General features: G+C 45.9%; 1 protein-coding gene and 2 long non-coding RNA genes across 5 annotated transcripts; 1 reads left to right on the plus strand and 2 right to left on the minus strand.

Moving 5' to 3' along the window:
• The first annotated feature begins 14,386 nt into the window (after positions 1 to 14,386).
• Positions 14,387 to 18,074, plus strand: LOC123097474 (uncharacterized). Of its 2 annotated transcripts, XR_006447256.1 has the most exons (4): positions 14,387 to 14,602; positions 14,695 to 16,494; positions 16,576 to 16,729; positions 17,590 to 18,074. It is a non-coding gene; the product is annotated as an uncharacterized lncRNA (long non-coding RNA). The 2 variants fall into 2 exon arrangements; XR_006447255.1 differs by having other exon boundaries at positions 14,695 to 16,729.
• A 942-nt stretch (positions 18,075 to 19,016) lies between these two features.
• Positions 19,017 to 28,942, minus strand: LOC123097475 (uncharacterized). 2 transcript variants are annotated; one of them, XM_044519233.1, is made up of 7 exons: positions 24,171 to 28,942; positions 23,841 to 24,088; positions 23,607 to 23,757; positions 21,820 to 22,003; positions 21,404 to 21,730; positions 20,640 to 21,316; positions 19,017 to 19,696 (listed from the first exon to the last, which is right to left on the minus strand). In XM_044519233.1, the coding sequence occupies exons 1-7, from the start codon at positions 28,701 to 28,703 to the stop codon at positions 19,109 to 19,111; spliced, it is 6,708 nt and encodes a 2,235-aa protein (XP_044375168.1). In that variant the 5' UTR covers positions 28,704 to 28,942; the 3' UTR covers positions 19,017 to 19,108. The 2 variants fall into 2 exon arrangements, with proteins under 2 accessions (XP_044375168.1, XP_044375167.1); XM_044519232.1 differs by having other exon boundaries at positions 21,404 to 21,736; positions 24,171 to 28,941.
• Positions 28,943 to 33,065: 4,123 nt separating this feature from the next.
• On the minus strand, positions 33,066 to 46,691 carry LOC123099911 (uncharacterized). The gene is made up of 3 exons (XR_006448299.1): positions 46,680 to 46,691; positions 44,644 to 44,647; positions 33,066 to 33,202 (listed from the first exon to the last, which is right to left on the minus strand). It is a non-coding gene; the product is annotated as an uncharacterized lncRNA (long non-coding RNA).
• Between the last annotated feature and the right edge of the window lie 25,398 nt (positions 46,692 to 72,089).

Genomic DNA, 72,089 nt, shown 5'->3' on the forward strand with positions numbered 1-72,089 from the left:
CAGGGGGATCCCTCCGCCGCTCCCTTCACCATCACCTTCGTCCGCGCCCTCCTGATCTTGTCAGGCTCCTTGTCACGGGGCCTGGCGGGGTCAGGCTAGGCTTCTGCCCAGACGCTCCTTTTGCCCTCTTCACCCCCCATCGTAGTTCCTAGGAGGAGAGGTACAAGAAAGGGATCATGGGGCACTTATCTTTTTTCAGTCTAAAACATGTAGGCACTTGCCAAACTTTTAGTCTAAATATGTAATCTACTTTATCCATGTTTGTGCTCTGTAAGATTTGAACTTGCTTATCAGTATATTAATGAAAAAGACAAGTCTTGTCAGGTACTTGTGCATGTCTCCTGTCCATGCAAAGGATGAACACCTTTATACCTTTAAGTAAACAAGATTCCTCGGCAAGCTATCTTGCCGGTGCCTTCTATTGTTGTTGCGGAGGCCAGGCCTGCCGGGCTTCAGAAACATGGAGAGGGACTGGCCCCTTGTCAACCTTTTTCTTGTCAAATGCCACTACAACCTTCCTGACCGAAGCAACGTTTGGGTGAAAGGATGGGAGCACAAATGCTTCGAAGGTGACAAGGTTTTCCTATGCACAAGTTCCCTTCTTACAAAGACATGTATGGATAAAAAAGAGAACTTATCTGTTTCGCTTGCTGGAGATTAATATGTAGCTTGTTCCCTCTTCTTCCCTTCGGGGTCGAGTCCGCGACAAGAATCCTGTAGGTAGTGCAGAGGGAAGCAGTAGCAACATATGATCTCTTCTACATGCTCATGGCAAGTTCATGTTTATGCCATGCATGCATGCAGGTTTTAGGGGGGCCCCGACGCTTCATTTGTATATTTGCTGCTCAGGGTCTGCGCCTGGCTTTGTACAAAGGGTTACATGCAGCATCGGCAAGGCTTGTACAAAAGGGTGGCTGCCGGGGCAGGGCCCAGCCACGCCTTACGGGTAGAACTTACGAAGATGATCAATGTTCCATGAGTTTTGCACCTTGATGCCATCTTCGATCTCCAGACGGACTGCGCCAGGTCTGGTGACTCGTACCACCCGGTAAAGGCCTTCCCACTTTGGCGTCAACTTGTTGGAACCCTTGGCGGACTGAACACGCCTAAGGACAAGGTCGCCTTCCTCAAGACTCCGGGCATGGACCTTGCAGCTATGATAGCGACGCAGGGCCTGCTGGTATCGTGCAGCACGTACAGCAGCCCGGACACGGTTCTCCTCAAGTAGCATAGCGTCGTGACGCCAGTGCTGTTCTTGCACTACTTCATCGTAGGCAAGTACTCCAGGTGACCCGTATATGAGTTCTGTGGGGAGCACTACTTCTGGCCCATAGACTAGGGAGAAGGGAGTCTGGCCGGTAGCTCGATTTGGTGTCGTACGGAGGCACCAAAGAACTACTGGCAGCTCGTCGATCCATCGCGTGCCACACTTCTGTAGCCTATCAAATGTTCTTGTCTTGAGTCCTCGCATCACTTCAGCATTCGCCCTCTCAGCTTGTCCATTGCTTCTGGGATGGGCAACAGAGGCGAATGAGACCTTGCTTCCAAGGGCATGAACGTATTGCATGAAGGGGCAGCTTGTGAATTGGGTTGCCATTGTCAATGATGACTCTGGCGGATACTGCAAAACGGCATAGCAGTCCCTTCAAGAACTTGATAGCTGACTGTGTGGTCACCTTCCTCACGAGCTCCACCTCCGGCCACTTTGTAAACTTGTCGATAGCAACGTACAAGAATTCAAATCCCCCGGTAGCACGGGGGAAGGGGCCCAAGTGTCGAGCCCCCAGACCGAAAATGGCCATGACAAAGGGATCGTTTGGAGAGTTTGAGCAGGCTGATGGATATTCTTGGAGTGGAACTGGCAGGCTTCACATCTGGTGACTAGCTCAGTTGCATCTTGGAGGGCCAAGGGCCAATAGAAACCTTGCCGGAAAGCTTTTCCAACCAAAGCTCTTGATCCAATATGAGAGCCGCACATGCCTTTGTGTATCTCTGCTAATAGTTCCTTCCCTTCTTCCCGGCAAATGCACTTCAGTTTCACACAGTTGGGCCTCCTTCTATATAGTGTGTTGTCGACAAACTGATACATACTGGCCCTCCGAGCTACTCTTTTGGCTTCTTCTTGCTCTTCCTGAAGTTCTCTAGTTTGGAGGTAGCGGACAATGTGTTGTGCCCAAGTTGGAGCCTGTGGCTCGACAACTAGGGCCAATGGCACCTCCTCACTCGTGGGAGAGCTTGCCTCAACCATAAAGACCTGAGGTCCCGTGGAAGAGTGTGGCTCGCCAGGCGAGGTGGAGTCGTTCCCGGAAGCCCCTTACTGGGGACCTCTAAAGGTACTGCCAGTGAAGGCTTGCCGGAGTCCAGCTTCCTCCACTTCCTAGCCATTTTCAATGGGGATACAGATGGCTGAGTCAAATGGAGGACAAAGGTTCCTGGTTCCACAGGGAGCGTTTGTGCAGCACACTTTGACAGATAATCACCAGTGCTGTTTTCTGCACATGGTACGTGCTCTGTTTGTAATCTGTCAAAGTGTTCCTCCAATTTCATCACTTCTTCAATGTATGCTTCCATTAACGGGCTCTGGTGATCCTTGTTGACTTGTCTCACTACAAGTTGCGAATCTCCTCGGATGACCAGCTTCTTGATCCCCAACTCTATCGCAATTCTGAGCCTGGCAAGGAGCCCTTCATACTCCACAATGTTGTTGGTATCCCTTTCTCAAGGAAAGTGCATTTGGACCACATACTTCAGGTGTTCTCCGGTGGGTGCGACGAAGAGCACACCAGCCAATGCACCTTGTAGTGAGAAAGCACCATCAAAGTACATGATCCATTCCTGGGGCGCTTCCTTGCCGGGGATGACTGTTTCCGGCGTCTCTTCATCTGGAGTTGGTGTCCATTCTACAATAAACTCTACCAGTGCTCTGCTTTGAATGGTTGAGGTGCTTTCATACTTTACTCTAAAGCTTGACAATTCCAGTGCCCATTCAACTATCCTGCCAGTGGCTTCAGGGTTCCTCAATATGTGTTGCAGAGGAAATTGGGTGAAAACCATAATCTCGCGGGCTTGGAAGTAGTGGCGCGGCTTCCTCGAGGCCATGATGAGGACAAAGATTAATTTCTGTACCCCAGAATACCTTGATCTAGCCCCCTGTAACAGGGAGCTGACAAAGTAAACTGGTCACTGCACTACCTTCTTCCTTGCCACGGTCTTGGAGTTGCCTTCACCATCCTACTCTTCTTTCTCTTGATCCGCTCTCAATCCTGCAGCGACTAGTTCACTTCCTTCTCCGGGAAGGGCAGAAGCTACCGCTGCTCCTTCCATTTCCCAATGCGCCACCAGGGCTGCACTAACCACTTGATTGGTCGCTGCTAGATATAGCAGCAACGGCTCTTGTGGTTTAGGAGCAACCAAGGTGGGAACAGAGGAAATGTAGGTTTTTAAGTCTTGCAGTGCTGCTTCTACCTCCGGGGTCCATTTCATAGGCCCTGCCTTCTTCAAAATTTTGAAGAACGGTAGGGCGCGCTCGGCGGACTTGGAGATGAACCTGCTCAGCGCGGCAACACATCCAGTTAAACGCCTCACATCTATGACTGTCCTGGGTGCTTGAATATGTTCAATTGCTCTGATCTTGTCGGGATTGGCCTCTATCCCCCAGTGAGACACAAAGAAGCCAAGTAGCTTGCCGGAGGGAACGCCAAACACACATTTCTCCGGATTAAGCTTCAGGTTGATCTTGCGCAGATTTGCAAAGGTCTCTTCCAAATCTTGAATGAGAGTTGATCTGTCCTTGGTCTTGACCATGATGTCATCCATGTAAGCTTCAGTATTCCTGTGCAATTGAGGCTCAAAACCAATCTGCACGGCTCTTGCCAAGGTGGACCCGACGCTCTTTAACTCGAAGGGCATTTCTACAAAGCAGTACGTGCCACATGGGGTTATGAACGCGGTCTTATCGTCGTCTTCCTTGGACATGAATATCTGGTGGTGCCCGGAGTAGGCATCCAAGAAGGAAAGCATGTCACATCCGGAGGTGGAATCCACAATCTGATCGATGCGCGGCAAGGGGAACGGGTCCTTCGGGCATGCTTTATTTAGATATGTGAAATCTATGCAAAGCCTCCATTTCCCATTCACCTTGCGCACCACCACTGGATTTGCCAACCATGTCGGATGCAACACTCCTCTGACCAAACCAGCAGCCTCAAGTTTCTTGATCTCTTCGGCAATGAACTGATGCTGCTCCAAAGCTTGCTTTCGGACCTTCTGCTTGACGGGCCAGGCATAAGGGCAGACAACAAGGTGGTGCTCGATTACCTCCCTGGGAACACCGGGGATGTCAGATGCTTGCCAAGCAAACACATCGACATTCGCCCACAGGAAGGCAATGAGCATGCTTTCCTATTTGTCGTCAAGGGTGGAGCTGATAGTGAACGTACCATCAGCGTCAACCAGCCCTGCTAGGGCCTTCTTCACACCATGCGCAGCAACCTTTGATCTATTGCTATTAGAACTTTCCGGCAACTCATCGACCGGCGCAGCGCACTCCGGAGAGGCGCGCTTCCTGGATTCCTTGCTAGTATCTTTGGTAGCTTTTATCCTTTGCTTGTTTTGGCGGGGACTGCGGCTTCCGCGGCCTCGGTAGCGATCGCCTTCTGGTGGATCTTATCCACGCATATAAGTGTGTCCTTGTCTGACGGGATGGAAATGACGGCCATCGGTCCTAGCATCTTCAAAGTGTTGTAGGCATAGTGGGATGCCGCCAAGAATTTCGCCAAGGCAGGTCTTCCAAGTATCCCATTCTACTGCAATGGAAGCTCGACCAAGCCAAACACAATTTTCTCAGTCTGGAAGTTCAATCCCCCCCCCCCCCAAATGTCACTGGCAGCGTGATCTTCCCCTTTGGATGAATCCTGCCGGGGTTGATCCCTTGAAAGGTTCCAGTAACCTTGAGCTCTTCTTATGTTATCTACAGCTTGCTGATGACCTTGGAGAAATCATATTCAACCCGGCCCCGCCGTGAACCAACATCTTTGTGACCTTGAGGTTGCGAATCATTGGTGAAACCAACAATGGCAAGCACCCTACCGCGATGGTGCGGTCTGGGTTATTGTAGCGCCCAAGATGCGATTCTATCCCAATCACGTGATAAACTCGTGATTGGGGCACAACCGCATTTCGAGCGCATATCAAGGTGGATATCATTACACCATGTACTGAATAGATGAGAATACAAGATAAAGGCTTACACTCGCCACAAGCTACAACATGAATACAACAGTTCATCAATACATAGCAATCATCATACAGAAGAGCAAGATCCGACTACGGATGAAACCAAATGAAAAAGAAGAACGACATCCACCTTGCTAATCCTAGGCTCCCGACCCAGAACCTATCCCTTGATCGAAGAAGAAGAAGTAGAAGAACTCCAAAACAATCAAGCATCGCTCTCGCGTCAGATCATCGCATTACCTGTACCTGCACCTGTTGTAGTAGTAATCTGTGAGCCACAAGGACTCGGCAATCCCATTACCATGGGTATCAAGACTAGCAAAACTTAATGGGTATGGAATGGATAAGTGGTGAGATTGCAGCAACACTAAGCATTGTATGGTGGCTAACTTACGAGTACAAGACTAAGAAGAGAAACTACGCATAACGGTCGCAAACTAGTAATGATCAAGAAGAGATCCTGAACTACTTATGAGTCAAACATAACCCCATCGTGTACTCTTCTCGAACTCACTCGAAAAGAGACAGTCACGATTACACACGCGGTTGGTGTATTTTAATTCGGATCTAGTGTCAAGTTCTCTACAACCAAATATCAAAAATTCCCATCTGCCACATAACCGCGGGCATGGCTTTCAAAAGATCAAACCCTGCACGGGTGTCCCAACTTAGTCCATCATAAACTCTCATGGTCAATGGAGGAAAATCCTCCTCTCAGAACAACCCGATCAAGCTCGGAATCCCAGTTCACAAGACATTTCGACAATGGTAAAATAAGTCCAGCAAGACCGCCTGATGTACCGACAATCCTGATAGGAGTCGCACCTATCTCTTTCTCAGGGCACATCGGATGGGCAAGACATCGGGTTGGCTGAGACCCTAGTTGCCCAGGGGGCGCCGGACATCACCCGGTTTGGACCAACACTCATGAGGAGCACTGGCCCGAGGTTGTTGATTAATTATCCTCGGGGGCCAGGAAGTCCCTATGCAAGTTTTAGTTGTTATTAGGCAAATGGTAAAACCAATGTTGGGCCTTGCTGGAAGAGTTTTATTCAAAGCGAACTGTCAAGGGGGGGCCATAAACCCCGACCGTGTTAGGAACGCAAACTCAAGGAACATAACACCGGTATGACGGAAACTAGGGCGGCAAGAGTGGAACAAAACATCAGGCAAAAGGCCGAGCCTTCCACCCTTTACCAAGTATATAGATGCATTAATTAAATAAGAGATATTGTGATATCCCATGATATCCATGTCCCAACATGGAACAACCTGCAACTAGCAACGCTATAAGAGGAGCTGAGCAAAGCGGTAACCTAGCCAAACAACGGTTTGCTAGGATGGTGGAAAAGGTTAGAGGCCATCATGGAAATTTGGGAGGCTTGATAAACAAGTGGTAGGTAGCGCAACATAGCGATAGCATCGAGACAACTAGCAAATCAAAGATAGTAGTGGTATCCAGGGTAACGGTCATCTTGCCTGAAATCCCGCTAGGAAGAAGGTGGAATCCATGAAGTAGACGAACCAATGTAGTCGAGTGAATCCTCACAATCGCAACGTAACCGGAACTATCAAGAAGAAGCAGAACCGGAAAGAAGCAAACAACAAGGTAAACAACCATCACATAAACATGGCATGATGCACAACCAAGTATGATGCATGTCTGATTTAATGAGGCATGGCATGGAAAAGTGCAACAAACGATACTACAAATTAACTGGAGCTCAATATGCAACGAGTTGCATATTGACGGAACTTCACAACAATTATTTAGTTCTCTCTCGTTTAAGAACAAGACAACATTAAATGTTGGTTAATATGGCAAGAGGTGATGCATAATAAAACTACCTATCTAGGCAAGTTTAAATGAGGCTGGAACAACAAACAACAATTCCGGAAAATCCTCGTATGCATATTTTGAATTTGGTACTGTTCTGCCCTAAACCATATTTTATTTTTGTTAAATAGTAAAATAAAGTGCATCAAGTTAATCTATACATTTTCTACCCCATTTACATATAAAGTTTATTTAATTCGGAGTACGGTTATTTAGTTAAGAAATAAGTCATTTAGCATGTCATTTATGCAAATTAAATGCAAACAGCAATTTAAACATTTTTAGCATGGATGAATGTGGCATATTATAAAACTAGATGAAATCCTAAGCATGTTTCATATATAACTTATTTTAATCCGATGCACAAATCATGAGTTATTATATGCATGAAATGCAAGGGTTTTTCTGCAATTATGAAATTCTCTGGTTAATAGGAAATTGCATAACAGGAAAAAACGCATGCGGGTTGAATCTGCTGGAATAGAGTGAGCGCTGGAGCTCTCACCATGGGCCAACGCCCAGTCAGTGCAGCAGGCCGGCTTGGGCTCGGTGGTGCTGGACTGACGGGGGAAGCAGCGCGGTTCCCCCGCATCTGGCTGATGCGGTCAACGCGGAGACTGGGCGCGCCCATAAAGCAAAGGCATCTCCTCGATGCAGAGCAAGCGGGCGCATGAATAGGCAAAGCAGGGGGGTCGCGGGCACGGCGGCGGCTACCAGTGAGCAGGCAATGGGCGAAGCCGGCCATGGGGCACTAGACCTGGCCGAAGAAGGGGCGAAGGCACCTTGGGTCGGGGCGGCAGCGGCTCGGAGATCCTGGCGGGGCTCCTTTGCTAGGAAACAGAGAGAGAGCTTGAGACGTGAGAAGGAAGGAGATTGAAGAAGCAGGGGAAGGGAAGGCGTGGGAGGAAGGGGACCTAGACGGCGCGCTCGCCGGCGGTCACTGGTTGCCGGAGGCGCGGGATCCAGGAGGAGCTCGAGGACGCGGCCTCCTCTGCTCGGGTGCGGGGGAAGGCGACGGCTTGGCGACCAACGGGGTGCTCGAGCGGGACGAGCAGGCAAGCTCCTGCTTGTTGCAGAGGAAGTAGAGACCGGCGGGAGCGGACTTGGCAACGGCAGCGACGCCAGGAGTTGCTGTGGCACGGGGCTCCGGCGGTGGCGCTCGAACGAGGAGGCAGAAGCGGGGCGGAGCTCCAGTGGCTCGGGGACAGGAGCAGCGGCGGTATCCAGATGGGCTCAGTGGCTGGACGTGGGGGAGGAGGCGATGGAGAGGACAGGGAGGCCCTGGTCGCCGAAGGGCGCGGTCGGCGGCACGAGGTTGACAGGGTCGGGCGCGGAGGCGGCTCGGCAGGGGAGTTCGGCTCCATGGGAGGAGCTCCTCTCATTGGTCGGCCTCCTGTGGTTGAGGGAATGGATGGATTGGGTGCGTGGTGGAGGCTGCGGCGGTGATGGGCAGTTGGCTCGGGCACTGGTTGGAGGGAGGTGGATCTGGCAGGATCCCGATGGAGATGCAAGAGAGTGGCATCGGCGGCTGTGGGAATGGAATGGAATGGATGGATGGGACGGCTAGGGTCTAGGGTTGCCCGGATATTTATATAGCAGGTGGATTAGCTTAGGGTTATTCCGTCCCTTCGATCGTAATCGGACGACCCAGAATCAATAGGTTGGGAAATCCAACCATTGAACCGAAGATGTTTTAAGGATGTTTGGGGATGATCCGGACCCATCGGCCACGACTGCCCGGGTCGGGTTCGGGATAGTTTCGGACGCGCACGAGGGGGTCTGCAAAAGGGCAAGGGGAACCAAAAACCCGGTTGGTCTCGGAACAGTCAACGATGAGAACAAAGAGGACCGGCAACTATGAACGGATGCAACTTTTGAAAACATGACGGAAATGGAGTGCCGATGCAATGTGAATGATGCGATGATGAAGGCAAACGAACAAATAAAACACAAGGCGACAACGAAAATAACTGGAAGGCATCTGGGGTGTCCGTATCGGGTTGTCAGAACACTCCCCCACTTACAAGAGATCTCGTCCCGAGATCTAAGGATGGCATCAGAGAGAAGCAGAAGAGGAAGAGGCAAAACAAAGTTGCTTCTTTGACAAACGAGTGAAACCACGAACCTTGAGAGGCTGAACAAATTGAAAGAAAGAATAGAATGGAGATGAACGAGATTGCAAACAATCTGTTATCAAAGAGGAACAAGAAACATTACAAGAACCTTGTAGGTTGAAACACATAAGAAAAGGGTTACAATGGACAAGAAGTACATGCAAGCACTCCGGTTAAAAGGAGATGTACAAGGAACGATAAGAACAATTACGACAACACTCCGGTTGGAAATGGAAGGAACAGAATATGAACTTGGCAAAATGAAAGCACTTGGATGAGACTCCGGTTAAAAGAGGAATGATAGCCACAACACTCCAGTTAAATGGATAAGCAATAAAAGAACATGATCTTGACAAAACAAGATGATGCACTGGTACGTGTCGGTCCTAAACAAATGGTTTGTAACCCCTTTCCGTGACGGCATTCGGAACCGTCGCCAAGTGAGTGTGGGCGATAGGGGGTCCTTCCCACACGACCTAGAAACCGTTGGGGATATGCCCTCCTAGCACACATGCTCAGCAAAATGAGGCCGTGTGCGGCCTGCGAGCACTCAAATACAGAAATACGTACAGTAGTGCTCAAAAAAATACAATTATACAGGCGAAATCATTTCCGATCGTAAGTACATCCCACACAGTCAGTCACCACTAAACGTTTCCATTCGTATATACATCCCACACAGTCACTCCAAGGAAAACGTTTGCGCAAGGTGGCGTAACGCAAACAGTTTTCAAGAGAATGTCGTGTGATTGTTCATTGATCCAACACAGTTTATTCCTAGAAACTGTGTGCGTTTCCTGAGGTCATCGCCCACGGTGTTTTCTCATTAACCGTTTGCAATAGGAAAACCCAATTAGCAAGCTACTTGGCCAATTAACGGGCTAATTGCCCTATTATTAATAATCCATTTACTAATCTAATTGACATTCATATTAAGCACATAATATATTCCATTTCCATATTAAGGAAGCAGGATTTCATAATTGAAATACATCATAGTACAACATGATATAGCTTCAGCACTCAGCCACCCCATTACACAACTGCACCAGCAGCAAGTTTCACATGCAACATCTAGAACCTTTTGAAATTAGCATCATAGACGGTACATAGAGAGATGCATCTCATCTAGAAAACTGTTGAAGCGGAAGGCAAATATTGAGCCTTCATTCATGTTGAAGGTCTTTGCAACTTTAGGCCAGTGCCTGTGGATGATTGACCGTCCATCCTTCGACCTCTTCAGGAACACTTCAATATTGAGCCGTGGGTGTTGTATGAAAACTTTCCTCGCCTCCTGACCACAGAGGTGGTTTGAGAGGTAATCATCAGTGAACCCTGAAAACAAGGATGTGCATAAATATCTTCTCTATATTGGAAACGGGACAAAGGAATAAAAAAGGCAAGGTATAATAGTTAGTACCATCTTGTAAACCTTAGTGCTTACCATTGTTTCCCTGCAACACATATAAGGTAGTTAGTCATCAGGTTAAGTAAGGGTTCGCATGCTATCAATAAAATATGTTGATGAAAAATAAGCACATTGCAGATTCATCAGATTAATTCAAGCCACATGGAAAACCCATTTATCCAAACCAAGCATGATTAAGAACTAGGAAATGTAGCACTTGTATATGCTTCTCATGTATTAAGTGCAGCCAAATTCAATTTATTCCTCACATGGTATACAATAACAGAATGCAACCACAGCAATTGAACATCGCATTGCGGAATTGAACCAAGCAGTTAACTAAACGCCACAGCAAATGAACCAAACATTAACTGAGCACCACATTGCACAATATAACATACTCCTAATAGAAGACCAGACAGTTAACCAAACCAAGCATGCTTAACAACTTGGAAATATAGCAATTGTATTTGTTTCTCATATATTTAGTACATCCAAATTTGATTTATTCCTCACATGGTATACAATAACATAATGCGGTCACAGCAATTGAACATCGCATTGTAGAATTGAACTAAGCAGGTAACTAAACACCACAACAAGTGAACCAAGCCACAACAAATGAACCAAGCAGTTAACTAAACACCAATTGAACAATATAACATACTCCTAATAGAAGATCAGACAGTTAACCAAACCAAGCATGCTTAAGAACTTGGAAATATTGCACCCTAGAGAATTGAACATCACATTTGCAGAATTGAACACCACATTGCACGACATACAGAACATATACACTATAGCAGAAGGTTGCATGGTAAAAGTAGATAGCACAATTCACTAGAATTTGTTAAGGAAAGACAGTAGCTAGCAAACTGAACGTGGGTCCTTATAATGAGCTAATAAGACAAGCTACTCCCCATTGTCGGAGATATCGATGACGATTGGATCCTTGGACATGGAAGAGGGCGAGGCCTCCGCATCGTGGGTGCCCTCGTTGTAGTGGTGAGTTGCCTGAGCCACTCCGGGCACCAACCTGCTGGCTCTCGAGATGAGGTACATATGGAGAAGAACGCGTGGGGAAGAGACGAGGACGAGGGCGGCCGGCTGAGAAGATAAGGTTGGATGGAGGGACACACAACAGTGCGTCGAGCCAGATGACACCCATCGCCCGCGCGAGAGGCATAGACGGGCTGGTGGAAAAAATAGAAAAAGAGAAAGATCTTTCGACAAGGGGAATATATTAATATCGCGATGATATTAGATACACCCAGCCTCTGCACCAACAAGATGTCTGAAGACATCCAGGATGCACACAGCCAAAAACAAAATAAAAAGAGAGAAAAGAAAAAACATCGCGTTGTACAACCACTCGCAAAAGAAGCACTCTAACCACCACCAAATACAACACCTACTAGGCTCTCCAAAAGCAACGCCTCCAAGAAGGAAACAATGCATAAGCGTTGTCGTCGCCCGATCGAAGATCTTGGGTTTTCACCCTGGAAAAAGACCGAGTTTCCAAAACAATGCCTTGAAAAAGGCCATTGCCAGGTACAACCAATGAAGGCCAGACCTTGGATTTTCACCCCGGAAATCATGGCTCGATACTCGAGGAGCACCACCAAAAATGCAGTCCACCTGTGTTGCCACCCCCGCTTGCCAAGGCTGCTGCTGCAAGTAGTCGAACGCCCGACACATAGAAAGAACCTGTGTCGCATCGTCTTCAACACAACAAACACTCTCTCTACCAAAAACAAACCTTCGATCGCATCCGCCAAGTCTTTCTCCATCTCTGTCAGTTCCATGAAAATCTATACGAAGACATGTCCCATGGTGACGACTGGAAGAGGAAGCTTCGCGCCTCGCCCAAAAAGGGTGTGCACGACCGCATCAATTCCACTCTAGATTTCCAATAGCATCTTGTGACAAACTGCGAATATCTCTGAGAGGAAGAACGGAACTCGACCGCAGTCCAATCGATGAGGCAGATTTGGTCAATGGGCAAGTTGCCGTTTGAAGAATAGCAGGGCCAAAACCACCATTACTTTGGTTGATCCAACAGTCCCCACACCGCCGGCCAACTCCTGGCGATCGGATGTAGCGGGTCAACCTCTGGCCCAGACGACCCAAGGTTCAGGCACGAGCGCCACAGCCGGTTTCAGCGCCACCGCCGCATGCCTTGGCCGCACCTCCGCCTCTGGCCTATAGCACCATGTCCGCCGCTTCATCCACCTCGCCTCACAGCCGCGCGCTCGGCGAATAGCCGATCCCGCTCGACGAACTCCTCAAGGAGCCACCGTCGCCGCCGTCCCGACGAAAGGATCTGGCGTCCAAGGCACAGCGGAGCCTCCCACCAACCGAGAAGGGCACAAGAGAAGGCCTCGCCGCTGCCTACCGCCGCACGGACTTTGCCCATGCTGGCCACCGGCAGCGGCGAGGGAGAGAACGACGGAGAGAGCGCATGCGTTGACTACGATTCCGCCGCCCGTGTTGCCCGAGCGGACGACGCGGGGGCAGTTTCTGTTTCTCCCAAAAAAAAGAGAGAGAAAGAAAGAGGTAGAGAGAGGGGATTAACAAATGGGCTCACATGGTCTTCTGCAAACGGTAAATGAATTGATTAATCCATGGACAGGAAGTTGGGATGAAGTGTTGATTCGAGACAATTTTATCTCAGTGGATGCTGAACGAATCTTGAAGATCCCGTTGAGCACACATTTAACTGAGGACTTTATTGCCTGGCACAAGACTCGGCCGTTCTCATTTTCAGTCTGGTCTGCATACTATACGGAGTGGGAACACCAGTTTGGAGCGCGTATAAGAAGATGTGATGATGGACCATCTACTTTAAACCCAGTTTGGGAGATTCTTTGGAAGCTACAAGTGCCAAGCAAAATTAAAATCTTTGGCTCGAAGGCGTTGCATGGAATTATTCCGGGTATGTCAGTTCTGGCAAACCGGCACATTCCAGTCTCTGGGCTCTGTCCGATCTGTAAAGGGGGTGCAGAAGACCTGAAGCACCTCATGTTTACTTGTGATCGTGCAAAAGAAGTTTGGCTATCCTTGGGCCTTCAGGAGACGATTGCACATGCTGATGCATTAGACCGGTTTGGATGTGTCATCATTGAGAGTTTACTCCGAGATAAAAGGCGAAAGTCTGCTATATTTGAACATATTGGCTTCCAAGAGATCATATTGGTTGGTGCCTGGTACATATGGTGGCAACGAAGGGAATCCGTGAAGGGGGAAGTGGTGGCGAGTCCTCCTAAATCGGCACTGGCTATACATGCAATAACAACGAAGTATGCGTGGGCTTCGAGTGCTAGCCAAATTACTGAAGGGAAGTGGTCTAAACCTTGTAACAACATGTATAAGATGAACGTGGACGCATGCTTTATGGAGGATGGATGTGGGGCTACTGCGGCCGTTCTTTGAAACCACCATGGACAGGCTTTGGCTGGTTCATCGTCCCTGGTTAGTCACGTTCTCGAGGCCCCTTCCGCCGAGGCGATGTCATTGAAAAATGGTATGATGCTTGCAGACCAACTTGGATGTTTCAATATCACTTTTGAATCAGACTGCGGATGTTCCAACTTGGATGTTCCCATATGGGACGTGGAGTTATTGAGCGCGAGCTCAAATGAGCTCGGAATCCTAGACGTTGAGTGATGCATGCAGATGTGGTCCATAGGGCGCTGGTGGGCTGACAGAAAATGGACACTGTTCAGAAATACGTACCCGACCGTGGGTGGTTTGTGGGCCCTGTGTTAACGGCAGGGTAGCGTCCGTTCGACATTGACGAGGTGGGCTGTGGGTCAGAATCGACGTACCCATCTGATCCGTGGAACAGATCCTGTCTAAAAAAAGAAATTCACTTTCCGTTCGGTGGGTTCACACAGAAAATTGGTTGCCATTAGGGCGGAGCTCATTTGGGAGTTGGGGACTGGGTCGTAGAGAGAAGGAGCGCCAGCGGCGAGGCACCATGGAGTTCCTGCTGCAGCCGATGCGCGGGTACGTACATACTTGCTTGTCCAACGATCTCGTAGATATTCTTAGTCCCCTGGATTTAGTGATTGACAGGATTTGGTTTCGGCCTGAATCAGATCCACTTTCCCTGGAGGAGGTCGCAGAGAGCTTGGTGCCGCCCCCTCTGCCGGCAGCGGCGACGGGAGGCGATATGGTGGCGGAGCAGGAGGTGGTGGAGCAGGAACGGGCGGTGGACAGCGCTGAAGCTCAGATCTTGGTGGCCAGGGTAGCGACGGCCGCGGACAGGAGAGAGCTCACCCCCAACGTCGAAGTTGTCAACTGGGAAGATGAATCCCCGGGCGCCTGGATGGAATAAGAGGTTTGTGGTGGATTTGAGCTTGCAGTCATTAATTTAGGGCTGCAAAAGAAAGAACTTTTGAGGAGTGGAAAATTCCCGCCATTAGTAGGTGTTTGCAGTAACTTAGTGTTGGATTTATACTCGCAGTCAGTAAAACTAGGTATGTAGATGAAAGTTACGATGAGTGGAGTAGAACAACTAGTGAGTTGGCTCCGCTTGCAGGCCGAGGATAGTGCTGCTGCACCAAGCAGAACACCGTGCCCAAACCATGGGCAAAGCCGCGTGCTGCGAAACATGTGCAAATGCGGTTACGAGCATCAAATATCTTGTCAGCAAACTAAAACATCTCAAGCTGGATGTGCTCGCGTGCAGTTGCAAGGTGCGAGAAGCAACGAGCATTTATTTCCTTGAGTAGGACTATCATCTCATCGCTCGACTGGAACATGAAATGGGAGTTTGCAGTGATACAGAGCGTACGAGTGAGTCCACAACCAAAATTAATGCTTTAGAAAATGTGTACAAAAAGTTGAGGCACAAGATAATTTGCCAGGTGGGGATACTGCCTCCATAAATAATTGGTGAAATTCATCGGCCCTAGAAGACTTATGGTCATCGGAATCAGTTCATCAATCAAATGGTGTGCAGATGTAGGGCTGGGAACATCCCTCTGAGATGTCCTGGCTGTGCTACCACCACATGACGAAGCTGGCTAGAACGGAGGTTTTGCCGTGTTCCTTGACGCTAACTGCTCCACTGCGGAGTGCTTGGAATGGGCGTAACACATGGTGGAGATGTGGCGTAACTACACGATGTGGGTAGTTCTAGGAGAATCAGAAATAACATTTAAAAAGAAGCAGCACATCCGTGAGGGATGGCTAGCACTTACCGGTGCGCCGGCATAAGATGGGGTCGTCTTGCCAACATCTGTAGCCATGGTTATCATTCTCTGGATTGAGTCTTGGTCAAACACATTTACCCTCGGCAACACAGAATATTGCTTGTTGAACATCCCAAGGTCGAGATTGTCCAGCAGGAATATCCGTGAGTGCTATAAATCGTTAGCCACAAGAAATAGCAGGTAACTAATGTCATGAATTTGGGGATTTGGTGTCTGATTTTTGCTGCACATTTTTTTTTGTTTTCCTGCTCTGCTAGTTCTTAGTTCAATTCCATAAACATAAAGAGGATGTCTCGTCAGTCATCACAGTGTGGATTCCTTTTGTACTTGTTGATTGTATTCTTTGGAGTCCAAATCAGTTTCTGTGGTTGTTACTAGCGCTTGTTTGTTTGATATAATAACATAGGCCTTATTTGTGCTAGAAAGTATCCTTTGCAACAATGGGTTTGAAATTATTTAGGATGAAGTATCAGATAATGAGAAAAATCTAAGCTACATTGTTCATGAGCGGTCAAATAAAAAAACACATGGTATTCTTTGGCATGACTTAGTGCTGCTCAACAAAAAAAAATCTCAGCAGAAAAACTGGAACCACATTCTCAGTCAGCATTATCCGCGCTTAAGAAGAATTCTTGGAGATGGCAGTTGTTTCTACAGAGCATTCTTTTCTCCTAGTACTTGGTAACTATCTCAGTTACTTGTTTTTGATGATGCCACTTTTCTATTTTGCACAGAAGTTTAATACCTCGAGGCTTTAAACAGGAAAACCTTGGATTAATGCAAGATGGTCACGCTGAAGTTACTCGTCAGTCGTCTAATGGAACATGTGGCTATGTCCAGAGAGAATTTCTATCGTCTGAAATGGGATAAAGCATACTTCTTAACTCCTGAAGAATACTTTTCAAGTGTTGTTTCTGTACGTATTCTCTCAGCTTACAGAAGCTTTTAATTCTTTTTATGATCTGTAACCCCTATTTTGTTGTTATAATACTTTAGCCATTTACAAACAAACGAACTATGCATGAAAAATAGTACTAGCTCTGTAAACTAACATAAGACGTTTCAGATTACTACTTTAGTGATCTCAAATGTCTTAATTAGTTTACAGAGGAAGTACTTGCCTATGACTTGATGCCCCTTAAAATAACTTGATGTCCCTTATGTGTCCTGAATTGTCCAATGCCCTCACTGAGGCTGAATTATTTGACCTCATGCTGCATCATCAGAAAATATCTTTGATAAAGAACAACACCCCACAATGCTTTTCATTTAAACTTCTTATGAGTTTGACCCCGTTGGCCTTCCCACCAAAGTTTGGAGAAGTACAAAATATATGGACTGAGAAGAGAGGGGAAAACCTATTTGAGCACTCAGGGAGTTAACATGTAAATTTAGGTGAGGGCTTTGTATTTTTTGTATTGCTTATTATCTAGCATCTAAATAAGGTTGAACTTAAGGATACGTATGAACTTTAGGTGAGGGCTTTGTATTTTTTGTATGAAAAAGTTCTTATAAGTTTGATGGTTTTTGGCACATGTAGCATAACGATGAGTTTGGTCATAGCTGTGATCACATAATTTGTTCAATATCATGGGTTTCATGTTTGTAAAGAATCTGAGAGTACAGTGAACTGTTCTGATGTCACACATTGATCCTATTTTTGGTTGCCACCCTTACATGAGAAATTCAGTCTAGGACATTGAATTTTGTTGGCAAACAATTGCACATGCCCAAGATAGAGATGAGGCTCAATCTTTATGTTGTTATCAACTTCAGGGGGGTGGTTCCTGTCGGCAACAGGGACACAACAGGACAACCTGCCTGGATCATGGAGATGTTCCAAAACAGCCTCGAATACCTGCTCGGTGCAAGAACTGTAGTGTCATGGGTCACTGACGAAGCAACTGTACGAAGGCCGCATAACTAAGACTCCAAAACGACTGCTGAAAGAGCATTCTAGGCGATGATGAGTGCACTGATTAGAGGGTTGCATCAATTTAGTGACGAAACATTAAGAAGCAATTCATATCTGTTTGTCTGTGTGTTGTAGTTTTCACATTATTGTTTTCTGCCGGTGCTAGAATAAGGACCATTGTATTTCTATGTGTTGTTTCTTGTTAATAGTAGATTCATGGTGTTGTGTGTTTGATGAAGTTGTTGATCTCTTCGAACATATACCTTCAGCGCTTGCTAATGAGCTGAATTTGATGGACTAATTGGAAATGAACCGAATTTCTGGAAACAGGCAAACACTTGAGTCAGGTTACTTGTTGTATGCTTCGAATTTTAATGTGATTAGCATTAGTTGCTAGCATATGTACATGTGTCGTAAGTTGTCTGCTTCTGTGTAGAAGAGAATTTGAAAAGGTTAAAATTTGAACTCCAAGGGCGGGAGCATGAAGCAAGTTCTATACATAAGTAGAGAGTTGAGGGAAGAACCGAAGATGCATAAAAAAATAAAGAAAAGGCATCTCGGTACAGAATCTTGAAAACGATGGCTCATCACGTTGCACATCTGAGCCGGGATGACTAGGCCAAACGGCGTCACATTAATTACTTGGACCTATACGCCAGGAGTTGTGAATCTTGGAGCGACTGGACGTGGGGGATAACGAGGGCATCTATGCCCGAGCTCAGAATAGGACTTCCGCCCCATATGCCTAATTAAGTGGTGACCAGTTATAAAGATGGGTGGAAGACTGCATTGATGAGACCGAAGAAACTCACTGACATATAAAGGAGGTAACTGAGAAATTTAGTGACACTAATTGCAATGAGGAATATCATATATCTATAAACATGAGATGTTTTTTTCCAGTAGAACATGATCATGATGAACCAGTGAGATTTTTAAAATGTTTTTCCAGTAGAACATGATCATGATGAACCAGTGAGATTTTTAAAATGCACATGGCAACGCACGGGCATTTTACTAGTGTACCTAGGTTTGATGCCATTTTGTGGATATTCAAACATTTGTGGATATTCAAACATCCGAACCAATCCATGGACATTTGATGCACAGCGTTAGATGGCAAAGTGTTGAGACCTAGGGCGTTTTGATGCACCGCGCTGGAGTTGCCCTAAAAGTTCAGATAGAACATCGTCGACATGCACAACTCAGCTTTGGTGAGCTGCAAAATTTATCCAGGTATGACGCTATATTGCTTCAAAGAGGGGGCAAACTGCTCCATGCACGAAAATGAAGCAACAATAAATAACGGGCACATGCTATAATTACCAAATAAAACATGAATCTCATCGACAGAAAATTGGGCCGAAAGAATATCTGCTCTTAGCTTGATGGGGCCTGGCTACTTGTTGATGACGATTTGGCAACATAGATCTGCTTCATCCTACCAGTGCCATATTTCTTGTCGGAACCAGAGCTCCTCCCTGGATGTCCTGACCGACGTTGCCATTCATTCACAGTTCCAGCCCTTTGGGTAACCCTGGCCGGACGATCCTGATTATTATTAACTGGATGTTTGAACTGTTGATCCGATGGTAATGAAGACTGGTGTGGCTTCGGGGGCATCTTGGCAACTTGACCAGACTTGGGGTTGCTATTTGGGATTTCACTGCCGATCACACCTTTCTGGACAAATGAAGGCTCAGCAGTTCGAGCATCTGAACTGCTTGAGGCTGGCTGTTTAACATCCGACGACTGGGAGGCAGCTATACTTGGGAAACTCTTGTTGCTATCTGATGTTGAGGGCTCCTGGAACCGCCCATTTGTACTTGACTTGTCAATTACCACATTATCAACATACTGTGATGCTGCTATACCATCTATTGGATGCTGTTGCAGTTGCACTGACAACGGGACAGAGTGCATAGGCACACGTGGCCAACAAGGTTGCACCTGTATTTTCGCAGATGACTGGAATAATAGTCATGAAGTTAGTTAAAATGCAAACAGAGAAAATCTTGTGGCACAAAACATAACAGAAAATTGTTTGTAACCAGGTTATTTAGTTCAATATACAATGATCATAGAAAATATACCTTGGGGGCTCTCCTAAAAAATACAATGATTTTATTTGAAACTGGCAATGGCAAGCAATTGTATGAACATAAATTAAAGCTGCCCTAGAGAAAAGCACAAACAGATGCAATGCTTCCGAAGCAGAACAGCTACGATGTCCACGTCATGAGCGAGGCCAACCTTCGGATCACCGCCGGGGCGAAGAAACTAGGGTCATTTGTTTTGTGGGGGGTCACTTGTAACAAACTCTATCCTCTATAGATGAGGCAAATCTTATGCCTCCATTTCGAAGAGAGAAAAAACAGTGCACATCGTCAATAATAATGTGTCAACCCTACACCCCGGGCACATACTGGAAAAGGCTAACAAATCCGAGCTACTACCTAGATTCAAGAATATAAGGTGCATCAGTTTTCGTGCCAGTCAAACATATGTATGTTTGACTAAGATTATAGAAGAAAATATCAACATCTACAGTACAAAATAAGTAAAATATGAAATACTTCTCTTGATGGATCTAATGACACAAACATGGTTTTGCAGATATTGATACTTTTTTCTAAAAATTTGGTGAAATATGCAAATGTTTGACTTCTGAAAAAACTAATACACCTTATATTTTGGAAGGGAGGGAGTATAGTAAATGCTGCCACAAAGTGCCTCCAACTGTTTCATGCATATGAGGTTATGCACATCAGAGAGAGAGAGAGAGAGATTGCTCTTTCTGATCCTATAACACAAACTAATCACCCTTCTGATAATGAAATGGATATCCAAACACATAAGCATGAACCAATTTGATTCTCTAAACATGTTATCTGAACCAACTATTGCATACCTGGAATGAAGCCATGTCAAACATTGTCAGCGGGGATGGGATTGGCATGATAGAAGTTGCACGTAGATGTGGCACTTGAGTAGGAAAACTGGGTGAGGTTACTTGACCAGGTAGCACATTTTGGTTGTTTGGATCACTCTGGCTGACGCCAACAGAAGGTCCTTGGTTTTGCTTCCAATCAGGCTGCTTGTCACCAGGAATGTAAGTGGCTCCCATAAAACCAAGCCCCATTTGACCAAATTGCCCAAGTGGGGCAAAGTGGTTGTAGACCACCATATGTGGAGGACCTTGCACGCCTGGGATTCCTCCAGGGCTAATGAAAGGACCAGCGAATCCAGTAGGGGGACGATAAAATGAATCCACCATAGATGGCCAAGCACCCAACTGTGCTGAAGGCAAAGCGTTGCTTCTTTGAGGCTGTTGACCCAAAGTGCCGGCAGATTCATCACTTCGCCCAAATGCAAAAGGATGTGCTCCTAACATTGTGTTCATCTCGAAACAAGAGACGTGAGACGGCTGTGCAATGGGGAACTGAGAAAGCGTTGGCCCTGGCACCTGTGGGCTTGGTAAAGAAGGCCACAGGGACATTGACGGAGTGTCAACTGACAGGTCTGCTGGAAGAGCAACCGTCAGTGGCTCCTCTCCAGATGATTGACCAGGTTGACCTGTTATTGCCCCTGCTTAAGTTTTATTAAGCTCTATAAATACAGGTGCATCTAAAAGGTAATTTTTAAATAAAATAATCAACAACCAGAAGATCATACCTCCGGCTGTTAACCGAGTGAGATCCTTACTGCTAAAGCTATTTTTGTCTGAAGCAGAAGCTGCAGTTCCAACTGCCTCATCAGTACAAATAGCTGCAACAGCCACAGCAGAAGCAGCTGCTTCAGCCTCAGCTTGAGCTTCAACCTCCTCTGAGTTTGGACATTGATCTTTAGTAGTAGCCTTCTCCTTATCGAACAAAACAGCAGCACTACTGTTATCACCAGGCAAATTTCGGTCAATCTTCATTTCAGCCCAAGATGAACCTGGAGCACCAAGCCCATTTGAAATTGTTCGGGTGATGGGAGCCAGTACGGTTGGCGAGGTAACTGCCCCTGAGCATTGTAATTATTTCATCATCAATGAAGCTGCTGGAAGCATTGTACGATACTAATAATACAGACCATGATGTGCTTACCAAACTGAATCTTCTCCCCAGCCAAAAGAGAATTGATAGGGCTAGCAGATGATGTGTATGCCATGTCCATGGTTACTGTAGGAGATAGAGCATTATTGGACTCCAAAGGAAAGCCAGAACCTCCTTGTTCAAACTTTGCTGGTTTCATTGCTTCCTCAAGTTGAATTTGAGTTAATGGCATAACCTAGCATGGGCACAAGTTGTCAGAAGCTATACAAGCACAGAATTGTAAGACATCCAGAGTTAGAAACAACTCGTCTTTAAAAGATAAATGTGCCAATTGTTGCCTGAAAACTCAGAAGTACATGTAGAACCACAATATTTGTTAAGAAAATCAATACTCCCTCCATTATTAAATAGATGCCGCACTAGAATGCATGGCCAAACTTCCAATCACTTGAACACTAAAATATATACAATTATTCAGGTTTGTCGCAATGAAATCATATTAATGCAATATATTTCCGTACCATTAATTCATTATATCTCTTATTCTAAAATTGACTACTGACACAGTAATCTCATTAAGCCAAGTCACTGCTAAATTCCATTCATAAACTAGTTAAGCTTTCCTTTTTTCTAAACTTGTTTAAGATTTCCTATTTACTGCACTTGTGCTTTGTGAGTGCGGTGCAAACAGTGAACTTAAAAGACATTGCAAAACAATTGGTTGGTTCGTGCACTGAAAGACTGCGTTGATCAGAACATACAAACCACCGCCGCGTGCTCCAGGAAATAACAAGCATGGACATTCATTTATATGTATGAGTTCGCCACATCAGAGTGGATAATTGCTTAGTAGTACATGTGCTATCTAAAGCATTGATCATATTTTCCATTCTTTGGGTGCATCCAAAAACATAATTTTCTGGTTTCTTAGCGAAACAGTGAATATTGTGATTATGATGTGAGTGATCATGATTTGATGTGAGCAGAAATAGTAGATTATAACCATTCTGTTTGTGCTACCGACATAAATTCACACGCTACTATTTCTACAAAGATGCATTCACCATTTCTATGATTCAATAATCTGCTAGCTATTAAGGCACTGAAAGTTCTGATCATTTAGTAGTATTAAAAAAAGTCATCCCATAACTATACTAAAAATTATACATTATATATGTTTCAGTAATTGTCATACACACACTGTTCATTATAAGTTACTTTTGCTTTCAGAGTGTTAGAAGAGAGGTTCACCTTGAGAAAAGACATTCAAACCATTTCGGAAACAAAATATCTTTGAACAATTAAAGGCATGATTGTACATATACATACAGGGTTACTTGATTTTAAAATATATCAAAAGTATCAACTTACTATTCAAGCTGCAACACGTGGACATGACCGTAGTTTCTATTTTAATAGTGTATAATAACGAAAAGTAGAAGTTAGATTTCTATCTTGGAGATAACATCAATGTCCAAATATTAAGTACATGTATAGCATGGGCCACCCAGCACAAAGTTAGGATGAGTGCCCGATCCAAAATAACATGACTTCACTGACATGCAGAAATTTCGCAATGTAGGTTATTTTATTGTATAGTGCTAGCTCACTTCCCATCATTTATGAAGGGAAACTGAAACTATCTGCTTTGGATATAAAGTGCTGTTGCCTGCAGAATATATAAGCAGCACAGGACTGTCCACATTAACTTGGCACAGAGAAGATGAAGTCAGCAGAAACACAAAATGAAGGTCCCCCAAGGCACCCAAGGCACTTCGTACTGTTTTGAATAATGATCTGCACATAGGGACAAAAAAAACCTTGCCAAAGCAATCTACCTGCTGGTTCGTTTGTGAACTATCCCAGTTGCCCATGTTAAATGGAGTGCCAATGGACGATGTTTTATTATTGCTTTCTGATAAGCATGCCACAAGCTTTGTTGCGGCACTAGAAGTTATCAAGTCGGAGGTTGCCTGGCTTCGGATAGGCCTGCAAGAGAGTTTTTGAACAAGGTTCTAAATAAGAATCCTAGTTAAATAGCATAAACATAACTAAGATACAATGCTACATACTTCTTTGCATGGTAGTTTGCACGAGGTCCTGTGTTAGCTGAAGGTGGCCGCCCTATGGGTGCCATTGAAGCTGTATCACCCATGAATGAAGATGATGGTTCGGCATGATCAAGGACCCTTCCTTCAACTGCAAGGACAGAACCCGAAGAAACTTTCTTCGCAGGTTCCCCACCCAAAGAAACTGTCCCCTTATAAATACTTGAACTGCTAGAACTGTGTAGAGACATTTGATGCTGCTTGCGGGGAGCCTGGTTCAACAAACACGAAAGCATTAATTTCAGGAAGATAAATACATACAAGGCACCAATGTAAAGGATGATAACTTGGCACCTTTGCCATCCTTATTTTGGATCTATTTTCTTTCTCCCTCTGCTCTCTCCTGACACTCATGATCTGCTTCTTGGACCTGACTTCAATGAAACCATCTGCATCAACAGGCATTTCAACGCCTTGCTGCCTAACAATGAGTACAACTCCAGCATGTAACGAGGTATTAGCGTCTCCCTCGGGGATACCACCTGCTCTAGATTTCTTGTACCCACAATGAGACCTGTCATAAGATGGAGCCTTCTGTGCAATTCTCTCTGTTTTACTATAATGATGAGCAGATATAGATGAAGAATCTGCTCCATTAATATCACTTGCATCATTTGTACCTTCCTTTCTGTTCACATTTCTCACCAGGATCTCCCTTGCCAATCCATTGGGAACCGGATTCTCATTCTGCTCATTGTGGCACTCAGAAGCTAGGGTTTCATTCTTCTCAACATTTGTCCGCACTCTAAATTCAGTTCTTCTTATGTTCCTACGAGACCTTCTCTGGAATCCTCTGGAATCTTTATGAAAAGGTTCAACAGCTGAGCCTGTTGATCCCATATTAGATTCTTTAACAGCATAACCGTATCTTCTCCCACTTCCACCAGATACAGCGCCTGCCTTTAGGCCACTCAAGGCTTTCCCATATGAACCAACTTGAGAAGATTCTGTGTTATTGAAAGAAGATTTGTGATTCCGCTTTGAGGAGAGATCATTATTCCTCTGAGAATCACCTTTTGAAAGTCCGAAAGATGCATTTTGTTCAATTGAAGTTCTGTCTAATTGGCTGTGAAATTCATTTAAATCAGCCATCCGGTTGATTTCAGATTCATTGCGCTGATGCAAATTTGATTCTCTAGGGGTATTCTGGTTTGCATTTGGATCCATCTCATTAGGTATACCACTCGAAGCATTCTGTTTCGATATATGTGGAGTTGGTGCGGGGGCCTGAATGGAGGGCACTGCCTGAGAATGTGGTCGAACATTCTGGGCAATAGGGCGGACATGCCTCAACTGACCAAACTTGAATAAAGGAGCCGATGAAGGGAGCAGTTGAGCCAGGGATGGGTTAATCTGATTGTGGAGATGGATTGGCATCTGTATGGAGCCAATCTGAATGGCTCGAACCGGAGTTGGTATTAAAGATGACCTGGAAAACAAACCGACCTGCAGACTAACAGGAACTTCATTCTGGTCAATTACTGCTGATGTTGATGAATCAATAGGGGGGGCAAAAGATGCCTGAGGTAACTTGGAACTTGACACAGCTGTGCTACCGGATGGATCAACATTGGATGCATCGGTCAAGGCATTTGTTTGATCAAGAGCTAAGTCTTGAAGCGTAACAAGGTCACAAGGATCAACTGAACCACATCTCAACTCTTGCTCCAAGACGCCCGAGTGAACACCAACTTCCAGTTCTGTGCTCTTCACAGAAGTTAATTCAAGCTCACTGTTCAGGGGAATTTCAACCTGTACACCCTGATCAAATCCAAGTATAACTGGTTCCGTTTCTGCAGTTGTATTATGTTCATCTGCAAACTCATCATCCAAGTCAAGATGCACGTCTGTGAACTCATTAGCCAAGTCAAGAGTATCACCATCGCCATCATTGATTTCATCTTCTTGGTGGCTATTGCCTTCCTCATCATACACATCCTGTTTTTGCTTGGATTCATTGTGTTCACTTGGCCATTCATCATCCTCCATGTGAGAAGCCATGCTTGAGGTAGCGATTCTGCTAATGTTTGCTGCATCTAAAGTTGAAGCTGCTTGGTCATTATCAGATACCACAGTACGATCACCATCAGCAGAAGTTGGCAGTGCAGGCGAATCACCAGACACATCCATCTCGTCATGGGAAACATGTGGAGGTGACCTAGGAGGGCTTGAAACAGAAAGAGAAGATTGTGAGCCCAAGACAGGGCTCGCCCTATCCCCATTTTGCTGCTCATTGACAACAATGTCTTCAGCAGGTGTCCCATGCTGGCGGGATACCTCTTGGTTTGCACTACCATATTGGCAGTGCATAGTTTGTTCATCATCTCTACTGGAACTCTCTCTCATTACATCATGAATGAAAGATGAATTGGCACGTTGAATAGAAGCACTAATTGCACTTCCATGCATTGAGGTCACAACAGGTGGGGGGGGTACACGTGGTTGCCGCATAGGGTAGCAGGATTTTGTAAAAGAGGAGAAATCATTAGCCTCGGAGTTCTGGAACATTCTCTCTCCTTGTTGAGCATTGGGGCTTCCGTAGGAACCACTAGGCAGCCATGTAGCATCTCCAAACCTATCACTGTTAAAAAAATGAGTGTCAAATTCAGACTGCTTGTCAAAACAGTTATTCTCCCTCGGTGCATCCCACCTTGGAACTCTTCCTTGACTGTAATCTTCCAGTGCCCATGGTGAATCATTGATTTGGTCTCTCGAAGATGGCCCGACTAACGATGGCCGAAATCCATCATAAGAATCCTTTTTAGGGAAGCTTCCCCTCTTAGTACCCAAAGTGTCGCGCCGTGGACTGTAATGTAGATTTTCTTGGTCTTCAAATGCAGCCCTTGCACTGTGGTACGCGTGTTCTCTATCAACCAAGCCTGAGTGCCCATCTCCCATAGTGTTGAGCGCCCTTGGAACTGTATCACTGTACCGGTTGAGACTGGAAGCCACCGATGACATGGAGGTATTGATGCGCTCACCCAGTCTGCTAATATCATGTCTTTCACCAGCATTATTGTACCGTGACACATCTCTATCTTTCAAGGCTCCAAGTGTTTGTTCATCATTGGCAGCTGAAGTAAGATTTCCATCGCTCATGTTTGATTCGGCTCGCCGTCTAGCAATCCTTGCCTCTAATTCCAGGAGCTTTTGACGTGCGGCTTCTCTACGCCGCTCCTCCTCCACAGCAAACCTCGTCTTCTCTTCCTCCCTAGCAATTCTCTGCTCCTCAACTCTTCTGGCAGCTTCCAGCGTCTCTTGCTCGGCTTGCCAAACAGCCTGTCTTGCCTCTTCTTCCACCAACCGCCGCCTTTCCTCCTCCTCTCTTATCAGCTTCTCCCTCTCATCATCTTGTTTCCGAGCGATTTCTCTGGCTCTGGCCTGTTCTTCCACTACCCGCTGTCTCTCTTGCTCTTGTACCCTCAAGATCCTATCAAGCTCAGCCTCAAATGACTCCCTTACTGGATCATGGAAATCTGATGGTTTGGTTGTTTCTTTTTTCTTCTTTATTGAACTGAAACTAACGGCAGAAATGCTATCAAAACCGGTATGCTCAACTAAAGGCCTTACAGGGACTCCAGCGAGCCACTTATCCCTGCCAAATTTTGTTCCCAGCTCATTAACTAAAGGTCCCTTATTACCAAGATATGGCATCACCTTGGAAACAGGATTATTCTGGAAAGACTTCCCTCTGTACCAGTTATTAGAATTATCATTGTAACATTCACCTGCAGTTTCCCCAACATGTGCACTTCCATGCAGTTCAGTCCCCATCTGTCCATAGGCTCGCACAGCAGGATCCTTACTAGTATTGCACAAATCCTTGGAGGCACCATTAGTAATGCCTTCATGGTAAAGTAATTGTCCGCTTCCTTTGCCTGCACTGTAAGGACGACCATCTGTCTTCTCCACATTGTGGCTTGGCATAGGAGATCGCCACAAACCATCTTGCCCGCCCTCTTTATTGGGAGCAATGGAATCTCTCCCCCAGGACTCATTTTTTAAGTGCTCCATTGTCGCGCCATAAAGGCCGCACCCTGGAACCATGGTCTCAATCCTACCAAATCCCCTCTCTTTACTGTCGCGATCTGGGAGACTCAGCACTGTATCACGCTCATCATCAGCCCAATCAGCATCATACCTAAGCCGCACCAGTGGCAGCGGCCCCAAATCATGAGTTTGCACTTTCTCCACTGAACCATGGAGACCAGTACCTGTGACGCCACCAGAAGCCAAGGGCTCAGCACCACGCGAGGGCATCACATGTGGTCGCATGCCCAGGGACATCGGCTGTGTCTCCGGCATGGCGGCTTGAGCCCCATAAAGGTCTTTCTGGCGATGCTGCACGGGTGGCGGAGGTGGTGGCGCCACCGCTGCTTTAAGAGAAGGGAAGTCCTCGCCCCGCAAGACGACAGCTTTCTCCTGGAATCCATACGACGGGGGCCTGGAAACGCCACTAGGAGCCGGTATCGAGCCCAGTGGCTTCTCGGATGCCGGAGCAGGCTTCGTCCACCCAGCCACGGCCCCGCCGGATCGGGGCGGGGCTGAGGCGACCCCACCGCCTGCAGTGGCGGTCGCGCCCTCAAAGCGCTCGTGTTCCTTGCGGAGCGAGGGGAGGTTCAGAGGCGGCGGTACGGAGAGCTTGGGCTGCTGCGGCTTGGCCATAGAGGAGGAGCCGCGACCGCGGGAAAGCACCACCATGCCGCCGCCGCCGCCGCCGGCAGAGGGGGCAGCGGGGCGGGAGGGGCGGCCGCCACTTTGGGATTGGGCGGACTGGCCGTACGATCGGTTGAGGTTAACGGATACAAACTTGCCGGGGTGCGACATCGGCGGCTGTGGCGGCCGCGGAGCGCATGAAACCCTAGCTGCAGCCCGATGCGCGGGTGGGCGTGCGGGCAGGGGGTGGAGGAGGCGACGGCTCGGGGTTTATGCGAGGGCTGGTGGAGATGGGGAGGAGGTGGTGGTGGTGGCGGCGGCGGCTCGCCGCCGAGGAGGAGGCGACGGCGGTGGGGTGGTGGGATTTGGAACGGGGGGTTGGTGCCGGGTCCGGAAGAGGGACGCGGGGGGAGGGATGCGAGTGAGCACTGCGGCACGAATCTTGAAACTACTAGTAGACCGTCCGTGCCACGGGCACTTTTAAAGATTTTTACTCTTCTTCTTCCACAAATATTTTAGAGATTTTTACTGGTTGTATAAGCATAAGGCACATCAAATTTCACATGTATAAAAAGGAACTACTAGCCATCAGATTACAGATAATATGCATCCATTAGACTAGTCCTATATCGTTGGATAAGAAGCAAGATGGTGTCCGATCTGGCGCGAGATTAGCTATTCCGTTCCTTAATTAAGTGTTTCCTCGTACAAATTAATACGCTATTAACTGTTAACTGATTCAGTCCCGGCTTTTTAGGAAATAAATTTCGGATTTAAGGAAACTAATAACAACTCCAGGAAAATGAGATTCCACGCCATGTAGTGTGCTTCCTTATTATTAAGTAATAAAGTGTTTCCAAAATTACCAGTTTTGCTTCCATACGAAGAAAATTTTGTTATTGATTGTGGCGAACTTTAATCCTGTGGAACTTATTTTTGCTTCCTATCAATAACATTTCTTTTTTTTTTGCAGGATAAAGGGAGTTTTTATTGCAAATTTATAGTGTTACAGTCGAGAGGCCACAAATCCTCAATACAAGGTGGAACCGAGTTTAACCACACAGCAGTAGTTCTCTCGGAGCGGCTATAGTTGGCCAACCAATCGGCAACTCTATTTTGGCTACGGTGAATTTTTTGAGGTAAAAACTCCCTACTACTCATCAAATCCTTAATCTCTAGAACTAAATGACCATAAGCTGAGCGAACCAAAGCATTGTTTGATAGGCTGGCTAGTGCTTCTGAAAAGTCCGACGACTGAACGACAACGGGAAGGGTCGTATGATGGATGGCCAAGGCCATGTCTTGCATGATCGCATGAAGTTCAGCTTCCAAGGAGTCGTTGCAGTAGAATAAGACACGATAAGTAGCAAAAATGACTCTGCCATCGCTGTCTCGAAGAACCATTCCAGCGGCAGCCGAGCCGTCGGCCTCCTGGAATGAATCGTCCACAGTAAGAGCGACAGTGCCCGATTTAGGGGCCGGCCAAAGCAGAGCAGGGGTCTCCATCCTTTGTACAGATATCTGATCCGCCGAAGATGACATTTTACCTTTCAGAATCTCCTCTGTAGAGTAGCTCCCTGCCAGCTTGATGGATTTATAATAACTGTCGAGGAAATACACCGTATTGGGAATTGACGGAACTTCCTTACCATGTGTCTGGTCATTTCGCAACTGCCATATGCGCCATGTCAACATTATAATCATATCTCGCACATCATCCGAGCAAGTGCTAAGTAGGTGCATAAGCCATTCTTTACCATTATCAATCAGAAAATCATCAGAAGGAAGGGGCCATCTAGCCCGCATATTTACCCATAAGATTCTTGCATGTGTACATGCTACCAATGCGTGGTATGTTCCTTCTTCCTCCACCCCACATAGAGGACAAGTTGATCGTTTGGAGATATGTCTGTACACTTTGTACTGATTCGTTGGTAACACCCCAGTAACAATCTTCCACGCTGTTATCTTCATCTTTTGGGGGACTGAAGATTTCCACACACAATTCCTTAGTGATATAGTGCCATTTGAAGCAGCACTTGAGGAGCCTCCTGCAAAAGTTGTATCATGATCACATGTAGCTAGCTTGTAAGCACTTTTGACCGAAAACACTCCACTTTTCTCAGGAAACATGACAAGAAATCAGTGCGCTGCGTAGGAGAAGTACGGATCTTTAAGATATACTCAACATCCATTTCCCAGAAGAATTCACGAAGTCGGTCAGCTCTCCATGCACCATTTGCGTCAAGAAAATCAGAGACACGGTTAAAACGACAAGTGCCCTTTGGAGTAACCGGACGAAAGGAAGATGGCCGCGGAATCCAGGGGTCACGCCAAGTTCTGATTTGCGCCCCATCACCTACACGCCATATAATTCCTTTTTCAGCAGCTCAAGTCCATACAATACACCTTTCCACACTGCATATCCACTGTTCGGAAACACGGTATCCAAAAGATGACCTGAGGGGAAATATTTTGCTTTCAATAACCTTGCACACAAACTTTTAGGAGTATCAAGCAGTCTCCACGCTTGCTTAGCTAGCAAGGCCTGGTTGAAAGCTCTCATGTCCCTAAAGCCCATGCCCCCCATAGATTTAGGCAATGTCATCTTGTCCCAACTCATCCACGCCATCGTCTTCTTCCCATTCTCAACTCCCCACAAGTACTGACGACATATATTGCTCACTCCAGTCATGATCTGTCATGATTACAAACCTTTAAGCTCCGTCTCGGAACCGCCGTGGGGTTAGGAGTAAAGCATCCCGAGGTTGGCGCATCTCGTTGGGCATGGAGAAGCATTGGGAACCCCAATATCTTTCTTCGGAGCAGTTTCTTTTCCCGTCCCCTCGCCCCGGCATAGCGCTTCGCTTCCAGTTCTTCGGAGGAATCAACTGACTTCTCCCTTCTTCATTGATCCGGGGGAAAGGGAACTGTCTACCAGTTGGGAAGCTAGACATCAAGGTTGTGGCTTGATGAGGATAACTAAGCTGACACGCCGGAGTTGGCTGCTGGCACAACAGGGTGGTGCCTTACCGCACCGCAGGCGCACGCGCGGTAGCGTTCGTGGTGGTGCTTCAGGATTCCAATGTATTGCGTCCAGGATCAGAATGAACTTGCCGGCGGACCACTGCCGTCCCATTCTTTAGTGAGCTGGAGCGCTGCCATCTTATCCACGGAAAACGCGTCAAGCTATCGCTTCGGGTCGAAGCACTAAAAGAAAAGGACCGGGAAAAGCGGCGGCATAGGAACCACGGGAACCCATGAGAGAGAAATACGATGTACGGGATACGGGTCCTCGCAGTAGGCTGGACCAAAATCCAGCCGAGAGAGGGCAGCCTTTAGAAGCAACAGGTTGGGAAACCAAGAGAAGGCTTCGCCTTTTCTTATCTTCTTCCCGGCACAAAAAGAGGGATTAGCATTATTGACCCCATGAGAACGCACTACCACCTTCCTCATCGGGGCTCCGCGCACTGGGAAAAGGCTTCCGCGACAGGAAACCGGCTACGAGTTAGGAAGTGAACATAAGGTATCAAGAGGTCCCTCACAGTCAGGTGCAATGCAATTGCCCCTTATTAGTCAAGTACCCCTCTTCCTATTTAATTTAGGGGCTAAGGCGAGAAATGGCTTGATGAACCCTTCCGTTCACCACGCACCGGCCCCATTCACTGGCAACTCGTAGAGGCTGTAAGTAAACAGTGCCCCACTAAATTCAAAGTGATGGCGGGGTTGAAAGACGAGAGTGCCTACCTCCGCGCCGAGAGTGCCCGCCCTTTCTGTCAAGTAGGCTACTTTTTTCGGAACGCAGTCCGGAATAAGCGTTCATGTGTATATAGATATCTTCGATGTTGTCATTTCAACATGTCCGCTTCAACCCCTCTTTTGCCTCCCAAAAAGCAAAGTTGGCTTGACGAGCGCAGATGAGGAAGCGGGAGCAATAAAACCAAGAATCTCTTTCTTTTCTTTCCAAATACTTTATGAAGTTAAGGGGCAAAGAGAAGCGCTTTCGCTACTGAGAAAGCGAATGGTCAGCGCGAGGGTTCGACGACTTAGCCGAACGTTAGCGACACGTCATTCTCATAGCGAGGCGCTTCGAGTTAGCGAAGCGCTGTAGTAGCGTCGGATACTATGTGCTATAATGCTGAACTAAGGACGTTCCGCCTTATCTATAGAAGCAGTCGACTGAGTTCTGAACGAATCCTTGGTGGCTAATGGCTCAATCTATAGATGGAAAGCCTTATGATGGGAAACTACCACATTAGGTTTGGAGAGAGATGGGACCCGTTATAGTTTACGGGGAGCAGATGCAAGCTTTTTCTTTCCATAGCCGGCCAAATGACTACCGGATCATCGGTCTACTCTACCTCAATTCACCATTTCGAACTTTATACAGAAGGTTTTTCTGTACCAGCTCCTTCTACCTATACTGCAGTTGAAGCACCTAAAGGTGAATTTGGTGTCTTTCTTGTCAGTAATGGGAGTAATCGTCCCTACCGTTGTAAAATAAGAGCACCTGGCTTTGCCCATTCACAAGGACTTGATTCTATGTCCAAACATCACATGCCAGCAGATGTAGTCACCATCATAGGTACTCAAGATATTGTGTTTGGAGAGGTAGATAGATAGGACGTAGTCTTGCTCGATCAGGACCCTAGCTTTATTGCGAGCCAAAACTGCCTGAAAGAAGCAAAATGGAAAAGGATGAAAAATGCAATGGGATTCCTAATCCAATAAGAAATCCCAATTTGGAGTTTGTTTGGATCAAATTCCTATGTTATACTATTCCATTCTCGATGATGAATCGATTTGATAGATCAGATATTGTTATTCCAAATATTGACCCGATTCAGTATCATCAGAATGACAAAAGCTGACATAGTTACTAGTGGTTCGTGGAGAAATCCTTTCAATCATCAACGCCCTTTTCTACTAAAACTGATATTCGTGATACCGGTTAAATCGACTATTCTCATCAACTTTGAGTCTCTTCCCTCTCGTATGACTGTGAAAGTGGAGTTCCTTCTCTATAAGAAGAGCCGGTCTAGAGTGTGATTCGGATCAAAACAAATGGATGAGCCTCGTTTTGCTTCAGATCCGAACTTTCCTACCAAGTTCGAGCTCTTGCTCGCACTATTTCGTGAGATGAGCTATTTATACCGATATATACTATTGAGTGAGATGGAGAAAGACAATGGTGGTATTCCATAGGGAGATCCTGTGTTGGATGATAAAGAGGGTTTGGCTTTCGAGAAAGGGGCTTGGCTATCTCCATCTCCATGTTATAGGACGTATCTATCAATCTATACCATATGGAGCCAACTAACCCCCACTCCAATCCAATACTTGCTAGCGCAGGGAATCGATCATCTGTGGATGTTCAGCCAAAGACTCTAGCACCGGATTCCGATAACTTCTACGATTCTCTCATTATTCAATATCCAGATGGAAGGGATGTTTATTATTCACTTCGGTCAGAAGAGGAATTGACACTCAAGAGCACGCGTTTTATGTTTGCATTCCTATTTGAGAGTGCCCCTCCCTCCTATTTGGTTGGAAGTTTCCTGCTCAAGTTGAGAAAGCAAGGGATGACCGGACTGCTGCTCACTCTTGCGCTTCAACGACAGTATTGTCTCCATTTCGCCCACCCAGGGGTTAGGGTTATCTTTTGAAAGTATCTCTTGTATCAGCAGATACGAGAATCGGTCGTGCATATTATCATATACACTACTGGAATCCACTTCTTTGCCGTCTGCCAGCTGACGGCAAAGAGCCTCTTTGCCATCAGCTTCCACAAAGCGGACGGCAAAGAAAGGGCCAATGGCAAAAAGGCTATTTGCCGTTAGCTGCTTCTTTGCCGTTAGCCAGCCGATGGCAAAGAGCTAGAAGGCAGACGACAAAGAGCCAGGTGGGCCCCATAGGGCACGGCGTGGGTAGGTCAGCTTCTTTGCCGTCTGCCTAGTATTTGCCGCCCGCCTTCTAGACCTTTGCCGTCCGCTGGCGGACGGCAAAGAAAGGGCCCAGCTAACGGCCGTGTCCCCCCTCCTATGCACGCTCTCTGTCTCTCCAGCCCCACCCCCTCTCTCTCCCCTCTCTCTCACCCCGTGCCCCCATCTCACTCGCGCCCGCGCCCGGACCACCGCCGTCGAGCACCGCCGCCGCCCCACCCCGCCGCCCCGGAGCCCTGCGGCCCTGTCGCCACCACCGCCCGACGCCCCCTCCGTCGGCCAGCGCCGCCCCGCCGCCGCCCCTCACACTGCCGCCGGCCCACCCCGCCGCAGCACCACACCGCCGCCCCGGAGCCCTGCGGCCCCGTCGCCACCACCGCCCGGCGCCCCCTCCGCCCGGCCAGCGCCACCCCACCGCCCCGGAGCCCTGCGGCCCCGTCGCCCCGACCGCCCGGCGCTCCCTCCGCCCGGCCAGCGCCCCTCCGCCCTCGAGCAACCCCGCCGCCCGGCGCCCCTGGGCCTTGCCGGCCTGCCGCAGGCCGTCCCACCCCTGCCGCAGGTGAGCCCTCTTCTCCTCTTTTTTTCTGTTTTTTTCTGTTTTTTTAGTTTAGATTACTTTCAGTTTTGTTTTAGATTTAGTTTATTTTAGAATACTTTTAGTTTGGTTTTATATTTAGTTTAGTTTAGATTACTTTTAGTTTGGTCTTAGGTTTAGTTTAGTTTTAGGTTTATGTTTAGTCATGAAAAAAACTAAGAATAATTAGAAGAAGAGGAGGAGAAGAAGAATAGCTAGGTTTAGGTGTAGTTTTTTCCTGTTTTGTTTTAGTTTAATTGGTGCTAGGTTTAAGAAGAGGAAGAAGAAGAAGAAGAAGAAGAAGAAAGAGGAGAGGAGGAGGAGAAGAAGAAGAAGAAGAAGAAGAAGAAGAAGAAGAAGAAGAAGAAGAAGAAGAAGAAGAAAGAGGAGAGGAGGAGAAGAAGAAGAAGAAGAGAAGAAGAAGAAAAGGAAAAAAGAGACCCCGACCCGACCTCGACACCCCGACACCTCGGCACCACACCCCGACCCCGAGCCCCGACACCACACCACGACCCCGACCCGACCCCGACCCCGACCAACCGACACCCTAACACCACACCCCGACCCCGACCCCGAGCCCAACACCCTCACACCCCGGCCCGACCCCGACACGACACCCCAGCACGACACCCCGACCCCGACACCCTGACACCACACCCCGACCCCGACACCGACACCCCGACACCCTGACACCACACCCCGACCCCGACCCCGACCACCGACACCCCGACACGTGACACCCCGACCACTGACACCCTGACACCACACCCACCCTTACCCCCGACCCCCGACACCCTGACACCACACCCCGACCCTGACACCCTGACCCCGACATGACACCCCGACACGACACCCCGACCCCGACACCCTGACACCACACCCCGACCCCATATATATTTGTGTTGATCGGGTGTATTTTTATTATGGTCATGAATATGATACACTTAAATTATATACATATTATTATGTTCATGTCAGGTATCCAATTTTTTTATGTTGTACTAATTTCGTTTACTTTTTGTCATTGCAGGTGTTGACAGGATGGTGGGCAAGGGTCCAGAGCGCCCGAGCCTCCTGCGACCGCTACTGGGAGGGGTGGTTCCATTATTCCAGCCCAGCCCCTCCGGAGAGCGCTGCTAGACAGTATGCAGACAACTGCGGCGGGCGCTTCTTCTTCGGCTGGGAGAGGTCGGGGGAGGACGAAGAAGGCTGGTAAAGGTGGACGTGGCAGCGGGAGAGGTAGGAAGGCTATTACGCCTTCCTCGCCGCCACCCTCAGCTGATTCACCCGACCACAGGAGTGCTCCGTCTGACATGGACCCGTCTCGGACTCCGGTCCATGAGCCTCCGGTCGCTGATCCTTCCCCCCACCAGACTCGGGTCGCCGATCCTTCGCCCCACGTGAGTCCAGTCCCAGAGTCTTTGTCTCAGAAGACTCCGGTCACGGGATCTTCGTCCCAGAAGACTCCAGTCACGGGGTCTTCATCCCAGAAGACTCCGGTCACGGGGTCTTCGGCCCACGAGACTCCGGAGGCTAGTGGCTCGGAGGATGGTAGCGAGGACACCTTTTCAGAAGATAGCTACAGCGACGACGAGCTGGTTGAGAAGGGCAGGAAGGTATACAAGCGTGGCTGTATAAAGCTCCCGCCCGTGCCGACGACCCCCGACCAGAGGTGGTTGATTGCGCCTAAAGGGTTGAATAAGTGCATTTACTATTTTTTAACCTTTTGCCTTCATGTTCCTTCAAATTAATATCTAATGTGTTGGCCTTGTCATACTGTAGGGGCTGGGTACGCCCCCGTGGTTCCCGTAGGCCCAACCAGGTCCTTGGTGTGCTTTGCCGGCAGCACTTCCCTGGGTGGGTCACGTTGCCCGGTGAGGGTCAGGTTCCACAGCTAGCACTGACCTGGGAGCTGTACTCGGTTGCCCCGGCCCCGCCGGAGGAGAGGGTCGACGGTGTCTTGTGCGAGACGGTGGCCGACATTGTGTTCCTCGGTTTTGGGTAATTTCTCCTTTACGGAATTAAAAATGAACACTACCTAGTGATTGTACTAATCAGTGTTGCCTTGTTTGATTGCAGACCTTCTACAGGGTTTCAGAGGGAGAGCAGGAGGCCGCGACTATGGTTGTCGAAAACGAGTGCAAGCGCCTACTTCAGAACTTAAGGCACGAGGCTCGGGTGCAGGCCGTTCGAGACTACTACGCCTCGAAGGGTATTAGGAGGGGCAAGTAGAAGTGTCGCGGCAAGTTTCTGAGTAAGGAGAAGTACATGCAGGTAATTACCTATTCTTAAGGCCTTGAACTTAGTTTTCTTGATTTGATTCATAGGCGTAGCGCTGAAATTTCTCTTGACTCACTTAGGTGCCCCCGAGATGGTGTGTGGATAAAATGGACTATTGGGAGGCGTTGGTGGATGTGTGGTGCTCTGACCAATGGAAAGTCGAACACCAAAGGGCCAAGGATAAGTGCGACCAAATGGAAGGTGTGCCACACCATCAAGGGAGCTCCAACCTGTTTGAGTACGGGGATAACTGGGTATGTGGTTTGCTACATGATTCATGCAATTCATTCTTCATGCTAGATAGTTCATTTATGACATATTTAGCTCTAAAATGACATAATAACCTTAGATAGCTCTATAGAATGCCTAAATATGCTATAGTTAGTTCTAAAATGACATAATAACCTTGGATAGCTCAGTAATGACATAATTAGCATACTTTGGTAAAAAAATGGCATAATAATCTTGGTTACCTCAAAAATGACCTAAACTTAGCTTATTTTCCTCGAAAATGACATAATAACCTTTCTTAGCTCCAAAATGATCTATTTACATAGCAATATCATTCTTCATGCTAGCTTGAGCCCTTAACTAATATTTTGTTCCTCTCTCTCAGGCGCACCACCACAAGAAGCCTGTGCCAGGTCTGTTCGACCTCTATGGCATGGCCCATATGGCCCCGTACAAGAAGGCCAAGCCATTCACGGAGTCTGACCTAGATGATCCAGAGAACTTCACCAACAAGACCTCCCACCACAAGCTTGTGAAGTACAGACACGAGGGGAAGGCGAGGAAAGGGGAGGACTTTAACCCGAGCTAGGATCCTTTTGATACAGAGCTGGTGATGATATCTGGTGGCGGGAGGTCCCATGGCTCTCTAGCCATTCGTGATGGACTGATACATTGTCCTAAGACTCCCGCAGATCAAGAAGCGCCTGAGTAGCACTGATCCTGAGTTAACGCCTCGTGCACGGCCCGCGGAGATCGCCATGGCGGTTAGTTATACGGACTCTCTCACCTTTCCTCCATTACATTGTGTGTGCGTCCGTCGATGATTACAATGCTAACGAGGAGTGGTGTGTTGCAGGCTATTGTTGAGGAAGAGAGTTTGAAGACGAAGGAGCTTCTGGAGGAGGCAAAAAGGGAGGCACAAAGGGAGGCGGCGGAGAGGGAGAGGGAGATGGAGGAGAAGACGGCTAAGCTGTTGGAGGAGGAGAGGAACCGGAACGACAGCGCTAACCGGGCCCTATACGAGCTCATCGTGGTACGTTTCTCGTGCATATTAGCCCAATCATGCACGTAATGTTCGCATTACTATCTAATATGACTGACTCGTGAGAACCAAATGTGCAGAGCTTGTGCGAGAAAAATGGTCAGGCCCCTCCGCCGATGCCCCAGATTGCTCCGGCAACCACGGCGAGTTTGATTTGAATGGTCGTTGCTTACTACTATTCACATTTCAGTTTGCGAACTTGCTAACGAGACATTATGGGAAATGATCTTTGGTGCAGCATGGCTCCCGACAAGCATCGACTACTCCTTCTGCCAATGCCGGAACCCCGACCGGTCCTTCACCTCCGTCTGGCACTGACGCAGCCCCGACCATTCCTACACCTCCGTGATAACGGTATTTTTCTTCTTAATTAGCGTGTTTAGTCCATTTATGACATAATTTAGCCTATTTAGTCCACAAATGACACTTTCTTCTCATTCTTCTTCTTCTTCTTCTTCTTCTTCTTCTTCTAGTTTTCTTCTTCTTCTTCTCCAAAATTAAGTAAGCTCTAAGTTATATCTCATAATATGCTTAGTTAGGTCAAAAATGGCATAATTAGCTAGGTAAGCTCAAAAATGGCATTTTTCTTCCTATTTAGCCTATTTAGTCCATTTATGACATAATTTATCCTTTTTAGTCCACAAATGACATAATAAGATGAAGAAAATCCAGGAAGAGGAAGAAAAGAAGGAATAGGAAGAAAAGAAGAAGAAGAAAAAGAAGAAGAGAAGAAGAAGAAGAACTTCTTCTTCTTCTTCTAGTCTTCTTCTTCTTCTTCTTCTTCTCCAAAACGAAGTTAGCTCTAGGTTATATCAAAAATGGCATAATATGCTTAGTTCACTCAAAAATGGCACAATTAGCTATGTTAGCTCCATTTTACCTAAGTATACTTACTTCTTCTTCTTCTTCTTCTTCTTCTTCTTCTGATTCTAGTCTTCTTCTTCTAACTTTCTTGTTTCCATTTTGCAGATTTAATTCACTATATGGAAGCTTGCATGGATGCATGGAGTGCTTGTTTCCCTTATCTTTTTTTCGTTTGTATCGATGAAAAATGTGGAACTTGTTATATGGATGCATGGAACAATGTGTTGGATGAACATTGTGATATGTAATATGTATATATGGATGGAACTATGTTTCTTATGTATATATGTATGTTGTCATGGATGGAGATAGATATGTATATGTATATCTGTATGTTGGTGATACGTCTCCGTCGTATCTACTTTTCCAAACACTTTTGCCCTTGTTTTGGACTCTAACTTGCATGATTTGAATGGAACTAACCCGGACTGACACTATTTTCAGCACACTTTCCATGGTGTTATTTATGTGCAGAAACAAAAGTTCTCGGAATGACCTGAAACTCCACGGAACATCTTTTTGGAAAATATTAAAAATACTGGAAGAAAAATCCACGTCAGGGGCCCACACCCTCTCCAGGAGGGTGGGGGGTGCGCCTGCCCCCTACCTCGTGGGCCCCCTGACGGTCCACCGACCTCAACTCCAACTCCATATATTCACTTTCAGGGAGAAAAAAATCAGAGAGAAGGATTCATCGCGTTTTACGATACGGAGCCGCCGCCAAGCCCTAAAACCTCCCGGGAGGGCTGATCTGGAGTCCGTTCGGGGGCTCCGGAGAGGGGGATTCGTCGCCGTCGTCATCATCAACCATCCTCCATCACCAATTTCATGACGCTCACCGCCGTGCGTGAGTAATTCCATCGTAGGCTTGCTGGACGGTGATGGGTTGGATGAGATCTATCATGTAATCGAGTTAGTTTTGTTAGGGTTTGATCCCTAGTATCCACTATGTTCTGAGATTGATGTTGCTATGACTTTGCTATGCTTAATGCTTGTCACTAGTGCCCGAGTGCCATGATTTCAGATCTGAACCTATTTATGTTTTCATGAATATATGTGAGTTCTTGATCCTATCTTGCAAGTCTATAGTCACCTACTATGTGTTATGATCCGGCAACCCCAAAGTGACAATAATCGGGACCACTCCCGGTGATGACCGTAGTTTGAGGAGTTCATGTATTCACTATGTGTTAATGCTTTGGTCCGGTACTCTATTAAAAGGAGGCCTTAATATCCCTTAGTTTCCATTAGGACCCCGCTGCCACGGGAGGGTAGGACAAAAGATGTCATGCAAGTTCTTTTCCATAAGCACGCATGACTATATTCGGAATACATGCCTACATTACATTGATGAATTGGAGCTAGTTCTGTGTCACCCTATGTTATGACTGTTACATGATGAACCGCATCCGGCATAATTCTCCATCACCGATCCAATGCCTACGAGCTTTTCACATATTGTTCTTCACTTATTTACTTTTCCGTTGCTACTGTTACAATCACTACAAAACCCAAAAATATTACTTTTGCTACCGTTACCGTTACTTCCATATTACTTTGCTACTAAATACTTTGCTGCAGATACTAAGTTATCCAGGTGTGGTTGAATTGACAACTCAACTGCTAATACTTGAGAATATTCTTTGGCTCCCCTTGTGTCGAATCAATAAATTTGGGTTGAATACTCTACCCTCGAAAACTGTTGCGATCCCCTATACTTGTGGGTTATCAAGACTATTTCCTGGCGCCGTTGCTGGGGAGCATAGCTCTATTCTTTGAGTCACTTGGGATTTATATCTGCTGGTCACTATGAGGAACTTGAAAGACGAGAAAACAAAAATCTACCCCTCAACTACGAGGGGAGGTAAGGAACTGCCATCTAGCTCTGCACTTCATTCACCTTCTGTTTTGAGTAAGCTTGCGACACCTAAACCTGCTTCTGCTATTAATTCTGATATGTCGCATGCTATTGATGATGCCACTTCTGCTATGCATGATACTTATGATGAAACTAATACTATGCTTGATACTACTGTGCCAGTTGGTGAATTTCTTGATGAACAACTTGCTAGGGTTAGAGAGAATGAAATTATTGAAGTTGATAACATTGATGAAAGTGATGATGAAGACTCTCCCCCTAATAAATATGAATTGCCTGTTGTTCCTGAGGGTTATGTTTTGGAAAAGGAAGCTGCTATAGCTATTTTAGCTTGCAAAGATAGATAGGAGCTCAAGAGGTTATTAGCTAAATGGAAGCAGCAATCTCTTAATGCTAGAATGAAACCTGACCCTGCTTTTGCTACTTCACCTATCTGTGTTTGATAAGGATTATGAATTCTCTGTTGATCCTGATGTAATTACTTTGGTTGAATCTGATCCTTTTCATGGCTATGAATCTGAAACTGTTGTGGCACATCTTACTAAATTAAATGATATAGCCACCCTGTTCACTAATGATGAGAAATCTAGCTACCTTTATATCCTTAAAATATTTCCGTTCTCATTAAAGGGTGATGCTAAGATATGGTTTAATTCTCTTGATCCTGGTTGTGTGCGTAGTCCCCAGGATATGATTTATTACTTCTCTGCTAAATATTTCCCTGCTCATAAGAAACAAGCTGCTTTAAGGGAAATATATAATTTTGTGCAAATTGAAGAAGAGAGTCTCCCACAAGCTTGGGGGAGGCTTCTCCAATTACTTAATGCTTTGCCTGATCATCCTCTTAAGAAAAATGAAATACTTGATATCTTTTATAATGGACTAACCGATGCTTCCAGAGATTACCTGGATAGTTGTGCTGGTTCTGTTTTCAGGGAAAGAACACCGGATGAAGCTGAAATTCTATTGAATAATATATTGACAAATGAAAATAATTGGACACTTCCTGAGCCAGCTCCTGAGCCAATCCCTGAGCCTATTCCTAAACCAACTCCGAAGAAGAGAGGTGTTCTATTACTCAGTCCTGAAGATATGCAAGAGGCAAAGAAATCTATGAAAGAAAATGGTATTAAAGCTGAAGATGTTAATAATTTACCTCCTATTGAAGAAATACATGGTCTTAAGTTACCGCCTGTTGAAGAAACATATGATCTTAATCCTCCACCTATTGAAGAAGCTCATGGTCTTGATAACCCGACACAGGTAGTAAAGGTAAATTCTCTCTATAGATTTGATGAAGGTGATATTCCTCACTATAAGTCTTCTAGACAATGCTTAGAAGAGTTTGATAATTTTATTGTCAAACAAGAAAACTTCAATGCTTATTTTGGTAGACAATTGAAATATAATTCCGATACGCTTGAGCACTTGGGTGATTATATGGCTAATGTTAAGGGTGAACTTACACTCATTAGTAAACATGCTTCTATGGTTACCACTCAAGTAGAACAAGTACTTAAAGCTCAAAATGATTTGCTCAATGAATTGAATAGTAAGAATAATGACTATGCTATTAGAGTGGCTACTAGAACTGGTAAAATGACTCAGGAACCTTTGTATCCTGAAGGCCACCCTAAGAGAATTGAACAAGATTCTCAGAGAAATAATATTGATGCACCTAGTCCTAAAAAGAAGAAAAAGAAAAATGATAGGACTTTGCATGCTTCTAGTGAACCTATTGCTGAACCACCTGAGAATCCAAATGATATTTCTATTTCCGATGCTGAAACACAATCTGGTAATATGTGAAGGAAATATGCCCTAGAGGCAATAATAAAGTTATTATTTATTTCCTTATATCATGATAAATGTTTATTATTCATGCTAGAATTGTATTAACCGGAAACATAATACTTATGTGAATACATAGACAAACAGAGTGTCACTAGTATGCCTCTACTTGACTAGCTCGTTGATCAAAGATGGTTATGTTTCCTAGCCATAGACATGAGTTGTCATTTGATTAACGGGATCACATCATTAGGAGAACGATGTGACTGACTTGACCCATTCCGTTAGCTTAGCACTCGATCGTTTAGTATGTTGCTATTGCTTTCTTCATGACTTATACATGTTCCTATGACTATGAGATTATGCAACTCCCGTTTACCGGAGGAACACTTTGTGTGCTACCAAATGTCACAACGTAACTGGGTGATTATAAAGGTGCTCTACAGGTGTCTCCAAAGGTACTTGTTGGGTTGGCGTATTTCGAGATTAGGATTTGTCACTCCGATTGTCGGAGAGGTATCTCTGGGCCCACTCAGTAATACACATCACTACAAGCCTTGCAAGCATTGTAACTAATGAGTTAGTTGCGAGATGATGTATTACGGAACGAGTAAAGAGACTTGCCGGTAACGAGATTGAACTAGGTATCAAGATACCGACGATCGAATCTCGGGCAAGTAACATACCGATGACAAAGGGAACAACGTATGTTGTTATGCGGTCTGACCGATAAAGATCTTCGTAGAATATGTGGGAACCAATATGAGCATCCAGGTTCCGCTATTGGTTATTGACCGGAGAGGTGTCTCGGTCATGTCTACATAGTTCTCGAACCCGTAGGGTCCGCACGCTTAACATTACGATGACAGTTATATTATGAGTTTATATGTTTTGATGTACCGAAGGTTGTTCGGAGTCCCGGATGTGATCACGGATATGACGAGGAGTCTCGAAATGGTCGAGACATAAAGATTGATATATTGGAAGCCTATGTTTGGACATCGGAAGTGTTCCGGGTGAAATCGGGATTTTTCCGGAGTACCGGGAGGTTACCGGAACCCCCCGGTAACTTAATGGGCCTTAGTGGGCCTAGGTGGAAGAGAGGAGAGGAGGCCAGGGCAGGGCCGCGCGCCCCTCCCCCCCCAGTTCGAATAGGACAAGGAGAGGGGGGCGGCGCCCCCCCTTCCTTCCTCCCCTCCACCTCTTCCCCCTTTCTCTCCTTGTCCAACATGGAAAAGGGGGGGAGTCCTACTCCCGGTAGGAGTAGGACTCCTCCTGGCGCGCCTCTCCCCTTGGCCGGCCGAACCCCCCCTTGCTCCTTTATATACAGGGGCAGGGGGGCACCTCTAGATACATAATTGATCATTGATCTCTTAGCCGTGTGCGGTGCCCCTCTCCACCATATTACACCTCGATAATATCGTAGCGGTGCTTAGGCGAAGCCCTGCGTCGGTAGAACATCATCATTGTCACCACGCCGTCGTGCTGACGAAACTCTCCCTCAACACTCGGCTGGATCGGAGTTCGAGGGACGTCATCGAGCTGAACGTGTGCTGAACTCGGAGGTGCCGTGCGTTCGGTACTTGATCGGTCGGATCGTGAAGACGTACGACTACATCAACCGCGTTGTGTTAACGCTTCCGCTTTCGGTCTACGAGGGTACGTGGACAACACTCTCCCCTCTCGTTGCTATGCATCACCATGATCTTGCGTGTGCGTAGGAATTTTTTTGAAATTACTATGTTACCCAACAGTGGCATCCAAGCCTGGTTTTATGCGTTGATGTTATATGCACGAGTAGAACACAAGTGAGTTGTGGGCGATATAAGTCATACTGCTTACTAGCATGTCATATTTTGGTTCAGCGGTATTGTGAGATGAAGCGGCTCGGACCGACATTACGCGTACGCTTACGCGAGACTGGTTTCACCGTTGCGAGCACTCGTTGCTTAAAGGTGACTGGCGGGTGTCTGTCTCTCTCACTTTAGTTGAACCGAGTGTGGCTACGCCCGGTCCTTGCGAAGGTTAAAACAGCACCAACTTGACAAACTATCGTTGTGGTTTTGATGCGTAGGTAAGAACGGTTCTTGCTAAGCCCGTAGCAGCCACGTAAAACTTGCAACAACAAAGTAGAGGACGTCTAACTTGTTTTTGCAGGGCATGTTGTGATGTGATATGGTCAAGACATGATGCTATATTTTATTGTATGAGATGATCATGTTTTGTAACCGGGTTATCGGCAACTGGCAAGATGTTTTGTAACCGAGTTATCGGCAACTGGCAGGAGCCATATGGTTGTCGCTTTATTGTATGCAATGCAATCGCCATGTAATTGTTTTACTTTATCACTAAGCGGTAGCGATAGTCGTAAAAGCAATAGTTGGCGAGACGACAACGATGCTACGATGGAGATCAAGGTGTCGCGCCGGTGACGATGGTGATCATGACGGTGCTTCGGAGATGGAGATCACAAGCACAAGATGATGATGGCCATATCATATCACTTATATTGATTGCATGTGATGTTTATCTTTTATGCATCTTATCTTGCTTTGATTGACGGTAGCATTATAAGATGATCTCTCACTAAAATTTCAAGATAAAAGTGTTCTCCCTGAGTATGCACCGTTGCCAAAGTTCGTCGTGCCCAGACACCACGTGATGATCGGGTGTGATAAGCTCTACGTCCATCTACAACAGGTGCAAGCCAGTTTTGCACACGCAGAATACTCAGGTTAAACTTGACGAGCCTAGCATATGCAAATATGGCCTCGGAACACAGAGACCGAAAGGTCGAGCGTGAATCATATAGTAGATATGATCAACATAGTGATGTTCACCATTGAAAACTACTCCATTTCACATGATGATCGGTTATGGTTTAGTTGATTTGGATCACGTAATCACTTAGATGATTAGAGGGATGTCTATCTAAGTGGGAGTTCTTAAGTAATATGATTAATAGAACTTAAATTTATCATGAACTTAGTACCTGATAGTATCTTGCTTGTCTATGTTAATTGTAGATAGATGGCCCGTGCTGTTGTTCCGTTGAATTTTAATGCGTTCCTTGAGAAAGCAAAGTTGAAAGATGATGGTAGCAATTACACGGACTGGGTCCGTATTGAGGATTATCCTCATTGCTGCACAGAAGAATTACGTCCTGGAAGCACCGCTGGGTGCCAGACCTGCTGCAAGAGCAACACCAGAAGTTATGAACGCCTGGCAGAGCAAAGCTGATGACTACTCGATAGTTCAGTGTGCCATGCTTTACGGCTTAGAACCGGGTCTTCAACGACGTTTTGAACGTCATGGAGCATATGAGATGTTCCAGGAGTTGAAGTTAATATTTCAAGCAAATGCCCGGATTGAGAGATATGAAGTCTCCAATAAGTTCTACAGCTGCAAGATGGAAGAGAATAGTTCTGTCAGTGAGCATATACTCAAAATGTCTGGGTATAACAATCACTTGATTCAACTGGGAGTTAATCTTCCGGATGATAGCGTCATTGACAGAATTCTTCAATCACTGCCACCAAGCTACAAGAGCTTCGTGATGAACTATAACATGCAAGGGATGAATAAGACAATTCCCGAGCTCTTCGCAATGCTAAAGGCAGCGGAGGTAGAAATCAAAAAGGAGCATCAAGTGTTGATGGTCAATAAGACCACTAGTTTCAAGAAAAAGGGCAAAGGGAAGAAGAAGGGGAACTTCAAGAAGAACAACAAGCAAGTTGCTGTTCAGGAGAAGAAACCCAAATCTGGACCTAAGCCTGAGACTGAGTGCTTCTACTGCAAGCAGACTGGTCACTGGAAGCGGAACTGCCCCAAGTATTTGGCGGATAAGAAGGATGGCAAGGTGAACAAAGGTATATGTGATATACATGTTATTGATGTGTACCTTACCAGAGCTCGCAGTAGCACCTGGGTATTTGATACTGGTTCTGTTGCTAATATTTGCAACTCGAAACAGGGACTACGGATTAAGCGAACACTGGCCAAGGACGAGGTGACGATGCGCGTGGGAAACGGTTCCAAAGTCGATGTGATCGCCGTCGGCACGCTACCTCTACATCTACCTTCGGGATTAATATTATACCTAAATAATTGTTATTTGGTGCCAGCGTTGAGCATGAACATTATATCTGGATCTTGTTTGATGCGAGATGGTTAGGCATTTAAATCAGAGAATATGGTTGTTCTATTTATATGAGTAATATCTTTTATGGTCATGCACCCTTGAAGAGTGGTCTATTTTTAATGAATCTCGGTAGTAGTGACACACATATTCATAATGTCGAAGCCAAAAGATGCAGAGTTGATAATGATAGTGCAACTTATTTGTGGCACTGCCGTTTAGGTCATATCGGTGTAAAGCGCATGAAGAAACTCCATAATGATGGACTTTTGGAATCACTTGGTACTTGCGAACCGTGTCTCATGGGCAAGATGACTAAAACACCGTTCTCCGGAACTATGGAGAGAGCAACTAATTTGTTGGAAATCATACATACAGATGTATGTGGTCCGATGAATATTGAGGCTCGTGGAGGATATCGTTATTTTCTCACCTTCACAGATGATTTGAGCAGATATGGGTATATCTACTTAATGAAACATAAGTCTGAAACATTTGAAAAGTTCAAAGAATTTCAGAGCGAAGTTGAAAATCATCGTAACAAGAAAATAAAGTTTCTACGATCAGATCATGGAAGAGAATATTTGAGTTACGAGTTTGGCCTACATTTGAAACAATGCGGAATAGTTTCGCAACTCACGCCACCCAGAACACCACAACGTAATGGTGTGTCCGAACGTCGTAATCGTACTTTACTAGATATGGTGCGATCTATGATGTCTCTTACTGATTTACCGCTATCGTTTTGGGGTTATGCTTTAGAGACGGCCGCATTCACTCTAAATAGGGCACCATCGAAATCCGTTGAGACGACGCCTTATGAACTATGGTTTGACAAGAAACCAAAGTTGTCGTTTCTTAAAGTTTGGGGTTGCAATGCTTATGTGAAGAAACTTCAACCTGATAAGCTCGAACCTAAATCGGAGAAATGTGTCTTCATAGGATACCCAAAGGAGACTGTTGGGTACACCTTCTATCACAGATCCGAAGGCAAGACATTCGTTGCTAAGAATGGATCCTTTCTAGAGAAGGAGTTTCTCTCGAAAGAAGTGAGTGGGAGGAAAGTAGAACTTGATGAGGTAACTGTACCTGCTCCCCTATTGGAAAGTAGATCATCACAGAAACCAATTTCTGCGACACCTACACCAATTAGTGAGGAAGTTAATGATAATGATCATGAAACTTCAGATCAAGTTATTACTGAACCTCGTAGGTCAACCAGATTAAGATCCGCACCAGAGTGGTACGGTAATCCTGTTCTGGAGGTTATGTTACTAGACCATGACGAACCTACGAACTATGAAGAAGCGATGGTGAGCCCAGATTCCGCAAAATGGCTTGAGGCCATGAAATCTGAGATGGGATCCATGTATGAGAACAAAGTATGGACTTTGGTTGACTTGCCCGATGATCGGCAAGCCATTGAAAATAAATGGATCTTCAAGAAGAAGACTGACGCTGACGGTAATGTTACTGTCTATAAAGCTCGACTTGTTGCGAAAGGTTTTCGACAAGTTCAAGGGATTGACTACGATGAGACCTTCTCACCCGTAGCGATGCTTAAGTCTGTCCGAATCATGTTAGCAATTGCCGCATTTTATGATTATGAAATTTGGCAAATGGATGTCAAAACTGCATTCCTGAATGGATTTCTAGAAGAAGAGTTGTATATGATGCAACCGGAAGGTTTTGTCGATCCAAAGGGAGCTAACAAAGTGTGCAAGCTCCAGCGATCCATTTATGGACTGGTGCAAGCCTCTCGGAGTTGGAATAAATGCTTTGATAGTGTGATCAAAGCATTTGGTTTTATACAGACTTTTGGAGAAGCCTGTATTTACAAGAAAGTGAGTGGGAGCTCAGTAGCATTTCTGATATTATATGTGGATGACATATTGCTAATTGGAAATGATATAGAATTTCTGGATAGCATAAAGGGATACTTGAATAAGAGTTTTTCAATGAAAAACCTCGGTGAAGCTGCATATATATTAGGCATCAAGATCTATAGAGATAGATCAAGACGCTTAATTGGACTTTCACAAAGCACATACCTTGACAAAGTTTTGAAGAAGTTCAAAATGGATCAAGCAAAGAAAGGGTTCTTGCCTGTACTACAAGGTGTGAGATTGAGTAAGACTCAATGCCCGACCACTGCAGAAGATAGAGAGAAGATGAAAGATGTTCCCTATGCTTCAGCCATAGGCTCTATCATGTATGCAATGCTGTGTACCAGACCTGATGTGTGCCCTTCTATAAGTTTAGCAGGGAGGTACCAAAGTAATCCAGGAGTGGATCACTGGACAGCGGTCAAAAACATCCTGAAATACCTAAAAAGGACTAAGGATATGTTTCTTGTTTATGGAGGTGACAAAGAGCTCATCGTAAATGGTTACGTTGATGCAAGCTTTGACACAGATCCGGACGATTCTAAATCGCAAACCGGATACGTGTTTACATTGAACGGTGGAGCTGTCAGTTGGTGCAATTCTAAGCAAAGTGTCGTGGCGGGATCTACGTGTGAAGCGGAGTACATAGCTGCTTCGGAAGCAGCAAATGAAGGAGTTCATATCCGATCTAGGTGTCATACCTAGTGCATCGGGACCAATGAAAATCTTTTGTGACAATACTGGTGCAATTGCCTTAGCAAAGGAATCCAGATTTCACAAGAGAACCAAGCACATCAAAAGACGCTTCAATTCCATCCGGGATTTAGTCCAGGTGGGAGACATAGAAATTTGCAAGATACATACGGATCTGAATGTTGCAGACCCGTTGACTAAGCCTCTTCCACGAGCAAAACATGATCAGCACCAAGACTCCATGGGTGTAAGAATCATTACTGTGTAATCTAGATTATTGACTCTAGTGCAAGTGGGAGACTGAAGGAAATATGCCCTAGAGGCAATAATAAAGTTATTATTTATTTCCTTATATCATGATAAATGTTTATTATTCATGCTAGAATTGTATTAAACGGAAACATAATACTTGTGTGAATACATAGACAAACAGAGTGTCACTAGTGTGCCTCTACTTGACTAGCTCGTTGATCAAAGATGGTTATGTTTCCTAGCCATAGACATGAGTTGTCATTTGATTAACTGGATCACATCATTAGGAGAACGATGTGATTGACTTGACCCATTCCGTTAGCTTAGCACTCGATCGTTTAGTATGTTGCTATTGCTTTCTTCATGACTTATACATGTTCCTATGACTATGAGATTATGCAACTCCCGTTTACAGGAGGAACACTTTGTGTGCTACCAAACGTCACAATGTAACTGGGTGATTATAAAGGTGCTCTACAGGTGTCTCCAAAGGTACTTGTTGGGTTGGCGTATTTCGAGATTAGGATTTGTCACTCCGATTGTCGGAGAGGTATCTCTGGGCCTACTCAGTAATACACATCACTATAAGCCTTGCAAGCATTGTAACTAATGAGTTAGTTGGGGGATGATGTATTACAGAACGAGTAAAGAGACTTGCCGGCAACAAGATTGAACTAGGTATCGAGATACCAACAATCGAATCTCGGGCAAGTAACATACCGATGACAAAGGGAACAATGTATGTTGTTATGCGGTCTGACCGATAAAGATCTTCGTAGAATATGTGGGAACCAATATGAGCATCCAGGTTCCGCTATTGGTTATTGACCGGAGAGGTGTCTCGGTCATGTCTACATAGTTCTCGAACCCGTAGGGTCCGCACGCTTAACGTTACGATGACAGTTATATTATGAGTTTATATGTTTTGATGTACCGAAGGTTGTTCGGAGTCCCGGATGTGATCACAGACATGACGAGGAGTCTCGAAATGGTCGAGACATAAAGATTGATATATTGGAAGGCTATGTTTGGACATCGGAAGTGTTCCGGGTGAAATCGGGATTTTTCTGGAGTACCGGGAGGTTACCGGAACCCCCCCGGTAACTTAATGGGCCTTAGTGGGCCTAGGTGGAAGAGAGGAGAGGAGGCCAGGGCAGGGCCGCGCGCCCCTCCCCCCCAGTCCGAATAGGACAAGGAGAGGGGGGCGGCGCCCCCCCTTCCTTCCGCCCCTCCACCTCTTCCCCCTTTCTCTCCTAGTCCAACATGGAAAAGGGGGGGAGTCCTACTCCCGGTAGGAGTAGGACTCCTCCTGGCGCGCCTCTCCCCTTGGCCGGCCGAACCCCCCCTTGCTCCTTTATATACGGGGGCAGGGGGGCACCTCTAGATACACAATTGATCATTGATCTCTTAGCCGTGTGCGGTGCCCCTCTCCACCATATTACACCTCGATAATATCGTAGCGGTGCTTAGGCGAAGCCCTGCGTCGGTAGAACATCATCATTGTCACCACGCCGTCGTGCTGACGAAACTCTCCCTCAACACTCGGCCGGATCGGAGTTCGAGGGACGTCATCGAGCTGAACGTGTGCTGAACTCGGAGGTGCCGTGCGTTCGGTACTTGATCGGTCGGATCGTGAAGACGTACGACTACATCAACCGCGTTGTGTTAACACTTCCGCTTTCGGTCTACGAGGGTACGTGGACAACACTCTCCCCTCTCGTTGCTATGCATCACCATGATCTTGCGTGTGCGTAGGTTTTTTTTTGAAATTACTATGTTACCCAACAATATGAACCTAGCGATAATGCTAATGATGATGTTCATGATGATGCTCAACCTAGTAATGATAATGATGTGGAAATTGAACCTGCTGTTGATCTTGATAACCCACAATCGAAGAATCAACGTTATGATAAGAGAGACTTTGTTGCTAGGAAACACGATAAAGAAAGAGAACCTTGGGTTCAGAAACCCATGCCTTTTCCTCCCAAACCATCCAAGAAAAAGGATGATGAGGATTTTAAGCACTTTGCTGAAATGATTAGACTTTTTTTTTGCGTATGCTAACTAATATGCTCAAAATGAATCCTTATGCTAAGTACATGAAAGATATTGTTACTAATAAAAGAAAGATACCGGAAGCTGAAATTTCCACCATGCTTGCTAATTATACTTTTAAGGGTGGAATACCAAAGAAACTTGGAGATCCAGGAGTACCTACTATACCATGCTCCAGTAAAAGAAACTATGTTAAAACTGCTTTATGTGATCTTGGAGCCGGTGTTAGTGTTATGCCTCTCTCTTTATATCATAGACTTGATTTGAATAAGTTGACACCTACTGAAATATCTTTGCAAATGGGTGATAAATCAACTGCTATACCTGTTGGTATTTGTGAGGATGTGCATGTTGTGGTTGCAAACGTTACTATTTTAATGGACTTTGTTATTCTTGATATTCCCGAGGACGATAGTATGTCTATTATTCTTGGAAGACCCTTTTTGAATACTACAGGGGCTGTTATTGATTGCAACAAAGGCAATGCCACTTTTCATCTTAATGGTAATGAGCATACGGTACACTTTCCAAGGAAACAACCTCAAGTCCACAGTATAAATTCTATTGGAAAAATTCCATCGATTATTTTTGGAGGTTTTGAATTTCCTCTTCCGACTGTCAAAAAGAGATATGATATTCTTATTATTGGGGATGTGCATATCCCCGTTGAGGTAACATAGTGTTATTCGAAATTTCTCCGGTTCCATGTTATCCGGAATGTGTTTGTGAACAAGACCTGATCAACCTTGTTAGTGGATTCCTTTTGATGAGCATGAGATGGATGAAACTAGAAGGCACAACCTTCTGTACCCCCTTTCTACTTTCTGTTATTTAGTTGAAATAAAGTAAAAATAGTATTTTTCTGTCTGTTTTCTGATTTATCCGTGCAATATAAAAATGCCCTGAAAATAAAAGTTCTCCAAATGCCCTGAAACTAAAATATGATTTTTCTGGAATATTTGAGAATATCTGGAACTGAGAACACAACAGGGGGGCAAGCACCTGGCCACGAGGGTCCAGGGCGCGCCCCCTGCCTCGTGGGCCCACGGTGGCCCCCTCCACTTATTCCTGCACCCACACACTTCTTCTTCCTCCCAAAAAATTCACCATCCAGCTCAAGCACGAGTTCTAGCTCATTTTGCTGCGATTTTTGATCTCCTTGCTCAAAGCACCTCTCACAAAACCGCTTGGGGGATTGTTCCTTGGTATGTGACTCCTCCATTGGTCCAATTAGTTTTTGTTCTAGTGCTCTATTCATTGCAAATTTGTGCTGCCTAGGTGACCATGTTCTTGAGCTTGCATGTCAAATTTATATGGTTCCAAGTAGTTCTAATGCTTGATATAGGCTCTAGGCACTTGTAGGAGTAGTTGCTATCAATTTTGTTGAGCTTGGTTCACTTTTATTTGAAGTTACTAATTTTTTTAGATTTTTTCAGAAAATAATGAAGAGATTTTTTAGGGGCTCATCGAGCCGAAGCTCGAAGGAAAAGCAGAGTGAAGAAGCACAGAGGCCCAAATATAATTTGCCTCGCACCACGGAGGTTCGGCCGTGTGAATGGCCTTCCGATGATTTCTTGAGAGAAGCCGGGATTTATGATGATTTTTATGAATTGGCTGAGAATGCAGGCCTCACCGACTTCCTCCGCGACCAACGCGAACAATATCTCTTACTCACCAATACTTTTGTGCAAAACTTCTACTATTATCCTAAGGAATCACCTCCTTCAGTAGAGTTTCATTTATATGATGTGGTTAAGAAGATGACACTAGAGGTTTGCAAAATACCTTTCGAGGGTAGCTTAGAGGAACCACATCGTAAAGATGTGGACGGGTTTATTGACACTACTACTGTAGGGGAAACTAGGAAGGTTTCCGATGCAAGAATCACTAGCATACATTTCCCTGTTTTACGCTACTTTGCTATATTTGCTAGTCATTGCTTAATTGGTCGCGGAAACTGTGGAAACCTTAGTGTTCCTGATATTATCATTTTGTTCCATGGTTTATTCTGCGATAACACTGTTAGTACGGGCGGCATTATTGCTAAACGGTTAAGTTTGAACCATACAAAGGGCCCCATCTTTGGAGGTATTTATGCTTCACGCCTTGCTGCACATTATAACATACCTATTAGGCACTATGAATAAGAAGAAAAATTGCTGCCCACTGCTTATTTAGATTATAAGAGTATGGTAGCGCATGACTTTATTGTTAAGAATAGGGAAGGGGCGCTTAAATACAAATTGTTCTTTGATAAACATCACCCTGAGACTATTACCTTGCCTGCTCCCTCCTTGTTTAATTTATCTGCAGGTCCGTACCTCGTTCCGCTGGCGGCCATTCACGCCTACCGGAACCCTACACCAGCCACGGAGCCGGAACCACAATTTGAACCTCCACGACAGTCTAATTACCAGTGGGATCCGGAGACGATTGCCAACCAGTGGCAATCAGAGTCTTCTTCATCGCAGTACGACCCCAGCTACAACTATGGATATCCGCCAGGCCATCCGTGGCAATAAACCAACTTAGGCCAAAAGCCTAAGCCGGGGAGTACGTATTTCCCACTGACATTACATTTATGTTCACACACACTCATTGCTAGATGTCGGTGCTCATACTTTTTCATTGTAATATCCATGCTAGTTTATTTTCTTTTTCTTGCTTTCTTCTTGTGTGTTTGATAAACCTTAAGAAAAACCAAAAAAAAATTAGTGTAGTTTTTAGTTAGTTTACTTTTCTGGCTGTAGTAGTAATAATTAAAAAGAAAAACCCAAAAAGATTTCCCATTCTTCTTTTGCTTGTTGGGAGCTTTCCCGTGTAAATAGTTTTTATTTGTTTTCTTTTCCTTGGGGGTCGATAGGAGAAGACCATAATTAAATTGTTGAGGTGGCTCTTATATGCATAATTTTTGACTTAACCAAGAGCCCATATTGCCTTGTCTTCTCCTGTTTATTGAATGCTCGCAGATTCCAGCTTAGTCCAATGCACGTGCACTCTTATTATTATTCACATTGTTCGATCATGCAAGTGAAAGGCAATTATGATGATATATGATGGACTGACTGAGATGAGAAAAGCTGGTATGAACTCGACCTCTCTTGTTTTTGTAAATATGATTAGTTCATCGTTCCTGATTCAGCTTATTATGAATAAACATGTTTGCAATGACAATTAGAGATCATAGTTGCTCGTGCCATGCTTGATTAGCTATGAGTTATAATGGTTTACCTTGCATGCCAACATGCTATTAAAATGGTTGTGATGTGGTATAGTGGGGTGGTATCCTCCTTTGAATGATTTAAGTGTCTCGACTTGGCACATGTTCACACATGTAGTTGAAACAAATCAACATAGCCTTCACGATATTTATGTTCATGGTGGATTATATCCTACTCATGCTTGCACTCAATGTCTATTAATTTTAATGCATGTTCATGACTGTTGTCGCTCTCTAGTTGGTCGCTTCCCAGTCTTTTGCTAGGCTTCACTTGTACTAAGCGGGAATACTGCTTGTGCATCCAATCCCTTAAACCTCAAAGTTATTCCATATGAGTCCACTATATCTTCCTATATGCGGTATCTACCTGCCGTTCCAAGTAAATTTGTATGTGCCAAACTCTAAACCTTCAAATGAAATTCTGTTTTGTATGCTCGAATAGCTCATGTATTAACTAGGGCTGTCTGTATCTTCCATGCTAGGCGGGTTATTCTCAAGAGGAGTGGACTCCGCTCCTCACTCACGAGAAAATGGCTGGTCACCGGGATGCCCAGTCCCATGCTTTATGCAAACTAAATCAAAATAATTGCAAACAAAACTGCCCCGGGGCTGTTGCTAGTTGGAGGCACTCGTTGTTTCGAGCAAGCCATGGATTGATGCTTGTTGGTTGAGGGGGAGTATAAACTTTACCATTCTGTTTGGGAACCGCCTATAATGTGTGTAGCATGGAAGATATCGCCATCTCTTGGTTGTTATGTTGACAATGAAAGTATGCCGCTCAAAATATTATTTATCTCTATTTCAAAACCGAGCTCTGGCACCTCTAGAAATCCCTGCTTCCCTCTGCGAAGGGCCTATCTATTTACTTTCATGTTGAGTCATCACCCTCGTATTAAAAAGCGCTAGCTGGAGAGCGCAGCTGTCATTTGCATCCATTACTATTAATTTATATTGGGTATGAATGGATCTCTTTTACCATGAATTACAATGTTTAGTCAGTCCTTGATCTTTAAAGGTGCTCTGCATTTATGTTTTGCGGTCTCAGAAAGGGCTAGCGAGATACCATCTTGTTATATCATATCATGATTGTTTTGAGAAAGTGTTGTCATCCGAGATTTATTATTATTGCTCGCTAGTTGATTATGCCATTGATATGAGTAAACATGAGACCTAAGAGTTATTGTGAATGTGGTCAGTCATAATCTTTGCTGAAAACTTGAATGCTGGCTTTACATATTTACAACAACAAGAGCAAACAGAGTTTGTAAAAGTTTTTCTTTATCACTTTCAGTTTGTCAACTGAATTGCTTGAGGACAAGCAAAGGTTTAAGCTTGGGGGAGTTGATACGTCTCCGTCGTATCTACTTTTCCAAACACTTTTGCCCTTGTTTTGGACTCTAACTTGCATGATTTGAATGGAACTAACCCGGACTGACGATGTTTTCAGTAGACTTTCCATGGTGTTATTTATGTGCAGAAACAAAAGTTCTCGGAATGACCTGAAACTCCACGGAACATCTTTTTGGAAAATATTAAAAATACTCGAAGAAAAAACCACGTCAGGGGGCCCACACCCTGTCCACGAGGGTGGGGGGCGCGCCCCCTACCTCGTGGGCCCCCTGACGGTCCACCGACCTCAACTCCAACTCCATATATTCACTTCCGGGGAGAAAAAAATCAGAGAGAAGGATTCATCGCGTTTTACGATACGGAGCCGCCGCCAAGCCCTAAAACCTCCCGGGAGGGCTGATCTGGAGTCCGTTCGGGGCTCCGGAGAGGGGGATTCGTCGCCGTCGTCATCATCAACCATCCTCCATCACCAATTTCATGATGCTCACCGCCGTGCGTGAGTAATTCCATCGTAGGCTTGCTGGACGGTGATGGGTTGGATGAGATCTATCATGTAATCGAGTTAGTTTTGTTAGGGTTTGATCCCTAGTATCCATTATGTTCTGAGATTGATGTTGCTATGACTTTGCTATGCTTAATGCTTGTCACTAGTGCCCGAGTGCCATGATTTCAGATCTGAACCTATTATGTTTTCATGAATATATGTGAGTTCTTGATCCTATCTTGCAAGTCTATAGTCACCTACTATGTGTTATGATCCGGCAACCCCGAAGTGACAATAATCGGGACCACTCCCGGTGATGACCGTAGTTTGAGGAGTTCATGTATTCACTATGTGTTAATGCTTTGGTCCGATACTCTATTAAAAGGAGGCCTTAATATCCCTTAGTTTCCATTAGGACCCCGCTGCCACGGGAGGGTAGGACAAAAGATGTCATGCAAGTTCTTTTCCATAAGCACGCATGACTATATTCGGAATACATGCCTATATTACATTGATGAATTGGAGCTAGTTCTGTGTCACCCTATGTTATGACTGTTACATGATGAACCGCATCCGGCATAATTCTCCATCACCGATCCAATGCCTACGAGCTTTTCACATATTGTTCTTCGCTTATTTACTTTTCCATTGCTACTGCTACAAACACTACAAAACCCAAAAATATTACTTTTGCTACCGTTACCGTTACTTCCATATTACTTTGCTACTAAATACTTTGCTGCAGATACTAAGTTATCCAGGTGTGGTTGAATTGACAACTCAACTGCTAATACTTGAGAATATTCTTTGGCTCCCCTTGTGTCGAATCAATAAATTTGGGTTGAATACTCTACCCTCGAAAACTGTTGCGATCCCCTATACTTGTGGGTTATCAGTTGGATACATCATATATGTATATCTGTGTGTGCCTGTGAAAAATATATATATATGTATACCTGTGTTTGAAACCCTATCAAATTAAATGGATTCAAATAAAAACAGGGGAAACATACAGACGGCAAAGAGCTTTGCCGTCCGCTAGCAGACGGCAAAGAGGACACGTGGCAGCTACCTGTGAAACCTGGGAACACTGGCCGCCTATTTGGTCACATTGCTGTCTGCCAGCGGACGACAATGATTCAAATCACTTTGCCGTCTGCCAGCGGACGAAATAGCTGGCCACGTGGCAGCTTCTCAGTACTGCCTAGCTGAGCTCTTTGTCGTCTGTCAGCAGACGGCAAAGTGCTTTGACTCTTTGCCGTCCGCTGGCAGACGACAAAGAGCGTCGTTAACCCCCTAACGGCTCTCACGCCACCGCATTGCCGTCCGTTGTCTTTGCTGTCTGCTGGCACCGGATGGCGGACGGCACAATCCTTTGCCGTCCGTTTCCAGGAAGCGGACGGCAAAGAAGGCCTTTGTTGTCACGTGTTCAGACGGACAGTTTGCCGTCTGCTGGCGGACGACAAAGATGTTTGCCGTACGTGATCCATGCCTTTGCCGTCCGCCATGGCGGACGGCAAAGAAGCTGATTCCAGTAGTGTATAGAAATGTGAATCGAGATGCATCTGGATGAGAGTTTGGCTTTGTTTTGGCAAAAGCTGGATAGTTTTCAGCAAACTAGCAATCTTTGGAGATGGATGATCTGTCCCACCTTGATTGATAGTGATATAGCCACTCTCATTTCAATGCGGCACATTGATACCATCATTCCAATCTTCTATCGTCCATGCTAAATACCATGAAATTAAGTAGCTAAGGTCTAGTGGACCTATTTAAACAAGGATATGACGATCCTTCTCTGTCGACTTTTCCACTATCAACCCCAAAAACCCAACTCTGCCTTACGTAAAGGAAATTAGTATGATTCACTTCTGGATTTGAAATCACTGCTTATACCAGGTATTGGGCATACAAGAACATTCTGTAGTATTAGTAAGAGGAGGAAGGGTTAAGTATCTTTGAACTCGGTGTGACATATCGCATTATTCAAGCTGGATGCAGTCGCAGTAAAGAATCATCAACAAGGGCGTTCTAGTGTGTTGTAGATTCTTATCCAAGACTTGTATCATTTGATGATGCCATGTGAATCAAGCAACAGGAGAAGGACCCAATAATGAAAGTTTCATAAAGGGACTAGAGCAGACTACCATGAGACAAAAGATCTTCTTTCTAAAGAGATTCGGTTCAGAACTCCTATATGTCCAAGGTCAATATGGAAACTCTTTCAGAGGTTTTCCCTTACTTTGTCCGTGTCAACAAACAATTTGAAATACCTCGACTTTTTCAGAACAGGTCCGAGTCAAATAGCAATGATTCGAAGCACTTCTTTTTCCTTTACACTATTTAGGAAACCTAAGGACTTGATTGTATGGATATGGAAAATACATGATTTCCGATCCTAGCGGGAAAAGGAGGGAAACAGATACTCAATTTAAAGTGAGTAAACAAAATTCCATACTCGATCTCATAGATCCCTATAGAATTCTGTGGAAAGTTGTATTCAATGAAAGTCGTATGTACGGCTTGGAGGGAGATCTTTCCTATCTTTCGAGATCCACCCTATAATATGGGGTCAAAAAGCCAAAAAAAGAAGTGATTTTAGCCCTTATAAAAAGAAAACAGATTCTTGAACCTCTTTCACGCTCATGTCACGTCGAGGTACTGCAGAAAAAAGAACTACAAAATCCGATCCAATTTTTCGTAGTCGATTAGTTAACATGGTGGTTGACCGTATTATGAAAGACGGAAAAATATCATTGGCTTATCAAATTCTCTATCGAGCCGTGAAAAAGATTAAAAAAAGACAGAAACAAATCCACTATTGGTTTTACATCAAGCAATATGTAGAGTAATGTAACGACCCGAGACCGACGCTCCAGACGCCTTCCAGTTATTTTGTTGTTGACGTATGTTTTATTTACTTTTTGCATTCATCATGTCATCATGAGCATTGCATCCGCATGTTTTCATAAAACTCCTAGTCGTTCGTAGTTGCCACTTCTCTCTTTATCTCCGTTGACCTATTGTCAGACCGCTTGCCTTCGTTCTCCATTCTCAGTCCAACCACACACTTGGCCACGACTGTCTAAACCCCTTGAGCGTGCGTCCGAAACTTCCTTGAACCCGAACCGGGCTGTCGTTACAGATGGGTCCGGATCATCCCCAAACATCCCCTAAACATCATCGGTTCTATGTTGGACTCCCCTAGTCTATTCTTTCCGTCCGTCCGATTTAAATCGGATGTCCAAAAATTCCCCTCATTTCACCATATATAGGCACTGGTACAACGACGTCCTAAACAAACGGTTTAAAACCCCTTTTCGTGACGGCATTTGGAACCGTCGCCAAGTGAGTGTGGGCGATAGGGGGGTCCTTCCCACACGACCCAGAAATCGTCGGGGATAGGCCCTCGTGGGACCCAGGCTGGGGCCGTGTGCAATCGGGCGAGGCATGGAAACCCAATCATTTCCGTAGGTATGTACATCCCACACGGTGAATCCCAGAAATCATTCCCGTAGGTATGTACATCCCACACGGTGAATCCCAGAAATCATTTCCATAGGTATGTACATCCAACACGGTGAATCCCAGAAATCATTTCCGTAGGTATGTACATCCCACACGGTGAATCCCAGAAATCATTTCCGTAGGTATGTACATCCCACACGGTGAATCCCAGAAAATCATTTCCATAGGTATGTACATCTCACACAGTTCTTTGTGTGGAAACGTTTGTGCAAGGTGGCCTAACACAAACAGTTCGCTGCCGGAAGCCGTGTGTGATTGTTAGTTGATCGAACACGCCTACTTTCTAGAAACCGTGCGAGTTGTTTGAGTTCATCGCCCACGGTGCTGTCTGAGTAACCGTTTGCAATAGAAAACCCCAATAAGCAGGGTAATTAGCCTATTATTGATAATCCATGTACTAATCAAACTGATATTTCTTATAAAACACGCTAGATACTTCATATCAGTATAAAAGCAACCGGGATTTCATAATCGAATTATATCAGATAGCTTCGGCACTCAGTTACGCCATTACACAACAGCACCAAGTTTCACATCCAGCATCAAAAACCTTTGGAAAGTAGCATCATACATGGTAAATAGAAGATGAATCTCATCTGGGAAACTGCAGAAGCGGAAGGCAAATATTGAGCCTTCAGTGATGTTGAATGTCCTTGCAACTTTAGGCTAGTGGCTATGGATAATTGCCCGCCCAACCTTCGTCCTCTTCAGCAAGACTTCAATATTGTACCATGGGTGTTGAATGAATACCTTCCTCGCCTCTTGACCATGTAGGTGGTTTGAGAGGTAATCATCGGTGAACTGCTTTGAAAAGTACTGAAAACAAAGCTATGCATAAATCGCTGTTGTAAATTTTGAAATGGCGCAAGGGGTAAAAACAAGGTAAAAGAGTTGGTACCATCCTATAGTTGACTGATGTCTTCTTCATTGTGCAAACAAAGATCTTGCTGTTATTCGTCGCAAGTTTCTTCATCCTAACAATCTTTCTGAGTTTCTTGACTTGACTGATATTCATGGACATCTCATTTCCCCATATGCAAAATGGGTCGAACAGTGGGTCTAAGCCTCTGACAGCAGGACCTACATGTGCAAGACCAAATTGTAAGAAACCTAAATATTAGAATGATTCCTGCAACTGCACAATAATGTGCTATTAGCCAAAGGACCCTGCTTGAACAAACCTCGATGGTAAACCGCAGTGTCTCCCATTGTTTCCCTGCAACACACATAAGGAAGATCTTGATCAGGTTAACTGAGAGTTGCCATACTATCAGTAGAATATGTATTGAGTACAGCCAAATTCGATTGGTGTCACATGCATAACAATACAAAATTGTACCCACAGCAAATGAAAATCAAATTGCAGAACTGAACCAAACAGTTAAATGGACAGCAGACCAAATGAACCAAAATAGTTAACTGAGCACGACATTGCAGAATAGAAACATGTACTAGAAGATAAGACAGTTAACAAAACAAAGAATGCTTGAGAACGGTACTACGAAATGTAGCAATTATTGGACCAAAGTGTTAACTGAACATTACATTTCAGAGGACCAAACTGTTAACTGAACATCAGATTGCATATTAACATTACAGAGGACAAATCACTAGAAGGCACTGGCGGTGGCCTCGAGAAAACATCACGAACTGTATTTTAAAGTAGACAACCGCGCGGCGGTGTCGACGGTGGCCTCGAAGACGAGGTGCTCCTCCAAGATCTGGCGGTCGACACGCATGTCAGCCATAGCGACCTCGTTCGCGCGTGCGGCCGCGTGCTACTCAGCTCCACGTTATACTGCGTGTAAAATGGCTATGGGCGGCGCTTAATTGGAGGAGGGGGGCAGTGATTTTGGTGGAAGATGTCACTCCGTCAGTCGGGGCATGTGGGACGGGAAAGGAGGAGGATGGTGTGGGTGGGGTGTGGATTACCTGACCATATCGACGAGGCCGCACAGGAAGAAGAAGGATCGGCGGCGAGGAGGTCGCGCAGCAAGAAGAAGGGTCGCCGGCGAGGAGGCGGCGCTGCAAGAAGAAGGGTCGCCGGCGAGGAGGCGGCGCTGCAAGAAGAAGGGTTGCCGGCGAGGAGGCGGTGCTGCAAGACGAAGGGTCGCCGGCGAGGAGGCGGCGCTGCAAGAAGAAGGGTTGCCGGCGAGGAGGCGGTGCTGCAAGAAGAAGGGTCGCCGGCGAGGAGGCTGAGCTGCTAGTAAGCTGCAGTGAAGGTTTGAACTTGGAAAGTAAGGAGGAACAGTGGAAATGTGGCTTTTGGTAGGAGGGAGGGGGCGGGGAGATAGATATTTCCGCGGTGGCAAAAAAATTTGGTTCGGTGCCGCGAGAAACTGGCGCGCAAGTGTGGTTCAAGCGGGGGCGGTGGACTGTAGACGACGAAGCTTCCTGCGTAAGCCAGACAAGATGGTGCACCAAGATATTTTATATCGCATCCCACACGATTCTTTCTAGTAAATTGTTTGTGGTATACCTGATTTTTTCATTATGTTTTGAAAGACAAAATGGTGTTACGGAGGGAAAGGATGGTCTTTCAATTGCTAGAACATTTATGTACAGTGAACATGCAACTAGTACATGAGTGTCGTGTTTAAATTTGGAATTATTCCTGGTTTGTTTGGCATTTTTATGCATTAATTGAGTTTCTGGGCATTTAATGTGCATAATTCAAATTTGAACTACAAGCACATGCTCCAATGCACCAAAGTTTGCTGAAAAATCACATGTGTGTCTTTGGGTGAATTTATAGGTCCCATGCAAGAAATGGAAATCAAATTCAAACATCTGGGTGTCGTGGCTCGGCCGGAATGATTGAGAAACTTGGTTTTTTAATTCCTGTAATTCCAAAACACGGCTGAAAATCATGAAACTTGGCATGGTGTCGTGACATGGCACCAATATGCTGCAGTAAATTTTTTGGCCGAATTGGGACAAGCTTTTGTGTAAGCTTCTTGCAAACCGGAGCTTCCCTCAAGAAGGTTCCTGGTTCCGAGAGGGAACGTGTCACCTCCGTGTGCGAAATGACATACGTACACTGCCTTCTTCCGCCTTAAGTTTTTTACACAGCCAGATTCGACCAAATAGAAGTACCATGCTAAATTTTGGAATTATTCCGGGCTCATTTCGCCTTTTTTATACATTAATTGAGTTTCTGGGCATTTAATGTGCATAATTCAAATTTGAACTATAAGCACAGGCTTCAGTGCACCAAAGTTGTTTGAAAAATCACATGTGTGTCCTTGGGTGAATTTCTAGGTCCCATGCAAGAGATGGGAGTGAAATTCAAACATCTGGGCGTCGTGGCTCCGTCGGAAAGATTCAAAAACTTGGTTTTTTAATTCCTATAATTCCAGAACACACCTGAAAATCATGAAACTTGGCATGGTGTCATGACATGACACCAACATGTTGCGGTAATTTTTTTGGCCGAATTGGGACAAGCTTTGGTGTAGGCTTCTTGCAAACCGGAGCTTCCCTCAAGAAGGCTTGTGGTTCCGAGAGGGAACGTGTCACCTCCGTGTGCAAAACGACATATGTACACTTCCTTCTCCCGCCTTAATTTTTTTACACAGCCAGATTAGACCAAATAGAAGTATCGTGCTAAATTTTGGAATTATTCCGGGTTCGTTTGGCCTTTTTTATACATTAATTGAGTTTCTGGGCATTTAATGTGCATAATTAAAATTTGAACTACAAGCACATGCTTCAGTGCACCAAAGTTGTTTGAAAAATCACATGTGTGTCCTTGGGTGAATTTCTAGGTCTCATGCAAGAGATGGGAGTGAAATTCAAACATCTGAGCGTCGTGGCTCGGCCAAAAAGATTGAGAAACTTGGTTTTTTAATTCCTGTAATTCCAAAACACGTCTGAAAATCATGAAACTTGGCATGGTGTCATGACATGGCACCAACATGTTGCGGTAATTTTTTGGCCGAATTGGGACAAGATTTGGTGTAAGCTTCTTGCAAACCGGAGCTTCCCTCAAGAAGGCTCGTGGTTCCGAGAGGGAACGTGTCACCTCCGTGTGCGAAACGACATACGTACACTGCCTTCTCCCGCCTTAATTTTTTACACATCCTGATTAGACCAAATAGAAGTACCGTGCTAAATTTTGGAATTATTCCGGGCTCGTTTCGCCTTTTTATACATTAATTGAGTTTCTGGGCATTTAATGTGCATAATTCAAATTTGAACTACAAGCACAAGCTCCAGTGCACCAAAGTTGTTTGAAAAATCACATGTGTGTCCTTGGGTGAATTTCTAGGTCCCATGCAAGAGATGGGAGTGAAATTCAAACATCTGGGCATCGTGGCTCGGCCGGAAAGATTGAGAAACTTGGTTTTTTAATTCCTATAATTCCAAAACACGCCTGAAAATCATGAAACTTGGCATGGTGTCATGACATGGCACCAACATGTTGCGGTAATTTTTTGGCCGAATTGGGACAAGCTTTGGTGTAGGCTTCTTGCAAACCGGAGCTTCCCTCAAGAAGGCTCGTGGTTCCGAGAGGGAACGTGTCACCTCCGTGTGCGAAACGACATACGTACACTGCCTTCTCCCGCCTTAATTTTTTTACACAGCCAGATTAGACCAAATAGAAGTACCGTGCTAAATTTTGGAATTATTCCGGGTTCGTTTGGCCTTTTTTATACATTAATTGAGTTTCTGGGCATTTAACATGCATAATTCAAATTTGAACTACAAGCACATGCTCCAGTGCACCAAAGTTGTTTGAAAAATCACATGTGTGTCCTTGGGTGAATTTCTAGGTCCCATGCAAGAGATGGGAGTGAAATTCAAACATCTGGGCGTCGTGGCTCGACCGGAAAGATTGAGAAACTTGGTTTTTTAATTCCTGTAATTCCAAAACACGTCTGAAAATCATGAAACTTGGCATGGTGTCATGACATGGCACCAACATGCTGCGGTAATTTTTTGGCCGAAATGGGACAAGATTTGGTGTAAGCTTCTTGCAAATCAGAGCTTCCCTCAAGAAGGCTCGTGGTTCCGAGAGGGAACGTGTCACCTCCGTGTGCAAAACGAAATACGTACACTGCCTTCTTACGCCTTAAGTTTTTTACACAGCCAGATTCGACCAAATAGAAGTACCGTGCTAAATTTTGGAATTATTCCGGGCTCATTTCGCCTTTTTTATACATTAATTGAGTTTCTGGGCATTTAATGTGCATAATTCAAATTTGAACTACAAGCACAGGCTTCAGTGCACCAAAGTTGTTTGAAAAATCACATGTGTGTCCTTGGGTGAATTTCTAGGTCCCATGCAAGAGACTGGAGTGAAATTCAAACATCTGGGCATCGTGGCTCAGCCGGAAAGATTCAGAAACTTGGTTTTTTAATTCATGTAATTCCAAAACATGCCTGAAAATCATGAAATTTGGGTCATGACATGGCACCAACATGCTGCGGTAATTTTTTGGCCGAATTGGGACAAGCTTTGGTGTAAGCTTCTTGCAAACCGGAGCTTCCCTCAAGAAGGCTCCTGGTTCCGAGAGGGAACGTGTCACCTCCGTTTGCGAAACGTCATATGTACATTGCCTTCTCCCGCCTTAATTTTTTTACACAGCCAGATTAGACCAAATAGAAGTACCGTGCTAAATTTTGGAATTATTCTGGGCTCGTTTCACTTTTTTTATACATTAATTGAGTTTCTGGGCATTTAATGTGCATAATTCAAATTTGAACTACAAGCACATGCTCCAGTGCACCAAAGTTGTTTGAAAAATCACATGTGTGTCCTTGGGTGAATTTCTAGGTCCCATGCAAGAGATGGGAGTGAAATTCAAACATCTGGGCGTCGTGGCTCGGCCGGAAAGATTGAGAAATTTGGTTTTTTAATTCCTGTAATTCCAAAACACGCGTGAAAATCTTGAAACTTGGCATGGTGTCATGACATGGCACCAACATGCTGCGGTAATTTTTTTGGCCGAATTGGGACAAGCTTTGGTGTAGGCTTCTTGCAAACCGGAGCTTCCCTCAAGAAGGCTCGTGGTTCCGAGAGGGAACGTGTCACCTCTGTGTGCGAAACGACATGCGTACACTGCCTTCTCCCGCCTTAATTTTTTTACACAGCCAGATTAGACCAAATAGTTGTACCATGCTAAATTTTGGAATTATTCCGGGTTCGTTTGGCCTTTTTATACATTAATTGAGTTTCTGGGCATTTAATGTGCATAATTCAAATTTGAACTACAAGCACATGGTCCAGTGCACCAAGTTGTTTGAAAAATCACATGTGTGTCCTTGGGTGAATTTCTAGGTCCCATGCAAGAGATGGGAGTGAAATTCAAACATCTGGGCATCGTGGCTTGGCAGGAAAGATTGAGAAACTTGGTTTTCTAATTCTTGTAATTCCAAAACACACCTGAAAATCATGAAACTTGGCATGGTCTCATGACATGGCACCTACATGCTGTGGTAATTTTTCTGTCCAATTTGCGAAGGCGCTCACATTAACAATCAACAAACTCATTTTGGAACAAGTGCTGTCACGTTACAAATCGGAAACACAAGTTTTATTGAAACCGTGGGCGTTCGACTTACCAATTACGTGTGGCCACGCGTCCTCTTTTTCTATTGGCTAGGAGGTGTCGTGCGGGGTAGCTATTTGAGTACGGGAGGTGTGCGCTCAGACCCCTGCGCGTGCTCATCGGGAGGAGAGCCCTTTGACCGCTACCCGCCGTGCACCTCCCTCCCAACGTCTCCACTAATGGCGCCCGAGCACCTGTTCTACGGCGTGGCTATATGTCTCACTGGACTGAGATTTAAGAGAGAAAAATGAAAATCTGAAAAGAAAGTTTTGCACGGATCTTGATGTAAGATCCAACGGACCTATATAGCATCGACTGCGACTTATAGCAAGCATGATGAATATAAGGACGATGACAGTGGATAATAACTGTCTTACATATTTAGAAACATAATTAAAAAAAGCCACATGCGGCAACGCCCGAAATACACAAGGGCAAAAGAAGAAGGAAGACAACGATCTGGCTCGCTGATCTCTACTTTCTTGATGCATTGCTGCAGGCCGCGGGAACTAATCTCCGCGGCGAGCGGCGACGAGCTCTGTCTTGTCCTCAAGATGCTGCTTGAGAGCATCCACGGATTCCTCCACCAGCCTTCTGCGCTCGATGCGCAGCATGGCATTGTCGTCCATAAGTTTCTCGACGATGACGCCAGTCCTCTTCAACAAGGCAGTGGTCTGCTCCTGCTGCTCCGCACTTCCGACGATCTTCGCCCTCAGCAGGTCGCGCTCGGCCCGGAGCTTCGCATTGCTCTCATTTAGTTGCCAGATGACGTCGGTAGACTGTTCAAACGAGGCTTTTAGGTCATCCTGCAACCTCTCCCACCTGGAGATCTGATCCATCTGCCTAAGGACGAGGGCACGCATGCACCTGTAAGAGTCCTCGCCTGCCCGCGAGGCATTTTCCCAGGCTGCTGCGGCGCGGGAGGACATCTCTGTTGCATTCACGGCGCGGCGGGACATCTGTTCTGCTTCCGCGGCGCGGCCGGACCAGTCTGCTGCATCGACGACACGGCGGGTCCTCCGTGCTGCTTCGGCGGTGCGGCGGGACCTCTCTGCTGCTACGGCCGTGCGGCGGGACATGTTGGCTGCTTTCGCGACGAGGCGGGACATCTCTCGTGCTCCCGTTTCTAGGCTCGGCTCTCCCTGGTGGCAATCTCTCGACCCAGAACTCACGCTGGCCATGGCGGACACAAGGGAACGATGATGAATGACTTGTTTGTTTTTGACTTTTTGTGGATGAGGAGTTGAGGAGGAATGTGCAGTCATCTTGGAGTAGTAGTATTTATAACCACGTAGTAATACACTCCTAAGTGGGAAACCGTTTAGGTTTTGATCGGTGTGAACAGGTTTGCAATTTGGAATGTCACAGGACGCGGCCTCCCTGTTCTTCTAAAAAATTGTGACATGACTCATGCTCAAAATTTACTGACGGTTATAAGTGCGGCACTATTCCCGGAAGGCCTAACATGGGCACGTACGCCTTCTCGGCCGCGTACATGGCGTTTGCACCATAGGGTGCACCGCAATAGGCAATGTCAGCACACGTCTTGTTCCAACAACCGTGCGTGCTCGTTATTACCATCGTGCATGGTTCTTTTAATTATAATGGGTGTGCCCATCTAGCGCACACACATTGATCTATCTAACTGTTTCAGTTTGTTGTGGCTAATCGCAAACAGTTCATCCATGTGAAGTGTATGCCATCAATCGCAGACACTTTGATCTGGCTTACCCGTTTCTGTTCTGTTGCCTAATCGCAAACAGTTAATCCTTCTGAAGCGTATGCCCTCAATCACACACACCTTGATCTGGCTGACCGTTTCTTTTGTGTTGCCTAATCACAAACAGTTCATCCGAGTGAACCATATGCTGTATATCGCACACACCTTCATCTGGCTGCCTGTTTCTTTTGAGTTGCCTAATGACAAACAGTTCATCTGAGTGAACCATATGCTCTATATCACACACGCCTTCATCAGGCTGCCCGTTTCTTTTGTTCTGCCTCATCGCAAACAGTTCATTAGATTGAACCGTATGCCTTGGATCGCACACGCAACTAAAATCTGAACCGTGTTTGATGCATCCTCCATTGCAAACGTTTGCACCTTTTTTGACGGTTTTTTACATCCTCGTTTGTGATTGATGCATCGCACACAGTTTCGTGAAAGGGTCTCTGATCGTAGTGTCGCGTTAGCAGCATCCTGCAGTAGTGAGACCCCCTAACCTAATGTAGACAAACCACCTAATTTCTAGGGATCCTACCCTAGCGCCACCACCTTCTCCATCGGGATCCCCTCGCCTGATATCCCTCGATCCCCTCGCCCAGCCAACCACCATAGCACAGCCGCCCGAATCCCGCAGGGTGCCCGAGTTCTTGCTGCGCGCCTCCACCTCGAACCACCTCCCTACGTCCGGCGAGCCAGTGAGCCGCCGGAGCAGCATCACTGCCGGTGACCCGCCCCTCTCCTTCCTCATGTTTTCTCTCGCTTCCCCCTCGGGTCCCTCTCACCCCGCAGCTATGGCCGATCCGCAGGTCCCATACATGGCCGCGCTCACCGAAGCTCTGCACAACCCTAAGCTGCTCCGCCTCCGGTGTCGTCCCGCTTGTCCCGGCCTCCTCTACGCCTGGAGCTCTCCTAGCCATGCGCCTCCTCCTCATCCCAGCGGAGCTTTGTCCACCCGAGCTCTCCCGCAGGTAGCCCCTTGCTCAATCTAGGTAGGATCGAGGCGACCACCTCGTGCACGCCGAGTCTAATCGCCGGACCAGCACCACCACCAGGCTGCACCTCTCCTTCTCTTTTCCTCCTTCCCCTGGTTCTTCTCCTTCTTCTCTCTCTCTCTCTCTCTCTCTCTCTCTCTCTCTCTCTCTCTTAATCTGCTCACCTTTGTTCTGATTCTTCGTTGCCGCTGTGGTTTGCAGAGGCCGAAGCCGACGCCGCCATGCGAGCCTTGGTCAAGCTCCATCCGCGCCGGATCCACCTCCCGGACTCCCCTGCCTTCTTCTCTGGTTCTCCCTTCCACTGCCTTTCCTTTGCCCTCTCTCTGCCTCACATCTCTCTGTCTCACGCTTCTACAGGGAGGCAACCATGGCGCCACCCCTCCTAGCTGTAACGCCCCGAGACCGACGCTCCAGACACCTTCCATGTTTTTCGAGTTTGTCGTGTGATTTATTTGTTTGTTGCTTTCATCATCGCATCATTCGCATTGCATCGGCACTCTGTTGCCGTCATTGTTTTCAAACTTGCATCCCCTAGTAGTTGCCGCGCCCCCCTTGCTTTCGTTGACCGTTTCAGACCTATCGAATTTTCACTTCCCTCTTGACCGTGACCGCCTAACCCCTCCTTGCGCAGTGCATAGACCCCTCTCGCGCGTCCGTAACTTCCCCGAAACCGAACCGGACTATCGTTACCGTTGGGTCCGGATCATCCCCTAACATCTACAAAACATCTCCGTTTTCTCAATCGGACGCTCTAGCCTACTTATTCTCGACCACCCGATTACGATCGGACGGACCAAATATTCCCTAACCTAACCCACTCGCTATATATAGTCTAAACCGAGACCAAATCCCTAATTTCTAGGAATCCTCCTAGCCGCCGCCGCCACTCTCTCCCTTCGCTCTCGGGATCTTCCCAGATCCTTCCCGATCCAAATCCTCCCTCGTTTTCAGCACCAGGCCAACCAGCACCGCTCGTGGATCTTCTCGTGCCCGAGGCCTCATCCCCGCCGACGACCAAGACCAGCAAAAGCTCCTCGCGCGCCCTGCTCCAGGCCAACCACTGCTCGCAGCCGCCTCCCCTCCCAGCTCCCGTGCGTGTCCAGCACCAAAGGAGAGGAGCTCCTCGAGCCCTCGATCCAGCGGGCAGGTGCCCGAGCGCCTCCTCACCTCGTCCCCGCGCCGCTCGTCGGAAGAACCAGCAGGCCTCCTGCCTCACCAGAGGTCGACTACGGCCGCCCAGGCCCGTGCTCCGCTGACCCTTGCCTTGGTCCCCTCCTTCCTCTCGATTTCTCCTCTCTCTCTCTCTCTCTCTCTCTCAGTCTAGTGCCTCTCCTTGTACAGGAGGAACATGAGCTCCCTTCGCCGCGCCATGGCGCCGTTCCGCCGCTTCATCGCCGCCACGGGACACCGGCGCCCCAACCTGCCTCGTCGCCCCATGCGGATCCGCGTCCCCATGCCTCTCCTTGTCCGGATCTGACGCTTGCCGCAAGTCCACATCTGCGCCATGGACTCCTCTGCTTCGCGCCGCCGCCAGCTCAAACTGCTCGATCCCCTGCTTCAGAAACAAGACAACGAGCGCCCGCCTCGTCCAGCCTCCCCGTTGACCGGTCGCACCTCGTGGCCCAGCTCCAGCCGGCCTCGTCCCGATCTGCCAGCCCGCGTCCAGCCTCCCCACCGAGCCGGCTTGTTGGCCCAATGTGAGCATAGCCCAGCCCATCTCTGTTGGCCCAGCAGTGCACTCAGATTCGGCCCGATATGATTTTTTCCTAGTTCTGCGAATTTCCTAATTATCCAGAGAACGCTGTTTTACAGAAAAACCCTCTTGTTCATGCATTTAATAACTCATCAACCATGCATCAGATTAAAATGATATATATATATGTAAAATGCTTAGAATTTTATCTAGTTTCATAATATGCCACTCTCATCCATGTTTAAAATGTTTAAAATGCTGTTTGATTAAATTTGCTCGAATGCCATGTTAAAATGATTTATTTCATAACTAATTAACCGTAGCTCCGATTTTAATAAACTTTATATGTAAATGGGGTAGAAAAATGCCTAGTTTAACAT

Source organism: Triticum aestivum, chromosome 4D (assembly GCF_018294505.1).
Source record: "Triticum aestivum cultivar Chinese Spring chromosome 4D, IWGSC CS RefSeq v2.1, whole genome shotgun sequence".
In the NCBI taxonomy this organism is placed as follows: Eukaryota; Viridiplantae; Streptophyta; class Magnoliopsida; order Poales; family Poaceae; genus Triticum; species Triticum aestivum.

Excerpts from the sequence above, each read along its gene's own strand:
- LOC123097475 (XM_044519232.1), bottom strand. The coding sequence starts at position 28,703 with ATGTCGCACCCCGGCAAGTTTGTATCCGTTAACCTCAACCGATCGTAC. Across the intron at positions 24,089-24,170 it reads CCAAAATAAGGATGGCAAAG|GCTCCCCGCAAGCAGCATCA; the intron begins GTGCCAAGTTAT and ends TTGTTGAACCAG. Across the intron at positions 19,697-20,639 it reads TTGACATGGCTTCATTCCAG|TCATCTGCGAAAATACAGGT; the intron begins GTATGCAATAGT and ends CTATTATTCCAG.